The sequence below is a fragment of the Impatiens glandulifera genome, chromosome 5 (assembly GCF_907164915.1).
Source record: "Impatiens glandulifera chromosome 5, dImpGla2.1, whole genome shotgun sequence".
Lineage (NCBI taxonomy): Eukaryota > Viridiplantae > Streptophyta > Magnoliopsida > Ericales > Balsaminaceae > Impatiens > Impatiens glandulifera.
In genome coordinates, this window is record NC_061866.1 from 15,125,270 (window position 1) to 15,197,358 (window position 72,089).

General features: G+C 34.3%; 4 protein-coding genes across 4 annotated transcripts; 3 read left to right on the forward strand and 1 right to left on the reverse strand.

The window, feature by feature from the left end:
• Window positions 1-5,358: 5,358 nt before the first annotated feature.
• LOC124939061 (peroxisomal 2,4-dienoyl-CoA reductase [(3E)-enoyl-CoA-producing]-like) lies at window positions 5,359-8,142 on the forward strand. The gene is made up of 5 exons (XM_047479573.1): window positions 5,359-5,547; window positions 5,776-5,935; window positions 6,032-6,204; window positions 7,591-7,816; window positions 8,021-8,142. The coding sequence occupies exons 1-5, from the start codon at window positions 5,362-5,364 to the stop codon at window positions 8,140-8,142; spliced, it is 867 nt and encodes a 288-aa protein (XP_047335529.1). The 5' UTR covers window positions 5,359-5,361.
• Window positions 8,143-39,653: 31,511 nt separating this feature from the next.
• LOC124939062 (uncharacterized mitochondrial protein AtMg00810-like) lies at window positions 39,654-41,966 on the forward strand. Its single transcript, XM_047479574.1, has 2 exons — window positions 39,654-40,551; window positions 41,626-41,966. Exons 1-2 carry the CDS (start codon window positions 39,654-39,656, stop codon window positions 41,964-41,966), a joined length of 1,239 nt encoding a protein of 412 aa, XP_047335530.1.
• A 6,672-nt stretch (window positions 41,967-48,638) lies between these two features.
• LOC124938299 (peroxisomal 2,4-dienoyl-CoA reductase [(3E)-enoyl-CoA-producing]-like) lies at window positions 48,639-50,342 on the forward strand. The gene is made up of 5 exons (XM_047478718.1): window positions 48,639-48,923; window positions 49,146-49,305; window positions 49,397-49,569; window positions 49,743-49,968; window positions 50,036-50,342. The coding sequence occupies exons 1-5, from the start codon at window positions 48,738-48,740 to the stop codon at window positions 50,188-50,190; spliced, it is 900 nt and encodes a 299-aa protein (XP_047334674.1). The 5' UTR covers window positions 48,639-48,737; the 3' UTR covers window positions 50,191-50,342.
• An 8,996-nt stretch (window positions 50,343-59,338) lies between these two features.
• Window positions 59,339-66,039, reverse strand: LOC124940010 (cytochrome b561 and DOMON domain-containing protein At3g61750-like). Its single transcript, XM_047480486.1, has 4 exons — window positions 65,806-66,039; window positions 65,290-65,689; window positions 64,927-65,213; window positions 59,339-59,634 (listed from the first exon to the last, which is right to left on the reverse strand). The coding sequence occupies exons 1-4, from the start codon at window positions 66,022-66,024 to the stop codon at window positions 59,365-59,367; spliced, it is 1,176 nt and encodes a 391-aa protein (XP_047336442.1). The 5' UTR covers window positions 66,025-66,039; the 3' UTR covers window positions 59,339-59,364.
• Window positions 66,040-72,089: the final 6,050 nt, after the last annotated feature.

Genomic DNA, 72,089 nt, shown 5'->3' on the forward strand with positions numbered 1-72,089 from the left:
AGAAGCTATTATCAAATATCAACACCATCATCATCTAGCAATGTCTTAGAGAGTTATCTCCATATGTACAATGGTAACATGTATATCAATATAATTTTTCTTTAAAGTTGTTACTATTATTTGGATTTTGTTTAACACTTAATTAGGATGATATTAAGGTCTTCTTGGTAGCCCATCCCATAATATACTAATTTTTTATATTAATGTAGATGATTAGTATAAATGTCTTAATAGATAAATATTTACTAAAATAGATCTGAATATTTGTTTTCGAATTGCATATTTAGGAATTGGGGGTAATTATAAATTGAAGCACATCCATCACCAACACCATAATTTATGTTTAGTATGTCATTTTTCAGTATAAGGAGGAAATTCAATCATGAATCTCTTATATATATTTACTAACTATATATACATATGTTTAATTTGTTTAAAATTGAACATGAGAAAGCAACTTGGTTAGTGTTATTTTCCTTTTTGTCCTGCAATTGACAAGATTTTTGTTAAGTAATATTTAGTCTATCTATGTCCTTTATAGCTAATCAGTTAACATAAAGATTTTATATCTACCTTTAGTTGTTTTTCCATAGTCAAATAAAAATCAAAGTTTTCTGGTCTCAGTCATAGGTCAATCATTGTTGGATTACTGAATGTGTCTTGATTGATTAATTGACATTAAGAAGTAAGACATTCAAATTGTACAATATTTGTTACTCTGTTTCACTCTGTCTCAAATAGTTATATTTATGTAATAATTTTTCGGATAGATAGTTATCTATGTATATTTCCAAGGAACATAAAAGAAGGAAACTGTAAATAGAAATTAGATTAATAATGACTTGTTCAAATATTATTGTCCATTATCTGAATTTTGATAAAAGTTATATACACAAGAATGGCAGTTTGAGTAGTATGAATTATTAATTAATTTCAAAATTACATTATGCATATTTAATATATTATGTAGGAATGTATTGGGAGGAGTTTTGACTAATTTAATGAGAACAAGGAGAATTTAGCTACTTGTTGTAATTTGACCACAAATATGACCAAAGTTATTACTATTATTACTCTTAATAAATCATAAATTTTAATTGTAAAGTTATTATCTCATTCATTGTTTTATGATTAACAGATGCTAAAGACATTGAATTACAAAAAGAAGAGAATTTTGGGATTGGGAGCTACATTTTATAAGGGTTCTAATTTATACCCTTTAATTTATAATTGATGTATTTTTTATTCATTTTTATAACATTCAGAGACAATAATTATTTTTAAAAGAAATGTTATGTTTTTTTGTTTTGCTAATATGAATGTTCTAGTTACAGTAATACATTTTTATTTTGATAACATTCAGATTACTTATTTAGGTTATAAAATTATAAGAGCATAGAAAGAGTTTTAATTTCCTATATCATATCATTAGCGACAGTAATTTATTCCTCTAGCCATATCTTTAGCGACGGTAAGTATTACTGTAGTCAGATTTTAGCTACGGGACCAATTGTGACAGTTGGCGACAAGTGTGTTTACTGTGGCTAAAGATCAATAATCACGGTAATCTGAGCAATAACGACAGTGTTTACCGTCGCTATTGGCCAGGTTTTCACTAGTATTTGTTCAAATTTTAATAATCTGGGGGCAAATAACAATTTGGCTGAACCCAGTTTAAATTAATTAAACATAACTTAATTTAAAGATTATTTATTTAAAAACAGAGTCACCAAGTGATTTTATAAAAATCAATAAAATGATATGTGTATAAACGTATTTATACCCAAATTTCTGTTAGGGGTTCGTGTCTTGATTACGTTTGGGAAAGGACTTTCGCGCTATGTCTTTCGTGGCCGTAAAAACTACATTATTTTAAAAATAAAACAGTCTGACTATTAAAACTTTATTTATAAAATTTATTTTCTTTAATTAGTTGTCCGGGGGTCCTAAATAATGATATGTTTAGATTGCGAAAATAATTGTACAAAATTATTTAGAATGGCGTACCTGAGATTGCGTTGATATAATACTGAGTAAAAACCCTGAAATATATTATAAAAGTATTAGAATAAATTTCAAACAGGACCTTAGCCAAAATATTTGTTTAGGAAATATCTTGTAAATATTAAAATATCATTTTCTGACCTTTTAGGATTATTTGAAAATGGATTCGGGTTTCAAAATTACAAAACTAAATTCATATTTTCAAAAGTGGAATCAAATAGGCCTTAGGACCCTAGTCCTAGGGTTTGGGTTCGGTTTTAGGGATTTGGGCTCGGTCGGGTTCAGTCTAGACCGAAGTGGTCTAGACTAGGGCTCGGGTGTAAGGGTCCTTGGACTTAGAGGGCTCAATCATGGGTTCGGGAGGCTAGGTCCCGAACTCGGACTACTTGGTCCTAGGCCTGAAGGCTCTGTCCCAAGTCAAGTTCATCGGTCTAGGTCATCGGTCCTAGGGTTAGGTAGTTCTCGGTCCTAGATTAATTGATTGCATAGTTGAATTATAATTGTCATAAGGGAAATTTCTATTAAAACTAAATTACCTAATGGGTCTAAATCAAGATTCGTCCAATTTAAATTCCAATTTAAATTGAAAATTAAAAGTTAAACGATCATCAACCCAGGCTCTTGCCCTTGGGAGATGATCCCGACACGTTCTAAACAAGATTTAGAAATAATCTATGGCAAAAAATTGGAACAAAATAGGAATGGTTCTATAATAATTTCATAAATATTTTGCCAAAAATGGGAGTCGAGAGTTTAATGCGTCTAAAACTACCTAGGATTAGTTGGATCACCCTCTAAATTGTCTATAAGGAACAATCATATGCCCTCAATTTTTTATTTATTGAATTAAATCAAAAGTTCACCAAAATTCGACGGGTTTCTTGAGTTTCTGTAATGGTTCGTATGATCCTTATACAGAGTGAATGACGACTCGAGGTCCTCGAGTCGAAGATGATGTCATTGTGTTCCTCATGAAGCTGGAAGACGAACCCACTAAATCTTGTTTGATTTGGTACTCGATCTCTAGAAGAAGTTATCATTCTCGATTGGAAGCTTGTTAGATGTCACTCATTAGAGAAGAAGTTGTAAGGGAGGCTCGGCCAATTAAGGATTCGCTGGGCAACCGAGAAATTGAGCCACACTCAAGGACCGATCGAGAAAAAAATCAGCCAAGTATGTTTCTGACCGAGATTTGGATGTCAGACGCACGGAAGGAAAATCCGGAAAAATAAGAGGGGGTGGGATTCGATCAATTAACCTCCCGTCCGTTTAATTAGCCTCGGAATAGGCTAGCCTCTCAATTATGATTTTGTCTCCTGAACCGAACCCCAACTTTCTTGAAGCCTTGGATCTTCCCTTATCTTGTCATGAAGCTCACAAACTTGGATCTATGTCTAATCTTACATCCCAGACCGCCCCTAAGGATTAAAATGAAATGCAAAGAAATCGATTTACAAATAAATTGAAATGAGTTTAACCTTCAACACATACAAAGTCTACTTCTCATTGATCACTTGTTTTTTTTGGTGAATTTGAACGAGTTGTATACGAATCTAATTCTCGACAATGGAATTAAATCAAATTACTCATCTATACAATGGAGGAGGAGAAATGAAAAAATTTAGGAGATGACATTTATGCATCTAAACTTATATTCAAGAATCATATTGAGTTTTTTTTTATTTCTCATATGGTCTATTCTTCAGCTTATTTGTTTTAAGAATATTGATACATTCTTATTGGTCACTTTACTAATAGTGAAATATTATTGTATTTCCTTATTGAGTGTATATCACTTATGAATAAGAATACATTTTTTTTTAAATAAACTCATGTTTATTTACCTTCAAATAAGTTTACAAATATAAATATATATATATATATATATATATATATAATAAATAAATATGAATAATGATTGAAATGACATAACTTCTAATTAAAGCTAGTGTCAATCTTGGAAAGAATTGTACATTTGGGCCCCTCTCACTCCTAATTTGGATTGAGTTATAAATTTTATGTACTACAAGCCTACACTTAAACTTTAAATACATGATAAAATTTGTCTTTTAACTTAGTACGTGATAACTTTTACAATATAGGTGAGTTTAACTAGTTAAAATTTAAATAAAGTGAAAGTGGTACTGGACTGATGTTACATTTGGAGTTAGTTAGGCTTACAATTATGGGAGTATAGTATTAGAATAATAGAGATGTGTACATTTATATTTTCCTTTTGAAATTTTTATTTAGGTGTTACATCTATCATCTATAAGAGATTTAGGTGAATTTATTTATTTGTTTTTGAAACTTTTAATTGGTTATTAGAATAAAAAAACAAAAAATAACACACATATATATATGGGAAGGGATTAGCTGATTCTCACCTTGTTCTCCTCTATATATTATTAAAAAAATATAATAAAAGGAAATAGTTTAAATTCTTATATTTGTATTTTACTATAATTTTTTAAAATATTTTTTTTGAAATAATACATAAAAGGGGCACAGATCAGTTTTGATCCTACCCCTATATGTATATACATACTTAAATCAAAATATTTTAATTTTCATTCTTATCTTTTGCCATTAAAAAAGATGTTTCAATAGTTTCAATGATTTTGACGTGGATATATTATTGATCCCATTTTTTCATTTTTCTTAAAATATCCAAATTTCAATTTTAAAATTATTTATATTTTCATTCATGTTCTCAAATTATTTCATTTTATTTCTAATAAATTCACATATTATTTAATTTTATAAATATAATATATATTTAATAATAAAAATTAAACATATTAAATTAAATAATAAAAATTAACTTAAATTAAAATGTATTAAATAAAAATTAAAATATATTACAAGAAAAATCAAACATGTAAAATTTATTAAATAAAAAATACTTTTTATTTTAAAAAATTTAGCTAAATTCTTTGATTATACATTTTATTTTAATTTTGTTTAATATTTATTGTAATTTATATATAATATAGTTTTTCATACAAATATGTATTTATATTAATAAATTTTACAAAAAATTTGACTTCTCTTATTTATTTTCTATTTTATTTTAATATTTATATAGCGTATTGTTTGATAAAATATGTATTTTATTTTAATAAGTTTATAATAAATTTGATAATGTATTTAATTTAGAAATCTTAATTTTAATTATATATAAATTTATTGAATTTTCTTTTTATAAATTGAGAATAAGAATACAAAAGTGAATAGTTGTAGAAAGAGATTTATAGACTATTTTGCATGACGAAAAGTTGATTCCTTTGGGTATCATAGCAAATTAAAGCAGATACACTGAAAGAAAAGGTGTGGTACTCTTAACCGGAGATAGAGATGGATTCGCCGTACAAAGCAGATATACTGAAAGGGAAGGTGGCTCTGTTGACCGGAGGTGGTTCTGGAATTGGGTTTGAGATCGCCAAGCAATTCGGAAATCATGGAGCTTCCATTGCCATCATGGGTCGCCGCCAACAAGTTCTCGACTCCGCCGTCTCTGTTCTCCAATCTCTTGGAATTCAGGTTAATTCTTTTCTTTCTTATTTTGTTTTTCCCTTTTTTACCAAGTTCAAATTCATCGTAAGGAATCCCCAATTTATCCTGAATTGATTGGTATTTCTGATCTTCTGAGGAGAACCGATAGACATGCATATTCAATCATTTCTATTAACAACTGAAACCCTCCTCCGCCAATGGATCGATGTGCATGGTAGTAGAACTTAAAACTTCCTTATGCCAAATATTTCTCAGGCCGTGGGCTTTGTGGGAGATGTTCGCAAAAAGGATGATGCAAATAGAACTGTGGAATCAACATTTCAACATTTTGGCAGGTTAGACATTCTTGTTAATGGTGCAGCAGGAAATTTCCTTGTTTCGTCTGAAGATCTGTCTCCAAATGGGTTCAAAACAGGTTTTTTTATTTTCCTTTTGACACCATATAGTAAGTAGTGTGACCAAATCTCTGGTTCTAAAAAAGGTCTCTGATCTTGGTATTCTTGACTGACAGTAATGGATATTGATTCAGTTGGTACATTCACAATGTGCCATGAGGCATTGAAATATCTGAAGAAAGATGGATTGGGAAAGAAGTCATCTGAGGGTGGTGGAATCATATTGAATATCAGTGCTACTTTGCACTATACAGCTTCTTGGTATCAAATCCATGTCTCTGCAGCCAAGGTTTGTAATCAAGACCTACCTTGATTGATCTTTGGTTAATTGAATAGTACTTAATTAAGCGGTTAATTAATTTTAAGAAAAATGATTGGAAGCACGACATCGGGGGAGCGACTAGTATAGCGAAAGTGACATCGCTGTTATACGAGAGTGACATCGCTGTTATACAAAAGTGACATCGCTGTTATACAAAAGAGACCTCGTTGTTATAAAAAAAGGACGAAGTCTCTTTTGTATAACAGTTAGGTCACTTTTGTATGACAGGGAGGTAACTTTCGTTGTACGAATCGCTCTCCTAAAGTCGTGTTCACTATCATTCCTTTAATTTTAAATACCTTTGTTTGATTTAGGTACTAAAAATAAATTAAGGTTTAATATTAAAAGTAACACACAGATTCTATATACTTATAAAATAGATCACTAAAAAAATAATTATTTTGCAACTACAAGTACAACATATTAATGCAAATTTGCAACCTGTCAAGCAAACAAACTTGGAAAAATTGCAAATCACATGTGCAATCCATACATTACATTTTGACAACATAATTTACAGCTATTTTTCCAACATTGAATTAACAAATCATTTATAACTTATTTGGTTTTAACTTAAAATTGTAATATACATCTCACTTTAATATTTTCTTAAAAGTACAAAATTTATTTTATTAATTCAATTAATCGTTACAATTGCAATTAAAGAAGGGAAACCTCATTTAAATTTAAGTTATGACATTATTTGTCATAAGTCATTTATGACCAAACATTTTTCAAAAAATTAGTTACAAATTTAATAAAAAAATGTATCAACTCAAGATCAAACACAAACATCACCAAAAGCTCAAAATATACTAGTGAGTCGGGGACTCGAGTCTGTCTTTCCAATTGATTTGTATGCTGATCCATGTCTACATCTCACTTTTATATTATTTTGGGATTTTGTTTCTTTCAACAAATTTTGTAATTGTTTTTAAGAATATGTTTTTAACTTAATTATATGCAACAATTAATAAAAATAAAGAATTAAAAACTTGAAGCATCATGAATGTGGATGTAGTGGTGCAATCATTTACTATGTATGTAAAATTTTCAATATAAGAAAAATTATATTTATATCGTACCGAAATCTTAATGCGATACAAATAACATATTGATTCTTTCGAATACTATGGTAAAAATACATAAATCTATCAATTTCATTCAACATGTAACGTAACTAATTTTTAAGCTTGTTATTTAAGATTATTAATTAAATAATACGTTAACTGAATTAATCTTAAATAATTCACATCAATCGAGTCTAAGTTATTTCACTCTTCTTCCTCTCTCTTTTTTCTCTATTTTGCTATAACTCTTGTCATAAATGATGATGCATGAACCATTCATCAGGCTGCTGTCGATGCCATAACCAGAAACTTGGCCCTAGAGTGGGCAACCGACTACGATATCAAAGTTAATGGAATTGCCCCGGGTCCTATAGGAAATACGACTGGAATGAGTAATCTTGTTCCCAAGCAGATCGATATCGGTGCGATGGATCTTATTATGCCTTTATTTAAACTTGGGGAGAAATGGGACATAGCCATGGCTGCACTTTATCTTGCGTCAAATGCGGGTAATTTAATTTATTCATAAAAAAATGATGATTCCATAAATAATCGAGGCAAATTAGTATTGATTATGACAAAAATACAGCATAGTGAATACAATTATGACTAAATTGATGGTTCCTTTTATGGCTATAATTTTAGTTTTTTAGTTAAGTTTTTTTTGTTGTTGTCAAACTTTGTTATAAACAGTGGGTAATAATGTTTTGAAGGAAAATATGTGAATGGAACCACACTTGTGGTTGATGGAGGACTTTGGCTGAGCCGACCTCGCTACTTGCCAAAAGATGTGGTCAAACAGTTTTCAACCGGACTTCCAAATAGCAAACTCTAATTTTTATTATTTTTATGTTATTAATAAAACAAGGGTTAAGTCCGAATGCTGGATGAGAAGAAATAAGGAGAAGTTCTAACAGGACTTCCAAATAGAAAAACCTAATTTTCATTTTTTATGTTATTAATCATACTGGGTTAATTAAGTCCAGCGCCTCTTTTTCGATCTTTTTCTTTTGTTCTGGAAATGTATAAAACTTGAACTTTGTTATTTACATTTTGGGATGTTATTGACTGATTTCACAACATAAAGAAAAACATGTTTGAACTAATTGAATACTTAGTTTCAGAAATTTCCTCAAATATGTTTTTCTCCTGTAAATGATATAATTGACAGCTTTTGTGACTAAAATTATGAAAAAGATGTTTAAGGCGCTATAATTGTCGGTAGCATGTCCTTTTGTTTGGTGATAATCGCACCAGACGTTCTCATATTTCCTCAAGAGTGGTCTATCCGTTCTTGGGGTGAGGGGTTTGGGGTTTGATTAGATTCCTTTCTTGAGAATTTTTATGACCTGACATAAAGACATACATAGGTTATCAAAGACTCTAGAAGGTCTGAGTGCCTTTAGAGTTACAGGCTTGGTAGGGGTGGATGTACTTGTCTTGGAATGTGGAGGCGTGTTTGGGTTCATCTTTTGAGGAGAACGTTCCTTCCAAGCGGTCGTCACCTGGTGTACTTCTGTCTTTACCTTCTTTGGGAAGCAACTCGGAGGTGGTAAGCGTTAAATCTTTTCCTCTCTCGTTCTCTCTTTCTCAATTGCATCATCAACATTGTTTTCATTTTTCAACAACTTTTTCATATTCTAGAATGTTTTGACGGAAAATCCTACATAATGTCGCCTGTTAACGTTTTCTAGAATTATATCACTTTGTCGTTGTTCATGCGGGAGGGAATAATTTCCTCAACGACGACTTTCCATCTTAATTTCGATGAAGACGGAGAATTTGTCATTTTCTCATTGTTTAATGTTTTTAAGTCTTTTCTCTGATCATTCCAGATAAAGGTGCATGGAGAAGCGTTCTCTAAACGCATGGATCAGTTCCTCGGTAGTTTTCAAATATGCTACCTTTTATTGGTGATACCAACGTAGAGCGGCTTCATCGAGGTATTGGAATATAAGTGGAGAACTATCGGTTTCCCAAGTCACGATGGGGTCATTGTAAATGTATACATTTTGCAAAAGCAAACAGATCGCTTTTCCCGATTTACTTGGATATGATGGTAACTTGATGCCCAGTGGAATGAATGCTCTTTCACCAGTTTTTATGGCTTCTTTCCAGTCATAGTGTTTCTCAATAACTTTTCCCTTAGCCATCTTGTTCAGTTGGGCTTTCATATTCCAATGACGGTGGTTGTTCTTCCACCAGAATAGGTCTCCACGTGGTCCCATGGGATTGAGTTCATCCTCGAGTGTCCTGTGTTGTGTCTGTGTGGTCTAATCAAAATTTTCTTCAGAGTCATCATAGTAATAGACTTCCTCCTAAGTTAGAGGACTAGAAGGACGTGAATGATGGAGTGAACATAGCCTAGATAGGCTGGATAGGAAATTGAGAGGAAGAATGCATGTTTTGGGATGTGGATAAGATTTCTTGATTAGCTAAGGAACTCTTGATCAACGAGAGTTGTTCCGTCACATTTTGTAGAGTTTCCTTTATTTCCATGCCTTCGTTTCAGGTGTTGATGTTTCCTCAGCCATTTCATGGAAAATAAAGCATTTAGTTTTTGGATGTCACTTTTTGAGGGTCGTATCGACTACTGTAGTCGTGGATTGTAGCTAAGAGAAAAATGTGAAGGTTTGTAATTGTAACACAATTATAACAACATGCATATGCATGTAAATATGAATCCTAGAGAATACACACCTCCTTATGATTCAAAAGAAACATAGGAGTTATTATACAAAATATCCGTTAAGTTTGTTACATGCGCATCTCTCTTATTGACACTTACAAAGAGAGTCTAAAAGGGAAAAAGTGACGACAAAGGCTGTAGGTTTTAAGTCCTATTATAGCCAGTTCCTACACTTAATGCTTCCTCCTCTTCATTCTTTTTGACCTGCTCATATTACTTGAGAATGACTGTCAAATAATTCTTCCACTCCTTTGGGATGCCTATTTGGGAAGCTTGTGCCACTTTTCCAAGTAACTAACATAAGTCTTATGATCAATGGACTTATCTATAGTGATGGAATTCCCCGTATAAGGAGGAATAAAGTCACAATTGAATTTCTTAAGCACATCGTGAGTGTAATAAGAAGTGACCCACTCTAAACCCATGAGTGCAATCATTGACTCATCATCCATCATGTAAGACATCTTTTTAATGGTATACCATGTGAGTAACTCACTAACTTCATCATCATTGTTTACGAGAGGTTCAGAAGCAACTTTCCTCATTCTTCAGTATTGAAGAGTAGGGGACATGATGTCTCTAAGACATATTAACGGAAGGCGTCCGAGCTTGTCGAGCAACCAGATGTAGAGAACTAGAGGTGAGTATCTTCTTCTCATAGTGGAGGTTAAATATGAGTCATTTAACCCCATTAACGTCTCAGTTAGAATGATACATGAGGGGTCTTTATTTCCCATACGCATGTGGTATGCTACCTCCAGGATTTTGGAGGATGGCTTATCATCCGCTGGAGCCATGAAGAAGTGGGCCAACAAGACCGTTACCGTCATTATGGAGGAGCCCAAGGTTAAAAGGATTTCTCCATTTTGGATTTCCATTTTTTGAAGTCGATGACGTTCTTTTTGGGGATAGTCTTAAATGTCGTCTTGGTGTATCTGTATTCCACTTGTAAGAGTTTTTTCAAGGACATTGATTCCAGAAATGTCTTAACATGCATAATATTCTGTTACGGTCTGCTCATCAAAAACCTCGGTCCTAAAATATTTCTAGCACCCGTCTCTCGACCCAAGTGTGCATATGGCTCATTTTATGTTTTTTTATTGAATAATTTTGTTTTGTTTCCTTTCTCTCTTATTTCTTTTAAACCGAATTCTGTTATTTTGGAAGTAGTTGTAACCGAATACTTTTGGGTAATTCAGCCTCTTTAAATGCTGATGCCCACCCCACTTTTTGGGGCTATGAATTAAATATTTTGGAACTTGGTGCTCTAAGTTATCTCTTGGTCCTCATCTCCCTTCTTGGACTACTAGGTGTATTCTAGTGGTATTCTATTTTCACCTTCGGCTCTTCTCTCTTAACTTCGAATTCTCTTCTCATTCTATGTCCGCTGCGCTTGAGTGTTGAATTCCACCATCGGCCCCGATCATCAAGAACCCGTTTCTTGAATTAAAGAACTCGAAAGGCTCGGTTATAGTTTAAAGCTTAACATATTGGTATCAGAGCTGACCGATTCTCAACCTGGTAGAAACTCGCCAGCAATCAGAAATGGATGCACTCAAGGCCCTTATTGAAAACCTGTCCCAACAAACAGTCGCGATGCAAGCTGCCATAGACCGAAGATTTGATGTGGCTGAAGAAAGAATGACATCCTTTGAGAGCGAGGCATCTGGAAATGTGCAAGAACCCCGCCACAGACCCTATGATGATAATTCTTGCCACGGTCCTTCACCATTTAGGCCCCAGCACCCTGGCCAGAACCGCAACCAACACTATGCTCCTCCCACTCGGCTAACCAATGTCGATTTTCCTCGGTTTGATGGGTTGGATGTCGAGGGCTGACTAATATCTGCCGAGCAATTTTTCAGGGTGGACAAAACTAAGGATGCCATTAAATTATAAATCACCCCCATTCACTTTTCTGGCGAAGCAAGAATGTGGTACAGGTCATATCTTCAAAACCGAAATCATATGGAGGCCTTATCTTGGGACATGTTCAAGAGAGACCTTATGACTCAATTCGGGCCCTCTATACATGACACACCAATGAGACAACTGATAAATTTAAAACAGGTTGGGTCGGTTCAAGAATATAATCTCCGATACATGTCGATCTCTCAAAAGTTATTACATATGCCAAGGGACTACGTCATAAATTGCTACTTGTCCGGTCTAAGGAAAGAGATTGCGAACTGCATCAGGTTGCGGTTCCCGGATTCTTTAAACGAAGCCATGGCCATGGCTAAAGTCCAAGAAGCAACATATCGGTCCTTAATGAGCAGTGGTAATTTGTACAGCGCTGATGCACCGTTGCTGCCCATGCCATCCAATATCAACACAGCCGGGCCGAACACCAATACCGACTTCAAGAATTCATCATATGAGTCCTCTTCAAATGCAAACCATGGCCATGTTAAGCAATTAGACCCAACCTCAATAGATGAAAAGCGAAAGAAGGGCCTATGCTACTCTTGCAATGAAAAATGGAAACCAAACCATAAGTGTAAATCAAAGTTATTCATGGTCTCGACCAATCAAGAAGATCAAGAACCCGACCAAGAACCTGTTTTGGATGATCTACCTTCATTGCTTGGCCCAAGGGATGAACCAGCTATATCTTTACATGCTTTGACCGGCTCTAAAGCTTTTCAAACGCTCCAGATTCTTGGCAAAGTTGGGAACCTATCGGTAGTGATCTTGATCGATACAGGCAACACCCACAAGTTTATCAATAGCAGGATTTTGGAGAAAATAGACCACAAAAGCATAGCAACCAGGATGCAATCGGTTAGAGTGGTCGATGGGTCTAATGTGTTATGTTCTAGTGTTTGCAAAGACTTGAAGTGGTCGATGGAAGGCAATGAATACCAAACAGAAATGAAGGTAATTTCTATGGACGGATATGATATTGTATTGGGAATTGAATGACTAATTACTCTAGGCCCGTCTTCTTGGGACTTTGAAAAGCTGACCCTATCCTATGAGAAGCAAGACAGAACCACGGTCCTAAAGGGGATTCCTCGGTCGCAGGTCAGTTTGTTGCATGGAAACCAGCTGGGAAAGACTCTAGATGAATACAGTGTTGATGCCAAAATGCAAATAAAGAGTAAGCCCGAAGGCCAAACTGTTTCCCTCGCGGCAATGACCTTGGAAGATATTCTTGAAGATCTAATTAAAATCTATGGCTCGTTCGATGCCGCTGTTATGTTAGTTCGAGAAAAAGATTTGGCCTGGATTTTTGATAACACTATAGATTATATGCGAAGTTGGAAGAAATTATTTTTGCACCAGGTGCTAGAAACATTGCAGCAACAAAGGTCAGCTCTAAACACTGAAAAACTCGACCTTGGGTGCACAGAAATTCCACACTGGGGCGGAGTGGCAAGCGAACCGGCAGCGCAAAAGACCGCGAGGACCCGGTCAGTTCCACTACTGAAACGATTCTGCCGAAAGTTTTTTGAGAAAATACGGTCCTATGCTGCAACCCTTGCTGAATGTGCCGAAGCCCGACCGAAGCAATAGTTTTTGAAGATTGAAGATGCGCATTAGAGGCTGACCAGTCCACGTTCTTTTCATCGAGGGCGACGAACCTCGAAGGGGGAGATTATGTTACGGTCTGCTCATCAAAAACCTCGGTCATAAAATATTTCCAGCACCCGTCTCTCGTCCCAAGTGTGCATATGGGCTACTTTATGTTTTTTATTGAATAATTCTGTTTTGTTTCCTTTCTCTCTTATTTCTTTTAAATCGAATTCTGTTATTTTGGAAGTAGTTGTAACCGAATACTTTTGGTAATTCAGCCTCTTTAAATGCTGATGCCCACTCCACTTTTTGGGGCTATGAATTAAATATTTTGTAACTTGGTGCTCTAAGTTATCTCTCGGCCCTCATCTCCATTCTCGGACTACTAGGTGTATTCTAGTGGTATTCTCTTCTCACCTTCGGTTTTTCTCTCTTAACCTCGAATTCTCTTCTCATTCTATGTCCGCTGCGCTTGAGTGTTGAATTCCACCATCGGCCCCGATCATCAAGAACCCGTTTCTTGAATTAAAGAACTCGAAAGGCTCAGTTATAGTTTAAAGCATAACATATTCTTATTGTTCATCATTAGGATAACTCGAAATTCCTCTATAGTTGGGCACGTTTTCCTTTCTCCCAAAAAGTATACTCGGCCCGCGGGGCTCCACCTTCTTTGCATTTGCATCACGAAGATTTTGTTTATTTTGAAGTTAATAAACCTCATGATGGGAGTTAGTCCATAGACTTCATGGTTCCACTCGTTCTCATGGAAGTTGGCGATCCAAGGGATTAGGGCGACGTCACTTAGCATGGACATAATCTAAGATTGGAAATTCAAAACATTTTACGAAATTTGTTTGTTTAAGAGATGAAAAATTCTTGGGATTTTCATTTCGATTATAGATTCATACACATAATACATATATAGTAGTCATATAAGGGTTGTAGTGATGATGTTTAGTTGTTTGGGCACGACAAACAACCAACTTGGAGAGAGTAACTAGGTTTTTTATGCTAAGGAGAATCATAAGTGCGTATCATTCACCGATAGTGGAGGGAATAAACCATCGCAATAAATTAGGGAATATCAACTCAATTGGGAATTTCCCCCCACCTCCACGATGCCTACGTCCTAACGGATATCTCATCTCCAAAGGGTGGATTGATCACATGTATTCTAGTTTTTCCTCTCGTAACATCACTAATTTTATTACAAGTTGTCATTCCTCATCGACAATCTTTGCACATAATTTGTAGAAGTATGAATTCCAATCATTTACTTTTTAAAAGTAATGTTAGGGTTATATACAAATTGTAGGCCAGACATTTATAAGGATAAAGAATATGTATCCCTTAGGTGTTATACCTTTTCTGATATGCCTATTATGTTGAAAACATGATACAACGTATTTTCAAAAGTCAAGTTTATGTTTTCGAGTTAAAAAATTTAATCCTCAATAGAGTCGCTAGAAAGTCGTAATCCTCAAAAAAACCCTTATCCTAAAAAAGCTCGAGATTCGAGAAATTTTAACATCGGTTTGTGTGTCAGGAATCTTTTTAAATAAAATATTAGTTTTAAAAGATTTATGAAATCATTCATGACTATTTAAAATTAATTATAACAATAATTTTTTTATCAAATTTTAAATAATCTTATGGATTTGAAATAATAAAATAAAAATTTGATAAATAAATCTCTATTTTAAATTAATTAACAAAATAATTAATTTAAGATATTATTTAACTGATAAAGAGTTTCCAATTGATTTAGTTTAAAATCAATAAAAATGTATATATATTTAAATGTATTGTTAACTAGAGTTTCGTTTTAGTTCTTAGTTCAATGTTACTGGAGAAATGGTTTTCGCGCTTCATTCCCCGTACCCGTTTTAAAAACGGTATCTACTTTATAAAGTTTTAACTTTTAAAAATTGGTTGTATAACGTTTTATTTAACCAATTATTCTTCTAGTCCTAGTTATGCACAAATTTTTATGTATTTAAATTTGTAACAACAATATTTAAATGTTGGTACCTATAAATGATAATGATGACTATGAAGGAATATACCTAAAGAACATTAGTTTTAAAATCATTGGGGTTTAAAAATACATCCCAAACGAGCATTTATCAAATTATTTTTTATGAAAATATTCTAAAAACATTTTGAAATCATTTTCTATTTTTTTTGGAATTTTTAGAAAATGGTTTAAAATCCAAAAATTTCAAAAATATTTTTGAAATATTGAAATTGCAACCAAACAGACCCTAGGACTGGTGTCCTCGGTCCTGGGTGCATTTTTTATCGTCCGAGGCTAAAACCCTCAGTCCTAGGGTTGGGAACCCATTGATCCTAGTTTGGGATGCTCAGTCGGGGTGCTAGAGCCTCCCAGTCTTGAGGCTAGATTCCTTGGAGGTCCCTCGGTCAGGGTGTTGAAATTCTCGATTGGGTGCAAGAATTCGTGGTTGGGATGTTGAGGCTCTCGATTGGGTGTGATAACTCTTTGTCGGGTACGAGAATTCTCGGTCGGACCTCCTCGCGGGAATTCTTGGTCGGACTCCCTCAGTTGTGTCCGAACATGGGCTAGGTTCGTCGGTCCTTAAGAACATTAAAACTATAGGTTTTGCAGTTTTGATTGAGGTCTGGATCCTTTGAAATTATGGCATGGGAAGCTTCACAAATCTCACAAGATCATTATGAACATTATCTTGAGGTGTCATTCAACTAGGATGATTTTCCATTCAACCAAAATAGTTTTGATCTAAAAATCGAATTTTTGGCTTTAGGCTTAATTGAAGTATAATGAGATTGCCAATAACTTCCTTATACTTCATAGGAATTATTGGAACCAAAACTTGAACACTAATTGTTCGTTTTGACCAATTCTATAACTGTAATTTTCAATTTTAATGAAAATTTTAATTTTGATCAAACATGATCGAGATGGGTTGGAATTGATCCAAATATGTTCCCAATATCATTAGAAATATCTTGGGAAGCTTTATGCTCTGTTGTTCTTAAGCAAAAACTCAAGAATAGAAAACTTGATTTTGAATTTTTCAAATTTGGGTTTTTTTTATTAGAATCGATTGATTGTGTTTTGCTTCAAAAGAAATCTCACAAATAATCTAAAGATCGTTTCTCAATCAAAAAATCGAACAACCAAACAGATAATATACCAAACTGTCAACTGAAATGTAAGAATTCTAATTAAAACTAGTAATTTGATTTAGAGGATGATTAGAAGTTTATCGAGAGTTGGAGAGCACACCTTAACTCTAAGGGATGACTAGATTCAAGCTTAAGGTCTTATACAAAACAATTCAAAATCTAGAAGCTTGAAGCCTTATTAGTAGATTTAAAAAAAAAAACTTGATTGATGGCTTGAGAGTGGATCTCTTGCTTTCAAATTGATTAAGGGATGTTATTTATAGCCTCTCAAGATTGGATCAACGACCAAGTGGTATTCACTTAGTCAAAAGAACATTGATGTTCTTTTGGCTGTTTTTAGGTCATTTACCGGCATAGACCGTGATGATGATCGTATGTCTAGGGAAATGATCACCAGAGTAGGGTGATCATTTCACTTTTTGAATGAGGCCAAAAGGTGGAGAAATTGCAGAGTTCCATCTTTGAAAAATAAAATATGGTTGTTGTTCTTATCTGCTTGGCTTCACGAGGAAGACGACGAACTAGCATGAAACAACGTCGTTTGGGGAAAAAATAGGACGCGAGATGCTCCGTTAGCATTCTGTCCACGTTCTATCAACGGCCAAACGTTCGTTACGTTTCAGTTAACGACGCATGGGTGTGTGTTAGCTGATCATGTGCTTCGCTAGCGCGACTCCCTGATTGCAGCAGGCGATGCGAACAACTCTTGGGGGTTGGGTGATTGACGGCGCATATCTGATGGTTATGGCTTTTACTACCGCAGTTCTTCTATGTTTCGGCCACACTAAATCACATATATTTAATACCTTAATGGTTTGTTTGAAATTGATTTTTTGTTTTACCCTTTTAACTTTGTTTTCAATCTATAAATATATATAAAAAAATAATAATAAATATGATATACATTTTTCCCATTTTTTTTTATTTTTTTATTTTTTATATTTTAGGTTTAATAAATAATTTATTTGGGATAAATTAGATATAACATTTATCCTAAATTATTTATTTTAATTACCTTTGATTTTTTTTTAAAAATTAATTTGAGTTAAAATAAGTAAAATATTTATGCCAATTTTTTTACCATTATCTTTAATTAATTATGACTAAATTATCACACTAATTATTTTAATTTATTTAATTAGGTATTAGTCTTGGTTTTAATTATTTTAATTTTATTTATTTTTAAATTTATAAATTGAATAGATAGAATTATAGTGTTTTCAATAATATTATAGTTTTATAATTAAAAAATATATATGTATTATTATAATGATAATTCTAGTAATTATTATTATATTTTTTATATTTTAATTAAATTATAAATAATATTATTTATTATATATTTATTTTATTGTAATTATTAATCCTATTTAAATTTAATAAATATAAATTACAGTTCATATTGTAATTAATTTTTATATTTTAATTAAAATTATATTCATTATTAAATATTATAATTAAAATTTTAAAATAATAATAGTAGAATAATTTTTAATAATAAATAAATTAATAAAATTATAATTGTTATATAAAAATAATTTTAAATTCATATTTTCACTTTAATTAATTAAAATGATAAATTTGTATTTTTATTGTTATATTATATTTTATACTTATATATCAAATACAAAATTATAAATTATTTACAATTTATATATTTTTTTATAAATCAACCAAACAACAATAACATACCCAACTTATAATGTTCCATTTTATTTATACTTCTTTACAATTTATAAATATCTATAACTTAAATCTAATATAATTTTTATCATGCATCAAACATTACTAGTATAAAAGATAATGGTTATTTTTAAAATATCTAAAGTTGAGTTTGAACGAATAAATATTATTAAATATATAATAAAAATATATTTTAGAACATTATTTCATATCAATCTCTTAATAAAATATTTATAAAAAATATAAATTTAAGTAAATAAATAAAAAATCGCCAAAATTTAGAGTTTGACGTTTTCAAATAAGGCTAATAAATCTACAAACTTTGTTAATAATTAATCTTATTATATTAATTTTAATTGTTTTTCTAGAACTTATTAAGATCTATCACACTCTCACCTATAACCAAATATTTTTGGCGTGAATGTAAGACTTTGTACAGATAGGAGAAGGGAAATTGAGAAGAAATGTTGCGTTATTGGCCTAGAAAAATAAGAAAATGTAAAATGGGAGAGTAAAAGGAGATTTTTTTAAAAAAATTTTTAAGCTAATAGATTAAGCCAAATTATTCTCTTTCAAATTCTATTTCCCTATCATTTCTCATCATTTGAATAAAGAAATGATAGAGAGGATAAATTTAGAAGAAAGAATGCGTAAATGCCTTAAAAAAAAATCGCTTTCTTATATCTAATCACCTTCATCTTTTCTTCCGGCCACACATCTTTATATAAATCATTGCACACTTGATCTAATCTTAATTACGTTCATTAAGTAACGTCTGACTTTAGCGAATATTTGATTCACTTTAATAAATACCCAAATTTTCTCACACACTAATTATACACTTCTCTTTTTAAACTAATAAGTAATTCATTTTATAAACATAAAATATATATAATTAAAATTAACAATACTAAATTAAATAATTAAAATAAATTTTATATATTAAAATTAAATACATTATATAAATATTAAAATTAAATATATTAAATAAATATTAAATAAATATTAACATATTTTATTTTTATTTAATTTTATAAATATAATATATAACATTAAAATTAAACATACTAAATTAAATAATTCAAATAAATATTATAAACTAAAATAAAATATAGTAGATAAAAATTAAAATAAAATACATTAAATAAAATTTAATTTTATTCTTATATATTTTTGTAAGCATGATAATTTGACTTACCCTATTTTATAAAAAACATATTATTTAATTATAATAATATTAAAATAATATTTTGAATTTTTAAATTCAAAATAACCCAAAAAGAGATTAAAGATCAAATTAGAGTTAATTATTGTGATAATTAAACTCTATTTAGAAAAATTAAATAAAAATCCAAAAATAATTTGAGGTTAAAATATTGTATTTATTTTACCAAAATTAAAACCAAGAAAGAGTTGAATTATTTAATTATGATTTTAAACATAAATTATGTATAATTTATGGTTTAAAACAATTAAATAAATATCCCAAAATACCTAAAACTAAAAATAATAAACATAATTTTTATTATGTTTCTAAAATGAATTTTTGGTGAAAAAACACAAGAAAGAGAATTAAAATTCGATTTTAAATAACTCTTTTATTAAAAATAAAACTGATACTCCTGTGTGACCGAAATTATGTTTAATTATTGCAGCATGATTTTAAGCCATCGGATGCCCAAGGATCATCCACACAGCCGAATGTAACGAAGCCAAAGCGCGCCCGAGCTGCAAGGAATCAACTAACGGGATGCTCAAAGTTTGTTAGCCCAACCGCTCAGATGTGAACGGAACGCCAACGACGCTTTTTAGACGGATCAAAACGGCGTCGTTTTGATCGTCTTCTTCGTGAATTCCAAACAACCACGATGAACTTTGGCGATCTTCTAGAAGCTCTAACTTCTTTATTTCTTTATCTTATCCTTCCATTTTTCTTCCCATGTGATCGCCTTTTCCCCGCCTTCAATAGCCATATACCTAGGATCGCCACCTTAGCCTAGAACTAGGTTGCCGAAGATAAAGTTAGTTTTAGGGATAAGAACTTTAATCATCAAATTGAAGTTGAATTCTTCCTTCTCAAACGACCTAAAGCTAGTATAAATAATCCTTAGGTGATCCTCTATCAGTCCATCAAACAATCAGCATATATTACACACTAATTCAAATATTAAAATATTCTAGCCAAACTTGGATCAAATATTTGATCCAGGCTTAAAGGAAGCTTCCAACAATTCATTGGAGTATTCTTTAGTTGTTGGTATGCATCTAGAACTTTTGTAATTCAATTTGTGATTGAAAAATAGATTTTTTAAAGTTTGATCGGTTTGATCGGTTATAGGGTTCAATTGTATGATTTCTTTGTTTAGAATTATTCCTTAGATGTTATATAAACTCTCTATCGAAAGAGATTTAATCAAATTATCCTTAAACAAAAAATTAAAAATTGGATTGAAAATCTAGATTTTTTGAAATTCATGTTCTTGAGTATTAATCCTAAATTTTTGATTCAAATAGTTGTTAAACGTGTTTGTACACATGTTAGGATGATTTATAGATCATTGTAACATTATCCCGGTCATGTTTGATCAAACTGGAATTTTGAAAAAACAATGTTTGAATTTCATCTTCAAAAGTTGTTACATTGATGCAATTAAGTTCTTGGTTTGGTTGTGTTCGACTATGTTCATCATTTCAAAACTAATGGAACATGTTAGGATCAATGTCAACTATAAAGAGGGGGTTCTGAATATAGTTAATAACTTGACTTTGAATTCAATTTTATTCATGTTAGATATTAAGATTTGTTTTTATTCTTCACAAATCTTCGCAAGCTCTCTTGAAGGGATTCAAGTGTAGAAATTCTTGCTCAATTTGAAGCGTTAGATAAACGATTGTACGATGCAGAATGTAAATAATACAAGGATTTTTATGGATGTTCAGAGATAAAACTCCTACGTCAAAAATTAGGGGATTGGTCATGACATTTTTATTTTATTTTTATGGTTTCTCTTCCTGGATGGGATTGTTGAGTTGCTTGAAAGACCATCCGATCTAGCGAAGCTAAAACCTAGTCTTTGTTCGCCCTTCCACTGTATTTATAACCTGCCTTCAGAGGACATTCAACGAATTAGAACCTTAGATCGATACGGCATCAACCCTTAAACCATTGCATTAGCTCTTAGCATCGGATTCTGACTGTTAACGGTGAAACGGATTTAGGAAAGAATAGCAGGCTCATGCTACGAATCCCGGGTAACATTTTGTATTCCTTAAGGTCTACTCCCTCTGGGAGCAATCGGGAGTTAAAACTTAACCTTTTTCGATGGCAGGAAGCATTGGATGCCCCTTTCTCCAACACTAGATGCGCTTGACTGCTATCCTCCCCTTTTTCTGTTTCCAGAGGTTTTTCACTAGAAGACTTTGATTTGTATAGACACTACATAAACCCAGTTAGACACACAGGACTTAACAGCTGCCTGTTTCTAAACTTCTAGCTAACACTCCGTTGAACAGACAAACCCTGTTCAACTTTCAATATTGAAATTTCACACAGAAAGAACAGTAGATGAATTAAAAAATGATCTTAAAGCGATAGTAAGCACATCGCTTGGTAATTCTTAATTAGTGCGCAAAGAATCGGGACAACTTGAGTGATTCACTGTTGTACTCTGATCGCCTTTTATAATGAAGTCTCAGCAACGGTCGAATCTTCTTCTTGAATATGTGTCAGTTATTTGTTGGATGTACGCCAGGAGTACGAGATCGTACATCAAAGTATATAAGTTTGATTGTGGTGTACCGGATCGTACTATAGAATATTCGCTGGAACGTGGTGTAAAGGACAGTACAGAACGTGGGCTGGTGGAATATTTGAATATGTGGAAGATAGGAAATTAAAGCATGTTAAGCTGTCTTGGTAGACGGCTAATAATGAATACTATTGATTACCAAGATGATGAGCTGAGTAGATAGGCAGACGCTTTTTCAGATAGTTATTGAAGCAAGACATCAAACGCTTCTTCAGACGACTGCTGAAGCAAGACGTCTACTCGCGCGCTTCTTCAGACTGCACATCTAAAGAAGTTAGACGACGTCTGCTCACGCACTTCTTCAGACAACCCGTTTGATAGAAGTTAGACTACGTCTGCTCGCGCACTTCTTCAGACAACTCGTCTGATAAAGTTAGACGATGTCTACTTGCGCACTTCTTCAGACAACCCGTCTTATGAAGTTAGACGACGTTTACTCGCGCACTTCTTTAAACAAATCGAATGATGAAGTTAGACTACGTCTGCTCGCGCACTTCTTCAGACAACTCGTCTGTAGAAGTTAGACGACGTCTACTCGCACACTTCTTTAGACAACCCGTTTGATGAAGTTAGACGATGTCTGCTAGCGCACTTCTTTTGACAACCCATCTAATGAAGTTAGATGTCTACTTGTGCTTACTTCAGACTGCATCTGAAGATATACGTCTTTTGAGTTGTACCTGTGCAAAGACAATTTACACAACTTAGTTTTGTTCAGACCACATCATTAAAACTATGTCGTATTGATTTAAAATTATTCATTTAAGTTTATTAAAACATTTTTCCTTAACTAATTATTTATCTTTTAATTAATTTTCCCTTTTCTTTATTTAACTTAATCTAACAATTTCCCCCTTTTGATGATGTTAAAACTAAGTTAAGAATAAAACTTAAAAACTTAACCAATATATTTTATAAATATAAAATACATAAGATATGCAAAGTTTAAGATTCATCCCTTTTAATACTTGAATGTTCAGCCTTGGAGACCTCTATCGCCAAACATAAGATGTTGCAGTCGACCTCCTTCTCGACCACCTCCACCTTGACCACCGCATCCACCTCTAGGTCCACTTCCTCAATCACCTCCTCGATTTTCTTGATAGCTACCACATCCACCTTGGACTAGCTTCTTTCTAGAACGAGTTTCACGAGCACTTGTTCATCCTTGATTGCTACATTCCCCCCTTTTTAACATTATCAGGGTCAGCAACAACAAGAGCGATGACTTTTACAACTTCAACAGCTGCATCCTTTTCAGCCTGGAAGCGTCGAGTTACTTCAACAACATCTTCTTATCGCTCAACTTCAACAAACTTGAGGGATTTGGAAATTTCGACCATCTGGAGAGTGATGATTTCTAATGAGGACCTTGTCTCTTTGTGAAGCTCAAGATTAAGAGACTTGGTCTTGTCGTGAAGCTTAGAGTTCGGTTGGATCAGATAAGATTGCATCCTGGTCATCTGGGTTCGGAGCATCGCCACTTCAAGCGCAGTCTTCGACAAGTATTTGTTAGTATCCCTTCAGCCGAGGCTAAGTCGAAATTTGTTGAGGAGTTTGCGGCATTTTTCTTCTCAAGATTTTCCAACCTATTAGATATAGAGTGGATGCTCTACTGTATCAGAGCAAGAGCTTCTAAAATGAACTTGTAGAAATCCACCGTTCCCGATTGGAACAGAGCAAATAGGTTTAGGATGAAAATTAACTTGAATGGACCGCTCTAGTTCCTTATCTTGAGAAGAAACTCGAGGCACATTGATCAATTCCCGAGACTCACCTCTTGCTCCTTCGATTTTGTCGTGCAAATCCTTAACAAAACCTAATAATTCTTCAGAGCAAAGAGACTTACTAGAGTGGGACTTATTGGATTTTGAAAGAGAGGGTCAATTGAACTTGGAGAGACAGATTGCTTCTCTTCAGACGTCTACCCGTCTGATGAGATCTTCACAGCATCAGCTTCAGACGCCTTTCTTGGAGACAGGGTCTGAGAGCTGCTCGGCTGCTTTGGAAGGTTCCCCCTCAACAGATGGCGTGTGCTTCTGTTCGGACGCAGGGGGAATAGCTTCGGATGGTTCCCTCTAAGTAGACGAAGGTTGCTACTCAAACGCAGTTGGAGAAGGCTCATTATCAATAGAATGGATTGTTTGCTACACTTTATATGGGTGGAGCGTCTGCTCAGTAGAGTAAAGAGAAATGAATTGCCTTTCTTCAATGGATGTCTGCTGCTGCTCGATGATGTGAAGAGCTGCCTGTTCTTTAACCACCGAGAGCAGCTTCTCAACAGTACATATATAATGCGGATCACCTTGAGTGAACGACATCTTATCAATGAAGGACATTTGCTCAGCATCATCTGAATAGTTCAGCTCTACTCGAGATGCCTCATTCCGAAGAGAATCAGTGTTGGACGACTCAGTGCCATGGACAAAATGGAGAGCCGTGGAACAGTAGGACTCCAAGAGTAGTTGAAGACATTTGAGAACAATTCCATCTGTTTTAGTCGTTCTGTCAGAACGGTTGACGTTTTCTTTCCTTTGGAAGAAGATGGGAGTAGAGGGTGCGCCCTCTAGCAGTTGCTACAACGAGCTCTCATCTCTTGAGAGCCTCGTTGACATCTTGGGTTTTGGTCCAGAATAGGATCGATTTCTCTATCTTCAGCAGCTCCTTCCACTATTTCGCCTCATTAGCACATAAGATAACATCACTGAACTTTGTATAGAGCCTTGTGCATAGCCTTTTATCAAACAATCCGATTCTTTCTAAAGCATCAAGCTCCACCTCCTCAAGAATAATGTTCATAGTCTGATTTACTTCAGACGAAAGTTCAGGAATGTAGTCAGTCTTGTCTTTTTCCTTCCCTACAACTTCGATAGGCTTGGGGATCAAAAACAGACTCTCTAAAGGTGTTGCCATGAGCCGCTTTGACTACTCTTAGAATAGAAAATGGAGAGGCGGCCTTAGGAAATGCATCTGTTAAAATAGCTGTAATAAGACCAGCATCCGTCCGAACAAGTGTTGATTCATTGGTCTGCCCAACAGTCAGACCAACATTTTCGTCAACTTCAGCAACAACAGACGCAAGCACAACCTCCTACTCTACTACAGGTAAAATAACGTCATCTTGACCAGCAGCTTCAGCAACCACTGGTTCGGTAAGGAAGACAACAATATATTCCCATTATTTCTTCTCAGCAGATGGTTCAACTGTCTCAGAAGTCGGTTCAACAACTTGTTCCAAAAGGGAACAACAACGGGCTCTATAGACAAAGAACGAATGGGATTTATCTCGGAGGTCGTCTAAACAGTAATAGAAGCCTCTATATGACTAGAAGGAAAAACATATGTCCGAGCAGTTGCTTATGCAAATGCTAGTTCAGATTGGTTAGGGGCAGACGCCTCAACTAGTGCCTTGAATTGTTTGGCCAATACTTTGGTTAAAGGAGAAGGCAAGGCTGAGAATAGTGGAACAACAGTAACAAGGGTTTCCTCTAATCTAGCCTTCTTTGAAATGGAGTCAACTTCTAGCTAGTGGAGCTTGCGGAAGATTCCATCACCGACTGCTTTCTTTTCTTTGTAGGAGCCTTACGATTGGAGGTCGTAGGGCGCTTGGACACAGTGGTCGACTGACCACTTGTCTGTTGAGCTGAAGAGGCGGATTTTGTTTCTTTAACAATCTTCATTCGAGCAATATAGTTCCCAACTGTGGAACTAGACATTATCCTATTAACGTTGATGCTGGTGCCTTTGCCCATAGGCACCTTCAGATGTACCAAAACTCAGCTTAGTTACACCGAAAAGCCCACACTCTACTTACATGGCGCAGAAATCATCAAGCAAAGGGTAGAGAAGAGGACGAACACCTAGTTGATAGTTATCCCCTTCGTTATGGTCACCATAACTTCGAATCTTTCTTGGGTGTAAGCGTCAAACGACCCTGCTTTCCCTTGAAGAGATTTAGCAATAATGTTGTTGAGAAGACAATACTCATATTTGAGGTACTTCTTCTTCCCGTTATTGTTCACAGGCCCATCGAGGTCTAAGAAGAAGGCTCGCATCTCTGAGATTACTTCGGCCGGAATCTCATCGGAGAAAGTGTGGCCTTCCGTCAGAAGCCCAAGAATCTGGGGAAAAAGGTCTTCGGATAAAGAGATTTCAGCACCCTTCACCGTTACTGAAATAGAGTCTCCGACAAGCTTCACCGAATAGAAAAACGCACGAACCTCTGCATCATGAAGGATCTACGGGCCGCCGAGAAACTTCCTCAGGCCAGAAGCCTCTATAGATCTGAATATATAGCCACCATCGCCGGAAGCCCTAATGCGTACACAGGATCAAAATCCACATGCATGGTGTTTTGAGTGAATACAACGATTTTCTTAGTCTTCTTAAGGTTTAGAAAGGAAAACGAAGAAGATGAAAGCTTGAATCTAAAGAGACGGTAGAGAAATATTTAGGGTTTTAGAAAATCTCAAGAAAGTATGAAATATTCTAGGCGTGCAAGGCACCCTTTTATTGCCTCTAACCGACACATCTTAAAAGATATCATTAAAATAAACTGTCATTTGTTAAACTAAAAAACTACATTAATTAAGATGCGTGCAATAATGAACCATCATTCATATATGTCAAATTTTAATCATGACAAACACGCGTCTTCATGACATTCGTTATTTGAAGATATTTATAAGATATTAGATCTTAATCTTATCTTATAAATAATTTCCCTCCAAATATTTCGAAATATGACCGGTTACTATCTGAAAGGGAAAGTTAAACGACGGTGTATAATAAATAGGACAGTTGTCCCACTCGTCTGAAGATAAGGCGTCTTAAGAGCATCGTATATAGACGTTTGTCTGTGCTATCCGCATACCTTGCGTTTAAGCTTAGTAAGATGTCTATTCGGAAGCCCTCTATTGACGCATAGCAACATCGTGTCAATAGACGTCTCCCTCACATCTACACGTCAGACCACGCTTAAATTGCAAGCTACTTAAGCACAACCCGTATGAACTACAATATGTTTAGATGACTAATCTATTTAGTACGATTTGAGACATCCGTCTTAACACGTCTGTCTAGTCAACTTCTTAACAAATTTCCCCCTCAATTTGTGCATACTTAAATAAATTAATTTAGGTCTAAAAGACCCAAAACATATCTAAAGTACGAAAACTTAGTCTTAAGGAGTGACTTTGTGAAGATGTCGGCCACTTGCAGATCCATTGGACATATTCAAGCCGAATATGGTTCTAAACAACATGATCCCGGATAAAATGGTATCGAATGTCAATATGTTTTCTCCGAGAGTGCAACACTAGGTTGTATGTGATCGCTATGGCACTAGTGTTGTCGTAGAAGATCGGAGACTCGTCTACTTCGATGCCAAAGTCTCTCAATTGCTATTGGACCCATAGCAACTGAGAAAAGAAGCTGCCCGCGGCAAGATATTCTGTTTCTGCTGTTGACGTGGCAAAGGACGTCTGCTTCTTGCTAAACCAAGAGATCAAACGATCACCAAGGAACTGACAAGTCACACTGGTGCTATTCTGATCGATATTGCAGCCTACATAGTCTACATCTGAATAGTTAATTAAATTGAAACTGCAATCCTTTGAATACTATAGTCCCACATTTTGAGTTCCCTTTAAATACTTCAAAATACGCTTAACAGCAATATAATGACATTTTTTAGGGTTGACCAGGAATCTTCTGCAGACACCGACAACAAACAGGATGTCTGACCGGCATACTATTAGATAAAGCAATGAACCAATGATTCTTCTATAGGCAGTGATGTCGACAGACTGAACATATTCATCCTTGTCAAGCTTGCTAGAAGAATTCATGGGAGTTGAAGCAGCTGAGCAACTCTCCATGCCGAACTTCTTCAGCAGCTCCCTAGTGTACTTCACCTGATTGATGAAGATACCATCTTCAAGTTGACGAACTTGAATACTGAGGAAGAACGTCAGCTCCCCCATCATGGTAATTTTAATTTTGTCCTGCATCAACTTAGAGAATTTCTCACATAATTTGAGGTTAATTGACCCAAATATGATATCATAACATAAATTGAACAAGCAATATATGTGAGTATTTAACAAATCTAAACAATGTTTTATCCAATGTTCCAATGATAAAATCACGATCAAACAAGAACTTAGTCAAAGTGTCATACCAAGCTCTATGAGCTTTCTTAAGACCATATAAAGCTTTATCTAATTTAAACACACGATTATGCATAGAATGATTTCTAAGGCCAGGGGGTTGTTCAACATACGCATCTTCATTCAATAAGTCATTTATAATGCACTTTTAACATCCATTTGATAAAATTTAAAGTTTTTAATAGATGCAAAACCTTTGAAGATTCTGATAGCTTTAAGTCTAGCAACATGGGTGAATGATTCATCAAAGTCAATTCATTCTTCCTACCTATACCCTTGAGCTACCAATCGGGCTTTGTTACTCACAACCAAGTCATCTTCACTTAACTTGTTTCGAAAAACCCATACAGTTCCAATAACCGATTGATCATTCGGTCTTGAAGTTAGATGACAAACTTTATTTCTTTCAAATTGATTAAGCTCACCTTGCATAGAATTGATCCAATCTCGGTTAAATAATGCTTCATCGATTTTCTTTGGCTCAATTTGTGAAATAAAGGCAGAGTTTGCAAATTCATCCATTAATTGATGTATGATCCTAATAGGGGCATTAGGATTACCAATTATTAATTCTAGTAGATAATTTATGTTCCATTTGAAGTTTGGTCCTAAAGGATCAGACGTCTGTTCAGTTGGCCCCATGACATCTGGACTGTCAGCCGTCTGCTAACTTATAGTTTGGTCGTCTAGTTGAATATCAACCGGTTCAGCCGGATGATCAGACGTGTTGTTCCTACTGACTAGAACTCCATCATCACTATTAAATTGGAGAGTGGCAATTTCCCACATGTTAGAAACTTCAATAACTTCGTTAGAATTTCTTTCAACAGATTCATCAAAAACAATATGAGTAGATTCTTCAACAATTAGAGTTTGATTATTAAACACTCTATAAGATTTACTAACTGAAGAATAGCCTAACATAATTCCAACATCTTCCTTAGCATCAAAAGCAGTCCAATAATTTTTCTCATTGTTATGAATAAAATACTTACATCCAAAAATCCTAAAAATATGAAACTTTAGGAAATTTTCCATAAAATATTTTGTACGGTGTTTTATTGAAACGTTTATTAATCATTGACATGTTTTGAGTTTAGCATGCTGTGTTTATGGCTTCTGTCAAAAGTTTTTGAGAGACACCTAAGTCAACTAGCATAGATCTCGCTACTTTCTTCATTGTTCTGTTCCTCTTTTCAGCAACACTATTTTACTATGGAGTTCTAGCACTAGACAACTCGTGTCTAATACCAGACTCCTCAAGGAACGTGGACATACGTCTGTTGGTAAATTCAGTTCCTCTATCACTTTTTATCTTTATGATGCTTAAAGATTTTTCATTTTGAATTCGTTTAAGGATCTTAATCAAATTCTCAGTTGTTTGATCCTTAAATGCTAGAAAAATAACCCAAGTAAATCTTGAAAAATCATCAATAATGAAAAGGGTATATCTCATTCCCCCTAAACTGATGACTAGAACAGGACCAAATATGTCCATGTATAATAATTCCAGGCACCTGTTAGATTGATTATTCCTTTTATTTTTAAATGTTGATCTGACTTGTTTTCCCATTTAATAGGTAGGACAAATCTTATCATTTGAAAACTTCAGTTTAGGTATTCCAGAAACTAAGCCTTTTGAACAGATGTTGTTGATGGTTTTAAAATTAAGATGGTTTAATCTTTTATGCCATAACCAGTTTTGATCATTCTTGGCTATCATGCATAAATGATTAGACGTCTTATTTTTCCAGTTCATTTTATAAGAATTTCCTACTCTATTTCCTATCAGCAGGGTATTCCCCTACTTATCGTTAACTATACATGCATGCTTTTGAAAATCAATAGTATAGTCATTGTCACACATCTGGCTAATACTGACCAGGTTATAACACAAGTTTTTTAAAAGTAGCACGACTTTGATTGTGAGCTTATCATGGATAATTTTACCCTTACCCATTGTTTTAACTTTACTGTTAGCGCATTTCTTTAGACAACCTGTATGATGAAGTTAGACGTCTACTTTCGCTTGCTTTAGACTACATCTGAAGACATACATCATTTGAGCTATACCTGCGCAAAGACAATTTACACAACTTAGTCTTCTTGTTCATACCACATCATTAAAATTGTGTCGTATTGATTTAAACATAATCACTTAAGTTTATTAAAACATTTTTCCTTAATTAATTATTTCTCTTTTAATTAATTTTTACTTTTCATTATTTAACTTAATCTAATAGAACAAAAATCAGACATTGAAATGACATAATTGAAAAGATCCTAATTTTTTTTTACTTAAAAATGGTTTTGAAAAATTAATCTTTGTAGAAATCGATTAATCGTGATTATGGTTAGAGCTTTTATTTATACAATCATATGAGTTGATTGTAACTTAAAAATCATGATTCCATGATATGCATCAAAAGATACAAGACCTATAACTTTTGACCAATTCAAGAACACTCGATCCCCGATGACCGAGGCTTATAGGACAGGGACCGAGAATCTTCGGTCCGGACCGAGACGAAGGACCGACATTCTTCTGTCCGGACAAACACTTAAGATTAGTGTTCTTGAGCTAGGACCGTGATCGAGGACCGATGTTCTTGAGCTAGGACCGAGACTTAAGACCAGTGTTCTTAGGCTAAGACCAAGACTCAAGACCGGAGTTCTTGAGCAAGGACCGAGGAATACGACCGAGGTTTCTAACCTTGAATCGAGAGTTCTAACTTGGGACCAAGCCTCCCGGGTCCATAATCGAGAAAGCCTAGACCTGGGATCGAGCCTCCCAAACCAAGGACCGAACAACCTGAGTTTAGGAGCGAGTCTCATGAACCCTAGGCCCGAGCCCTCTAGTCCCTCGACCGAGCAATCTGAGTTCGGGACCGAGCCTCCCGAGCCCTCTAGATCCACAGAACCATGCTCATGAGCCCTTATCCAGACGACCCAGGTATAGACCAAGCCTGTCCGAGCCTAGATCGTCAAAACCGGACCTAAACCTTAGAACTATGGTACCAAGGCCTGTTTGGTTCTACTTTTCAAAATCTAAAATCATTTTTATAATTTTGGAACCCCAATCCATGTTCAAATAATCCCAAATGGTCAGAAAAATATATTTATATATTAATGGGATATTTTCTAAATAAATATTTTGGCTCAGGCCTTGTTTGGAATTTATTTTTAAATTATAACACTTTTTTGATAATTTTTAGGGTTTTTACTCAGTTTTATATCAACGTTTTAGTTTTAACCAATTACTACAAACTATCATAGTCATGCTTCTAGGTTTTAGCGTTATTTAAAATAATGAGACAACAATATTTAAATGCTAGTACATGCTGCCGATGATAACTAGGAAAGATTATACCTGAAGAACATCAGTCATTTTAAATAACACCAAACCTAACTTTAGTCAAAATACTTTTTCTGGAAATATCCCAAAAAATATTTTGAATTCGTTTTTTAATCCTGTAGAATTTTTAGAAAATGGTTTGGGTTCTATAAGTATAAAAATAATTTTGGGTTTTGAAAAGTGGAACCAAAGAGGCCTTAAGACAAGACTCATAAGCCTTAGGTCCATTTTATGGGTCGGGATCTAAAAATCCTCTATCTGGGTCAAGGAGCCTCTCGGTTGAGGCTCGGGTTCTTTGGTCCGAGTGCTGAAGTCCATTTGTCTAGGTGCTAAAGACTCTCGGTCCTTGACCAAGATTACCGGTCTAAGTGTATAAACACATCAGTCCTAGGTTAACTATGGGTTAACTTCATCGGTCCTAGCTAATAACATTGGTCGGACCTCTCGATCTTATAGAAATTTTCAATCCTAAGTCTCGGTCTTAGGTTCGAATTTCTCAGTCCTAGACTAATAAGCCTCGGTCCTCAAGAACACCAAAATTCATTTTTTTAATTCATTTTTAGCTTGGATTCTTTGATCCAAGAGTTTAGGTAGCTTCACAATGCTCCTAGAAACATGTTGATCATTATCTCAATGTATGAATAAACTTGTATAATGATCAAATCGTTCAAAACATTTTGTTATCAAATTTTGTGTTTTTGATTTAAAGTTATTTTGAGGAGAAATGAGCTACTCAATAGATTCCTTATCTCTCATATATTTTATGGATACCAAAACAAGAACATTGGCTGATCATTTTGACCAAATCAAGAACTCAAATTTTCAGTTATTTTTCAATATATTTATTTTGAATAAACATGATCGGGGTTGATCAAACATGATCCAATCAGTTGCCAAACAAGATCGGGGTAGATCAAATATGATTTAAACAGTTTCCAAACATCATTACAATCATGTTGGGATGCTTTTTGGGATGTGATTCAAGAGAATTATCCCAAGAATAACAAATACATTTTCATGATTTTGAAAATTCAAATTTGGTTTTTTTTATTTTATGATGATTGATTGTTCTAACATATCCAGAAAGTTCATAAATTATCTAAGGATGTATTTCCAACCTTAAAACACCATAAACGGCAAGCATACAAACTTATGCAATTTGAAATATAAAATTTTTAAATTCAAACTGTAATATATAAATTAGAGAGTGATTGGAACATGACTAATAATTGAAGAACACTCTTTGATCCTTAGGGAAGTTTTTGAGATGCTCAAATCCAAGCTTTAAGGCCTCAGATAGAAATTGTCCATATAAATAAATAAAATGGAGTATTTTTTGAAAAATCCGAAAGCTTCACGCTTTAATGGTGGATTTTTGATTTTCTTTGATTTGAAAGGGGAGTTTGGATTTCTTCTGATTCATAATGAATCAATGGGGATATTAGCCTCCTAAGGTTAGTTGATCCATCCAAGTGGACTGAATCAGCCAAAAGCCATTAATGTCGTTTTGGCTGTTCTTGGCTCAAGTGGCCAGAATATGGATGAATAATAACACTTTCACACGCCTCTTACTCCTCGGTAAACCAACCACCAATCATAATAACACATTCACACTCCTCTTATGCTTCGATAAACCAACCACTAATCTCTATCGACCAAACTTTTACACGCCTCTTATCCCTCGAAAAAACAACCAAAAATCCCAATCACACTTTCACATGCCTCTCTTATCCATCGACAAACTAACCACTAATCTGAATCAACCTCTTATCACTCGGAAAACTTACCATCAATCCCCAATGTTATCGACAACTTATCTCTTGATAAACCAACTACTAATCATAATCGACACCTCATCTCGTAACCTCACACTTTCACACTCACATGCCTTCTATTTCTCGGTAATCCAACTACCAATCGAACTATAATATCATGACCTTACGATCCTTTATTACTGACTTCTTTATCTCTCGACAAACTAATCATCAATCCAATGTTACCAGCCTTTTATCTCCTGACAACCAACCATCAATCTCAATCACACTTACACATATCTCTTATCCCTCGACAAACCAATAACTAATCTTAATTACATTTTCACACGCTTGTTATCTCGGCAAACCGACTACCCATCCCAATCACACTTTAACAATCATCTTATCCCTTAGTAAACCAACCACCAAATATCAATCGACCTCCATAGAGAGATATTTAAACTTAATTAAATATCCAAATTTTTATTATATTTTTTTTCCAAAACTTTTTTTATAAAAATTATAATGAGTGGTTTTAATATATTGTTAAAGATCAAGGTCTAATTTAGGTGTTTAACATATATTTTTTTTATAGTAGTTACGACCGAGGATTCGTACGAACCAAATTCTTGTCTTACCCATGTTTTAAAAAAAATTTCCATTATACCCACCTTTTCATTTTCATTCCCAAAATACATATCTTTCTCTTTCTAAATCAATAATTAACATATTAATTACATATTTCACACTAAACTCATTAATAATTTATTTTACAAATATAAACATATATAATCTATATATATAATGATGCTTAATTTTCAAAGTATTCGGATTATCTGATCGAGAGTTATGGTTAATTTGAATATATATGTGAGAGTAAATTGATATTTTGGTTGGATTGTGGGTTAACCCACCCATAAAATTAAAACGGTTAAAAATAAAATTTGAAATGCTATAGGTATGTTTCGAACTTGCAACCTAATAAAACAAGTACAACTCTTTAACCAGCTAGACTAATAAGACTTTATATTTTCAACTTAACTCCAAATTTGATGAACGTGAGACATTTTAACAATATAAGTTCAACTTTTTAACTAACTAATCTATATATAAATATATATATATATAATGATGTTTAATTTTCAATGTGTCTGGATTGTCGGGTCGAGAGTTGTGGTTAATTTGGATATATATGTGAGAGTAAATTGATATTTGGGTCGGATTGTGGGTTGACCTTCCCATAAACTTAAAACGTTTAAAAATAAAATTAAAAATGCTATAGATATGTTTCAAACATGCAACCTAACAAAAAAAATACATCCTTTTAACCAACTAGGCTAATAAGACTTTATATTTTAAATTTAACACCAAATTTGAAGAACGTGAGACGTTTTAAAAATATAAGTTCAACTTTTTAACTAACTAATCTATATATATGTTAGAAATTAAAATGGAAAATTAACTTAATATAAGCAGTCAACGATTACAAAATTACAAGATTTTGAATATTTATATTTAATAATAAAAAAGGGAGAAATTGTTAGGTAAAAATAGGTAATTAATTATTAGTATTAATTAACTATTAAATAAGAACTTAATTAAGTTAATTTTGTGCAAATTAAATAAAATCGGAAGGAAAGCTGATCGGTATTGGCTCATTTTTCTACTTTAGCGCTTAAGGAATTCGGTTATCTAAAATGTCGATTCGGCAAGAAGCGTGACCGGTAGTGAAAAAAGTCGATTCGGCAAAGAAGCGTAACCGGTAGTAAATATTGGTTTCACATCGTCTTACCGCATCAATTTACTGCATCGGTTTACCGCATCGGTTTCACATCGGTTTCGCATCGACTTACCGCATCAGTTTCATATCGGTTTACCGCATTGGTTTATCGCATCGGTTTCACATTGGTTTACCGGATCTGTAACAGACATCGGTTTCTAATCCGATAGTAGATGATATCAGTTTTACCGCATCTCAAAAGACAAATACATTCTTGGTAGCGACATAAATCAACTTTATGCTACAACATGATTTTATTTCCATTTTGGTGCAATTCTAAGGAATACCTTTTGATAACAGCTGTCTGCCAACACAGTTCAGACTATCAAGAGCACCAAAAGACAAATTATCTCCACTGCATGCTCCTAAGAAATCATCAATCCAAATTAATGTCATCTTGACTTATTATAATCAATGTACATACAGGATTAAAGGATGTGATATCCAATGTACTTTGATGGACCTCAACCAATCAAGATCAAGAAGAACGTACTATGAAGCAAAATATATCCGTTGAAGAAGAAAATATATCCATTGACATCTGCCTATTTAAGAGAACGAAGCTCAACTAAATTAAACACCTTTTTCATCAACCTTTGAAATCCTTTGACAATCGTTACTAAGTATTCTAAGTGTGTTAAATTCCAAATTTGTATTACAATACTAACTTATTATGTGTGAGTGGTGAGCATTGTAAGTTGACAGAATCCGTTTTTGTTCAACAAGAGTGTGAGCTAGGAGTTATAAAGCATGTAGCAACTAGGTCCTGACTGTTCGACTGGGTTATATACGAGTGTTGTATTCAATCAAATCTTTTAGTGAATATCCTTCTTAAGGTTTGAGAAGAAGGGTTGAGGTAGGAGTTTTACTCTGAACATCCATAAACATTGTGTTGTGTCTTTTCTTCCTCTTTATTCACTAAACCGGCCATCTATTACTTCAAGTTGAAACAAACACTTCCGCACTTAAACTCGGTTCAAGAGTTTGTGATAACTTGCGTAGAGTAGAAATAAGATAATCAACCTCTAACAGGGTTATTATCAATCGGCGTGTGTAAGCGTTCTTCGTTGAGAGACCCCAGTCTCTTTCAGCGATCCCGATCCTATCAAGTGGTATCAAAGCGAGATATTTCTATTCTCAAGCAACCAGACATTAGCATGTCGATCAACAAGGCTCCAATGCTCGAAAGTGAAGATTTCATCGATTGAATGCTATGAATGCAAGTGCACCTAGCTACCTTGGACGATGAGATGATGTATATGCTATCTAATGGTCCAATAAATATTGACAAGGAAAGAAGCGAGTGGACAAATGAAGACAGAAGAATGAACAATCTTGACAACCTTTCCAGAAACGCCATCTATAACACCTTGAACAGAAACACGTTCGCAAAAATCAAATCATGCTCTACTGTAAAAGAAGTATGGGAGACAATCATCCAACTTCACGAAGGAAATGAGCGAACCAAGGAAAATAAAATTATGGTGGCCACTCAAGAATTCGAAAATGTTAAGATGCGCCCCAGAGAAACCATAAAAGAATTTGGTGATCGTTTCACAAGCATTGAGAATGAACTCTCACTTCTATGAAAGACCTACGCCAACATAGAGACAATCGTCAAAATACTAAGAGCTCTTACCAGCGCTTGGGATGTCTAAACCATGGTGATGAGGGAATTAAGAAGTCTTCATAAGATGCGGCTGCATGACGTCTTTGAAGATCTTAAAGCCTATGAGTTCGAGATGAACTCAAGAAATGAAGATGAGCCTTTAATGTCAACAGCGACCAGAGCTCTGTCCTGTGTGGAATCGGTAACTCTAGTACCTTTCAAGTCTGCTGAACAGTTCAACGATGACGCAATGGCCATGCTTGCCAAGAAGTTCGGAAAATTCATGAAGAAGAATCAAACCAACAACTCAACAACTACAACAGCTCAAACAGTAACAAAGCTAACGTTCGTTGTTTTAATTGTGATGCCTTAGGTCACTACAAGTCGGAGTGCCGGAAACCATGAAGAGATGAAAAAAAGCCAACTGATCAAAAACCAAGGGAGGACTATCAACCATCCAAACACAATAAGGAGGTCTAGAAAGCCTTGCTAGCTGATGATGGAGGAAGTAAATGGGCTCAAAGTGATTCAGATAGTGACAATGAAGAAGTTAGATGCTTCATGGCAAATGACGAAGAGGTATTCGATTTTTCCTCTGAGGAATTTACCCGAGAAGATCCGATTATTACACTCAATGAAATGGTCATTGAGTACAAGAATCTGTCTAATCTCGTATCAACTCAGCCAGATAACCAAACTAGTAGAATAGTTGAACTATCCTCTAAGAATAAGAAGCTCAGGGAGATAGTTCAATTGTTAACTGAGGAAACTAAAGAACTAAATATGTAATTGCTGCATTGAAAAAATCTAAAGATGTTGTGAGCCAGATGACGAGTCGTCAAAGACCTGCTAACTACAAGTTCGGTCTATGCTACAAACACAGCAATTCAGGTACGTCACGCAAAGAGTTGAGACCCAAGAATGACAAGTTTCCTCTCATAATCTTTGTCAAGGGTACATCAACCAACAATGAAGCAAGTCATGATTTAGATGAGTTGGAAATTAAAAAGGAACTAAAATACGTTGAGCCAACTAACCAGTCACGTTGGCTTAGTCTTGAGAGAAGAAAAGGCAGTCGATCGGCTACACATGTACATGAGAAAAGTCCAAAGAGGTACTTTCAAAACATGACGACTCATCTAGAGGCAAACAGGGAGATGTCAAGCCTAATGCATATAGAATTATTAAGACGAGCACTGGGAGAACCATCAAAGTAAGACAAGTATGGATTTCCAAGGGACTAATTAGTCGTGGACCCAATTAAATGTGGGTACCAAAAGGTGTAAATAGTTGTATTTTGCAGGGTAAACATGCTAAATAATTCAGAATGGTACTAGGACAGTGTATGCTCAAGGCACATGACCAGAAACAGCAAGTTCTTAACCGTTATTGTGAAAGAATCTGGTTCAAAGATCATTTTCGATGACAACTCTAAGGGTAAGGCTGTGGGCAAGGGTAAGATTGTCCATGGCAACCTAACAATAAATAATGTTCTACTTGTTGAAAATCTATATTATAAATTTCTTAGCATAAGTCAAATGTATGACATAGGATACATGGTTGAATTTCATAAAAAAACATGTTTAGTTAAGAATCAACAAGGTTGTACTTTGCTGACAGGGCATAGGGTAGGAAATATTTATAAAGTAAACTAGAAAAATAAATCTGATAACTCTATTTGCATGATTGTTAAGAGCGACCAAAACTGGTTGTGGCATAAAAGGTTAAATCATTTGAACTTTAAGACAATCAATTATATTTGCACTAAAGAGTTAGTTCAAGGTATTCCTAATATGATGTTTTAAAAATAAAAGGTTTGTTCTGCTTGCCAAATAGGAAAACAAATCAAATCAACTTTCAAAAGTAAATGAAATATTCAATCTAACCGATGTTTAGAACTTCTACACATGGATCTTTTCGGTCCAGTTAAAGTAATCAGCCTAAGAGTAATAAATTACACTCTAGTAATTATTGATAATTACTCTAGGTTTACTTGGGTTATTTTATTTAGTTTCCAAAGATCAAGCAACTCCAAATTTAATTAAAATGCTTAAAAGAGTACAAATTAAAAAATCTTTACGTGTTAATAAAATTAGAAGTGATAGAGGCACTGAATTCACTAATAGAACTTTGACTTCTTATCTTGAGGAATCTGGTATTAGACACGAGTTGTCTAGTGTTAGAACCCCTCAACAAAATGGCCAAACGGTTAATAACGCTGAAGTTCAGCCATATCAAGTTGTTCCACAACAAGTAGTTGACACTTCGGATATTGCCGAGGAAACCGGTCGATCTGACATTGATCGGCCTACCGGTCAGTCAAATCTTGATCAAATAATCGGTCGGTCATAAAGCATTTCAGGACCAAACCTCAAATGGAATAAAAATCATCCTCCAAAGCTAATCATAAGTAACCCCTCTATACCTATTAGGACCAGACATCAACTGTTAGAAGAATATGCAAATTCTTCTTTCATCTCATAGATTGAACCTAAAAAGGTGGATGAAGCATTACTTGATCCTGATTGGATTTTAGAAATGCAAAAGGAACAAAATCAGTTTGAGAGGAACAAAGTCTGGCATCTAGTTCCAAGACCAGCTAATCAATCTGTCATTGGAACTAGATGAGTCTTTCATAATAAACTCAATGAAGACAGTTTGGTGACGAGGAATAAGACTAGACTAGTGACTCAAGGCTACAAACAGGAAGAAGGCATTGACTTTAAAGAGTCATTCGCTCCTGTGGCCAAATTATGGCCATTAGAATCTTTCTAGCATTTGTTGTTTTTAAAAATTTCAAAGATTTTCAAATGGATGTTAAGAGTGCTTACCTAAATGGTATAATTAATGAGGAAGTTTATGTTGAAAAACCCCCCAGTTTTATGAATCCTACATTGATTAGTCATGTTTATAGACTGGATAAATCACTATATGGTTTAAAACAAGTTCCTAGAGCTTGGTACGATACTCTTACAAAGTTCTTGTTTGATCATGATTTTACCATAGAATCCATAGATAAGACAATATTTAAATTTGAGAAAGATGAGCATATCTTAATTGTACAAATTTATGTTGATGATATTATTTTTGGGTCAACTAACCCTAAACTGTGTGAAAGGTTTTCCAAGTTGATGACAGATAAGTTTGAAATGAGTATGATGGGGGAGTTAAGTTTCTTTTTGGGCCTTCAAGTTCGCCAACTTGAAGGGGGAACTTTTATCAATCAGGTCAAGTATACAAAGGAGCTATTAAAGAAGTTTGGCATAGAGAGTTGTTATGCTGCCTCAACACCAATGAGTTCCTCTATTAAGCTTGACAAGGATGAAGATGGTCAAAGCGTCAACATCACTACCTATCGGGGAATTATCGGCTCTCTTCTTTACTTAACAGCAAGCCGACCGGATATTTTGTTTGTGGTTGGAGTATGCGGGAGATTCCAGGCCAACCCCAAGCAATCCCATTATGTTACGGCTAAAAGAATATTAAAATATCTTAAAAGAACTCAAAACGTGGGACTGTGGTATTTGAAGGATTCTAGTTTCAATCTAATAATTTGTTCTGATGCAGACTATGTAGGATGTAAAGTGGACAAAAAGAGTATCAGCGGAACTTGCCAGTTCCTAGGTGACCGGCTCGTCTCCTGGTACAGCAAGAAACAAACATCCATTGCAACTTCAACAGCAGAGGCAGAGTATCTTGCAGTCGGCAGTTGTTGTGCTCAACTACTCTAGATTCAACAACAGCTAAGGGATTTCGGTATCGAAGATGTAAAGTTCCCAATCTTTTATGACAAAACCAGCGCCATTATCATAACATACTACCCGGTGTTGCAGTCGAGGACCAAGCATATTGACATCCACATCATTTCATTCAGGACTATGTGACGCAGAAGCATTTTTGGCTAGAATATGTGTCAACCGATCAGCAAGTAGCCGACATATTCACCAAGCCACTTCAGGAGACTAAGTTTTCTTACTTTAGAAACATCTTAGGACTTGCTGACATTAACTAAATTATTTTAAAAAATACCGGTATGCATTTAGGGAGAAACTCCCTCATTTCCACAAAGAAGTCTTGCATTTATTTTCATGAAAAACCGGACATATTTTCAGGGAGAAACCTTCACTTCTAAAATATATCTCAATAGGATAAAAATATGATTTTGGTACTCTCTTAAACCGATCAAATTTTGAAAAGGTTTCAGTATTTTCTCAAATCGGTCGGATTTTTAAATTTTCGGTTTTCTAAAAACTTTCACTTGCATAAGTATAGAAGAGAAATAATCATAAGCAGATTAAACCGGGTGTTTTACTCCTTTTGAAATTCATAAAGATCACTCAATTGAGATACATGTAAAAAACCGGACAGTTCAAGCACTCTGGAGCTCAAGTCGACCAGCTATTTTGAATTTGAACAAAAACCGATCGGTTTGATTTTTCTTCAAAATAAAATATTCGGTCCCCTTGGTAAAGGACATGCAGAAAAGCGACCGATTATTTATGTGACCATTTCGGTAGTGTCATCCTTAAACACAAAATGAGGAAAATATTTTTAATTAGTTAATATGCTCTTATTTCTTCTACAACATTAAAAAGGTCAAATTTGGGGTAACGTGAAGACTTATGTCTTTTAAAGTCCACATTTATGACTAACATAATGGTTAGTTCCTCTTGCCCAATAGATTTTAGGAGGACTCCTAAGTGATAACTTCCTTCTATTTAAAGACAGTTCACATAAGTCCATTTCGGATCTCTCTAAGCAAATCTAAATTCTAAAGTTTAGAGTTTTCTCTCATCTTCCCTTCCCTCGCAAATCTTGAGATGGATCTAGCATTTTCTCGCAATCCATTAATCGTTGACTTCGACTCTATTATGTCCTTCGAAGATGAGGAGGTTCTTGAGATGTTCTTATCTTTAGAAAATTCTGGTTTAAGAAAGTTCCTTGAAGGATCTCAAGTGATTCATGAAAAGGAGGTCTTTGAGTTTTTCAAAAATGAAAAAGTTGTTAATGATTCCATCCTGTCAAAAGTGGTAGAGGAATTTCTCTTGAAAGAAGAAGATTTCACTCGGATTTTCAATCTTCCTACCAAAGGATTCTCGGAGTTCCTTTCATCTCCAGATTAAATCATTCACGATTTAACCTTCCTTTTCTCAAACTCCTCCATTCGCATGGAAACTCATGGAGTCAAGTCCTTGTTAAGACCGGATATTCAAATTCTCAGTGATATCATTGATAGATCTATCCTAGCAAAAGAGTACACCCACTTCTTTACAAAGAAAACCTTCAAAATGATGATCGCCATAGTTAGAGGAACCCCAATCAATTGGTCAAAAGTCATTTTTGATAATATGAATAGAATGGTCTCTTCATCAAGAATGATGACCGGGTATGTTTCTCAACTTGGTTGCATCCTCCTCGATTTCCATGTCACCCTTGGACCTGGAACCCCTCTAAGACCATCCAACCTCTTGACCAAAGAAAAAGTCATAAGTTGGATCCATAGGGTAGAAGCGGCACATGCTAGAAGGAATTAACCCCAGGATCCTCAAGTTAGATCATATGTTAAGCCTCCATTATCCTTTCGGTTTAGAAGAATATGAACCGGTTATTTTGTCTTAGAACCAGTTCTTTAAACTTAAATTTATAAAGCTCTTTGTATTACCTTTTATTATCTATATTTAATGCATTTATAGGTTATTTAAATTTATGTGTTTTTAATTAAGTTGCACAATTAAAAGACATTTTTAAATAACGGTCATAAAGAATTTATTATTAAATATAATGATGATTGTACCATGGAAATACTTTTTAAACTGGCACCAAATTCCCACTTTAAAGCGTTTTGGGGAAACGCAATTTTTTTATAAAAAAACGACGGTTCATAAGGGAAGTTCGAGACACGTTTGGAATATTCCACTTAAAATGGAATGCATGCCGAAAATCAGGGATTAAAAAAAAATCTCCTTTGCAAACCCTAAAATATTTTTGCTGTGCCTTATCTCTAAAAACCTCTTCATCTCCAACCTTCATCTTCATCATCTTTTGATACTAAACATGGCTAAAGATAATGCGCTGTTTAACCATATCATGCAGGTGAACTTCGATTCCATATACGAATCTGGAACCATCGAGATGAAGCAAGTACTTCGATTCGTTGAGGAATCTGGCCTGAGATACTTTATGGACGGTTCTCCTATCTGCTATCCTGAAGAGGTCCGTGCATTCTTTGATTTGGAAAAGATAGTTGTCGGTTCTATTGTAGCCAAGGTGAATAGTGTGGAGTTTACCATTATCGAACAACTTTTCTCTAAAGTATTGCATCTCCCAACAACTGGCCGAGGTTTCCTGGAAGTGTTATCTCCGACTGCTCTATCTAAACTTCAATCATTATTCTCCAACAACGGCATTCCAGTGAGCGTTAGTGGCAAGAAGAAAGACTTAAAGTGCGATTATCGCGTTTTGTACGATATTGTCGCTAAAGCCCTACAAGCAAGGGGCAGAAACTTCGACAACATAACCCAGTGTAAGTTTGATATGATGGGCGCCATCGTCAGGGGAGATAACATCAACTAGGGGTTAATCTTATTCAACACTTTGTATGAAATGGTGTCCTCCCACAACAAACGCGGTATCGACTTTGCGATACAGATCGGGTGGATTATGACACATCTAAACGTTCCCACCGGTTCAGGTATCCCTCTGAACCCTAGCAAAATTTTAATTATTGCCTCTAATGGTCGATATATTACCAAAATAAACAAATCCAAGGAGTCTAACTCTGAGGCGACTCGCCAACAATCGAGTGGAGGGAAGATGGTCAATACAAAGAACGCTGGAGGAAGTTTAGAGGGCGGCTCGAAGGGCATTAATTCTTCAACTCAGGCAGCATCACCATCAAAGGAATTCAGTTTAGTCGTTGAATCTGTCGCTAGTACCACCAGCCGTGCCAGAGCAAGATCAAGAGAAGCAACTGAAACCTTATCTTCAAGAAAGAAGCCCCGATCCGAGGTAAATATTCCTACCCCACTTCATTTTAATGCCACAGTTGTTGCTCCAACTCAGAAGGAGAGCATGTTACCTCCTACCAATACGATTGAGCCTATGGTTTTAGAGGCTCGAACGGTAGAAAGTGATATTCCGAATAGATTGGTTGAACTTGCTGAAACGGGTCGGTTAGATGAAACCGATCTGGTAAATGTGGTGCTTGATATCGATTGATCCACTCTTCTTAAAACCGATCGGTCTACTATGCTAAAAATCGGTCAGCTAGAGGAAGTCGCAACCGGTCAAGTCATTGTGGATCAAGCGTCTCAGGAGGAGATTCCAACTATTGCTACGGGCCCTTTAACTACGGATGATCAGATAATTACAACAACTATTAATAAAGAATCCACTCCGATCCCAGCAGTTCAAAACAAGAAACCGGTTCAAGAATCTGAAAAATATGTTGAAGAAGACCAAGGAAAATCAGACTAATACACTGCACCGTCTACTCCTAAGTCGCCTCTCGACGCATCTCTAGAGGTTTAGGAAACCGTTAAGCGCATTCTCGAAGAAGCTGAGACAAATGCAAGTGCAAGCATTTATTTGTTCTACTCATGGGGAGATATACGACTTGGAACAATTTTCAGCGAGGTATTCCCAAAAGCCCCTGAAGAACATAAGTGATCTGAACTTTTTATTCTGGAAAAAGCGATATTCTCCTTGACGAAGACCACATCTGTTTCAGAAGCCTTGCGAAGGAGCGAGTTCGTGGAAGCATATGCGATAGGCCAAGCGTTGTCTCTATTACTTAAAGAATGTAAGAAAAACTTCAATCTTATGAGTGCCATTGCAAAAGAAGACGATGAAGTAATTCTACTATTGAAAGTCGTTATGGAAGAATATCTGTCCATTACTTTGAAATTTGTGGACGGTGAGTCAATGCTCAATTCGGAAGAGACTGGTTTTCCCTATCCTCAAACCGACTTAATTCACGATGAAGGGAAGGAACCGCTAGTTGTTGTTGAATAAATGCCTCCTCTCCAAGGCGAAACTCAAATCATCAGAACTGAGCTTTTGGCTCTTGATGGAAGAACATCTCCGAGAAAATGGACAAGTTTAGAAGAAAGGGAACTTTTTGATGGGTATGAAGTTAAAGGACAGTTCATTAAAGAACAATATATTTGAATGTCCAAACAAGCTTTTGAATGAATTGCCGAAAGAAATAAAATTAACTCGGCTGACAAATTAGACCCCGGCCTAATGGGATCAACCTTTAACGAATGTGAAGGCGAGGATGACCATGATGAGGCCCACTCCAACCAAAAATCAGTAGGTAACAAGGGTCCCGCTTCTTCTTGTCAAATTGAGAATCCGGAGATGACCGGTAATATAACTCCTCCACCAGAACAACCGGTAGTTAAAGCTCTACTTGCCAAGAAGCCGACCCATGCGCCATCTAAATTGGGTAACTCGTCTGACCCTAAAGAAGTATCCAGTCATGGTCAAAAGAACATGAATGAAAATATTGAAGGACCGGCCCGTCCGGAACAGTCTCTTCAAGTTAGTTCTCATCATATCCAACCTCTCTGATTTGTTGCTCTTGGATCTCATGTCTCACCTCGATCCGACTCTGAGGAAACCCCAAGGCCAGACTTCCGACAAATAATCTTGGAAGCTCTAACTCTGTGGCAAGAATCTTGTAATGCCCGATTGGAAGAAATGGAAAGGAAACAAGAATCTTCTTCAGGTTCCCATAATCAAGAACTGGAAAAATTGAGGGGAAAACTGGGACAAATGAAACCAATAATTCACAAGACATTCGCCATCTAGAAAGAAACAAAGTCCATTGTTGAGGTCATATCTTTGTAACTCGTGGAAATTGTAAAATCTCATAATGTTGTTGATGCTGAGAAACTAAGAGAACACGAAGAGGCGGCTTGACGTATTCAAGAGGAGGAGAACGCAAGTATTGAGGCGGCTAAACAAGTTGATGTCGCTAAAAAGACTAAAGATTTTAAACGAAAGAAGTCAACGCAAACTGAGGTTGTTGACACTCAGTTTACCATATCTCAAATGAGGACTAAACCTATGAACTCTCGGCCTCCACTTGAAGCTCTTCAACTAGAAGTTCCACGTAGTGCTCGGTCCTATCAAAGATTGTGCAAAAATGATGGGTCTGTCCTTGAAGAAGACTTTTCTCCACCAAGAAAAAGGAGTCATGAAGCCAATATTCCAAGTCAACCAAGTCAGGGCTTCATGAAAAGTTGGATAAACGAGAACTTTGCAAAACCGGATCTGAAACCGAAAAGAGGGAGACACTAAAAACTCTTATCTTTGATCTTTTATTTATGCGTCTTAAACTTAAAGTTATTTTATATTGGACATCTGGTTATTTTTGCTAACAACGCTGTTTTTTGTTTATCAAATAGGAGTGATTTTTTATATTAACTATTCTGCTACTTACTGGTTTTGATAAATCTTTAAAAATATCAAAAGGAGAAATTGCTAAGAAACAAATAAGGAATAGGTCGCTGATTTTGATAATTTTAACTGGCTTTGATAATTTATTATAAACAATCAAAGAGGGAGAAATTGTTAGAAATTAAAAATGGAAAATTAACTTAATATAAGTAGCCAACGATTACAAAATTACAAGGTTTTGAATATTTAGATTAAATAATCAAAAATGGATAAATTGTTAGGTAAAAATATGTAATTAATTATTAGTATTAATTAACTATTAAATAAGGACTTAATTAAGTTAATTTTGTGCAGATTAAAGAAACCAGAAGGAAAGCTGATCTGTATCGACTTAGTTTTCTGCATCAATTTACTACATCGGTTTACGGCATCGGTTTCACATTGGCTTACCGCATCGGTTTCGCATTGGCTTACCACATTGGTTTCATATCAGTTTACCGGATCGGTAGAAGACATCGGTTTCTCGGATTAGTTTTCCAGATCGGTTTCCAATCCAGTAGCAGATGAAATCGGTTTTACCGCTTCTCAGAAGACAAATACATTCCTGGTAGCGGCAGAAATCATCTTTATGTTATAGTAGGGTTTTATTTCTATTTTCGTGCAAGTCTGAGGAAAACTTTTTGATAGCAGTTGTCTGCCAACACAGTTTACACTGTCAAGAACACCAAAAGACAAATTATCCCTACTGATGCTCCTAGGAAATCATCAATCTAAATTAATATCATCTTGACTTATTATAATCAAAGTACACACAAGATCAAAGGATATCATATCCAATTTACTTTATTGGACCTCAACCAATCAAGATCAAGAAGAACGTACTATGAAGCAAAATGTATCCATTGAAGAAGCAAATATATCCATTGACATCTTTCTATTTAAGAGAACGAAGCTCAACCGGATTAAACACCTTTTTCATCAACCTTTAAACTCCTTTGACAATCGTGTGCTACAAGCTCTCACTTCAGCATTCTTTCGAGCAATCTTCTCAAGCGTTACTAAGCATTCTAAGTGTGTTAAATTCCAAATTTGTATTACAATACTAACATATTCTGTGTGAGTGGTGAGTATTGTAAGTTGACAGAATCCGTTTCTGTTCAACAAGAGTGTGTGCTAAGAGTTCGAAAACAGGCAGCAACTAGGTCGTGGCTGTTCGATTGGGTTGTATACGAGTATTCAATCAAATCTTCTAGTGGATATCCTTCTCAAGGTTTGAGAAGAAGGAGTGAGGTATGAGTTTTACTCCGAACATCCATAAACATTGTGTTATGTATTTTCTTCCTCTTTATTCACTAAATCGACCATCTATTGCTTCAAGTTGAAACAAACACTTTTGCACTTGAACTCGGTTCAAGAGTTTGTGACAACTTGCGTAGATTAGAAATCAAATAATCAACCTCTAATAGGATTATTATCAACCGGCGTGTGTGTAAGCGTTCTTCGTTGCGAGACCCCAGTCTCCTTCGGCGATCCCGATAAAAATGTTATCACATTTTTACTATAATTTGTTTTTCTCGATTTTTATATCTTTTACTCGTGCAAATGTACTGTCTACGTGCTAGTTAAATTTAATAATACATATATTAAATAAAATATATTACATTAAAATAACACATATATTTTATTTTTACTTAATTTTGTAAATATACTATATATAATTCAAATAAATATTATACACTAAAATAAAATATATTACATAAATCTTTAATATTATATATTAAAATAAAATATACATTATTATATTATAAATTAAAATAAAATATATAACATAAACTTGAAATAAAATAAAATAAACCTTAAAATAAATTACATAAATCTTAAAATATTTATAAAATTATTAATTAAACAAACTTTAAATTAAATAAATTACATAAACTTTACAATATTTATAATATTTATTTTTATGTAATATATGTATTATTTAAATATTTATATAATATAATATATTTTATTTTAATATATAATATTAAAATTTCTTATAATGTATTTTATTTTAGTGTATAATATTTTATTTTAAATTATAATATTTATTTGAATTATTAAATTTAGAATTTTTTATTTTAATTATATATATTATATTTATAAAATTAAGTAAAAATAAAATATATGTTATTAATTTTAATTATATATATTTATATTTGTAAAATAAAGTATTAATGAGTTTAATTGGAGAGACTGTAATTAATATGTTAATAGTTATTTTAGAGAGAGAAATGGGGGTATAATTGGAAAAATTATTTGAAACATGGTAAAAAATAATTGGTTTAGGAGTTCGGATTCGTACTGTACTACAGAGTAATGAGTGAATGAGGCTGCTGCTGTCATTAAATAAGATGATTGTCGTTACAGCGGAAAAGTTGGTTCTTCATTTGTGTATATCGAACGAATCAAACTGTGATTGACTTGTGAGAGTGAGAGAGAACTCAGTCATGGATTCTCCGTTCAAAGCAGATATACTGAAAGGGAAAGTGGCTCTGTTGACCGGAGGTGGTTCTGGAATTGGGTTTGAGATCGCCAAGCAATTCGGAAATCATGGAGCTTCCATTGCCATCATGGGCCGCCGCCAACAAGTTCTCGACTCCGCCGTCTCTGTTCTACAATCTCTTGGAATTCAGGTTAATTCTTTTCTTTCTTATTTTGTGTTTCCCTTTTTTACCAAGTTCAGATTCATTCGTACCGAATCCCCAAATTTATCCTGAATTGATTGGTATTTCTTATCCTCTGAGGAGAACCGATAGACATGTTCAATCTTTTCTATTAACAACTGAAACCCTCCTCCGCCAATGGATCGATATGGTAGTAGAACTTAAAACTTCCTTATGCCAAATATTTCTCAGGCCGTGGGCTTTGTGGGAGATGTTCGCAAAATGGATGATGCAAATAGAACTGTGGAATCAACATTTCAACATTTTGGCAGGTTAGACATTCTTGTTAATGGTGCAGCAGGAAATTTCCTTGTCTCATCTGAAGATCTGTCTCCAAATGGGTTCAAAACAGGTTTTTTATTTACCTTTTGACACCATATAGTAAGTAGTGTGACCTAATTTCTGGTTCTAAAAAAGTTCTATGATGTTGGTATTCTTGACAGTTATGGATATTGATACAGTTGGTACATTCACAATGTGCCATGAGGCATTGAAATATCTGAAGAAAGATGGATTGGGAAAGAAGTCATCTGATGGTGGTGGAATCATATTGAATATCAGTGCTACTTTGCACTATACAGCTTCTTGGTATCAAATCCATGTCTCTGCAGCCAAGGTTGTAATCAAGACCTACCTTGTTTGATCTTTGGTTACTTGAATAGTACTTAAGTGGTTAATTGATGATTTGATTGATTAGGAGATTAATCACGAGATAGTAGGTTATTTGAGATTAAATTCAAATAATTCAAGACATTAGATGATGATCCATGTATCTTTATTCTTTATCAGGCTGCTGTTGATGCCATAACCCGAAACTTGTCCCTAGAGTGGGGAACTGACTACGATATTAGAGTTAATGGAATTGCACCTGGTCCGATAGCTGATGCCACTGGAGTGAGTAAACTTGCACCTGATGAGATCGATTTCCAAGCTAGGGATCTTGTTATGCCCTTGTTTAAATTCGGGGAGAAATGGGACATTGCCATGGCTGCAATTTATCTTGCGTCAGATGCAGGTAATTAACTGTTTTTTATATTTTTGCCTAATTAACTATCTTGATATGGAGTTTGTTGTTATTGAAGGAAAATATGTCAATGGCACGACACTTGTGGTTGATGGGGGGATTTGGCTGAGCCGACCTCGATATCTTCCCAAGGATGCGGTGAAGCAGTTATCGCGAGTAGTGGAGAAGAGATCAAGAGAAGTTCCTACAGGACTTCCAACGAGCAAACTCTGATTATGTTTAGGTGATCACTTGGGTTAATTTGGATTACTTTGGGTTATTTGTTATAAAAATGTTTAGTCATGTGGGTGGGACAAGTATACTCTTTGTGTTTCAGACAAAAAGATGTGTGGAATAATTATGAAAATAAAATGATGACTTATTATCATCCTGTTACCTTTTAACTATAGTTTTGTTTATTCTATGCTCTAGGTTTAGTTGGATTTAAAAAATATTTTAAACTTAAATGTATATAATTGTACAATTAATTAACTCAATTACACGTATAAAATAATAAAAGTTCATCTAAACTAATAAAAGTTTATTATATAATATTAAAAATTAGCTTATTTAGTCTCTCATTATTACTCGTCTTAAATATATTTTTTTAATTTAATATTTATTAATTAAATATTTATTTTTTTATTATTTAATTAATTAATTAATTTTTTTTATCTATTTATTCTTTTTCTATTCTTATGTTTTATATTAGTATTTGATTATTATTATTATTTTTTTTTAAAAAATTTACCTTTTATTTTATAAAAACATAAATTATTTTAAAATTATTTTTTTAAAGACTAATATTTAAATATTTAAATATATAAAATAGTTCAATTTTTATTGTAATATTTATTTATATTAAAAAATTTAAATTTCAAATTCTAAATCAAAGATTAAACGGAAAAATTATTAATTTTATTTTTGCAAATATTAAAAAAAATATCATTCACAAAAATATTACAGTATAACAAAATTTACAAACAAATTGTATTAGGAATTTTGTAAGTGAGTTTTGTTTATATTTGTTTGTAAATTTTGTTTTATTATAATATTTTTGTGAATATTGTTTTTAATATAAACAAAAATGAAATTAATAGTAAAAAGTTTAATATTTGATTTAAAATATAAAATTGTTAGTATAACTAAATATTATAGTGAACACTAAACTACTTTATATATTATAATATTTAAGTATTAGTCTTAAAAAAATAATTTTAAAATAATAGAAAAAAATAAATATATAAAGAAAAATAAATTAATTCATTAATTGATAAAAAAAATAAAAAAAAAATATTTAATTAATAAATTTTAAAATGTATTTAACAATTAGTAATAATCAATTTTTAATAATAAGTACATTAAATAAACTTTTATTAATATATATTGAGCTTGTTATACAAGTATATACGTTTATTAAGTGATTTATTTTTTTATAAATTTTATTTTAAACTAATAATATTTTTTTTATTAATACTAATTTTTTCTATATTTAAAACAACTTGTTTATTCATTTGAGAGAATGAAAAACTTATCACAAATTCAGTGATTTAGAGAATAATAACTCTTGGACTTATTTTATGCAAAAACTGAAAGAAGCAATTGGATTAGTTGATGATCTCGTCTTCCTATCCGATAGACACCCAAGCATCGCCAATGCCTTGTGTGTTGTTTTTCCAGAAGCAGACAACGGTGCGTGCACATATCACATAAAGATGAATATTATGGCGAAATTCAAAACTGATAATTGTCATATGGAGTTTGATATGGCTTCTCGTGCGTACACTATCCCCCAGTTTAATCGGTTTTTTGACAAGATCAGGGTTAAAGATCATAGGATTGGTGCCTATTTGGAAAAATTGGATTTCAAAGATGGAGTAGAGCATTTTTCCCTAGTAAGCGATACAATCAACTCACAAACAATTATGCTGAGAGTTTTATTAGTCAGAGCAGGGAAGCCAGAAAGTACCCCATTTCCGCAATGACTGAGTATTTAAGATTGACAATACAACATTGGTTTAATGATAGACGAGAAAAAACGTCCAACCACCAAAAAGTTTTATCTCCAACTTATGAAAAGTTATTATTTGAGAGATTCGAGAAGGCCAGATTCTATACAATATTATCGCTTAACCGATTTGAGTTTTATGTGCATGACAATTAGTCTCATTTTAAAGTCAATTTGAAAGACATGAATTGCACTTGCTGGGTATTTAAAGTTTCTGGTCTTCCTTGTACGCATGCAATGGCTGCTGCCCGTCACCGCAATTTGGTTTGTTATGACTTCTATTTAAGGTATTATTCAGCTCACATGTTCAATCTATTTAACCAATTGATTAATCGTTTTATTTTCCATGCTGATAGGGATTACACAATTGAATCTTGGATGAATGCATATGCGGAGACATGTTACCCTGCTGGTGATGAAGACGATTGGAATATTCCCGAAATGATCAAGGAACGCGTGTGTCTAAAACCACCTGTTAAGGTTAAGAAAGGGCGCCCACAAAAAACGCGTAGGTCATGCCAATGTGAGGTTCGTAAGGCCCCGAGACGATGAAGCTCATTTGCTGGACTAGGACATAATAGGGCAACATGAAAAGCAGTCATGCCTGCACCATCTATTGCAAGAGCATCATCATTTAAGCATCATGAGTCATCATCTCAACAGCACGAGCCATCATTTCAACAGTATGAGCCTTTAGATTGATTGTGGTGATACGTTGTAGTGTTCCTTTGTTAATTGAACTTAAATAGTGTAGTGTGTTTGAGATAAGTTGTAGTATGTTTGGGCTAAGTTATAGTATGTTTGGAATAAGTTGTAGTATGTTTGGGATAAGTTGTAGTATGGTATTTTGTTTATCTATGTACTGATCAATACTTAGCGAAACACGAACTACTTAGTAAAACGCGAAACACAAAGTACTTAGCGAAACGCGAAGTACTTAGCGTTTCTCTAAGTACGCTAAGTCAAAAGTTTAAGTTGAAGTTAAAGTTTAAGTTAAAAGTTAAAGTTTAAAGTGAAAGTTAAAGTTAAAGTTTAAAGTTAAAATTATGTTTTTATAAATATAGGTAAAGTTACACATACACACGTAGTAGATTGAAGGATACCTTCAAGTCTGAATAGCAGGCAAGGAAGGATACACAATTTAGTTTAGTTTGAGTATCCTTCCTTACTGCTATTCAGCCTTGAAGTTTCTTCACATTGAAGTGCAGGCTTGAAGTTTCACTTAATGTTTTTTCACATACACTGCTTTGGTATGTTATGTACATTGAAGTATATGCTCAATTTTTTGGTATGATTTGGTATGTTTTTCACAAAAAACAAGTATGTACACAAAAATCAACTTATAATATAGATGTAAAGAAAAACGTGAAGCACTTAGCAAAACGTGAAGCACTTAGCGAAATGCTAAGTCCCTAGCGAAACGTTAAGCCCCTAGCGAAACGCTAAGTCATTCAAAATTTCATCCAATTCAACCATCCAAAATACCAGACTATACACACTAAACACTAAATTAAAAATACAAATATTTTAACATTACATTTAACTTCAAGTTCAAGTTCTATCCAAAATTCAATACAAAATTACAATACTAAGGTTCGATAATTTGATGGAATAACCTGACCGCCATCTTCTGTCTAAAAAACTCCATTTCATCGGAGGTCACCTTCTCTACACCTAAGTTAGCAGTCAAGTATTCCATATACATAAGCATAAATACACCACAGTCCCCGCTCTCGTCTGCTCTAGGGACTTTCCCTGCCTTAGCGACTGCATTTTTGGGTGGGTGTGGAAACCTTTTGTATGTCATTTTCTCGAAGTTGAAATTAGGAAACCTTTGTATCTCAGCATCAGTGGCTCCCATTGCAAATACTCGTGGAATCATCTCACACAAAGGTCTCATGTATGGATCGAGATTCCTATAAATACTAAAGTCGCAGTCATAAACGTCAATGTGATTATTTTGTAGACTAACGACGCACAGTACCCAGTTCTTGTTGTCAATGTTCAAAGGCACGTATATATCGTCGATTGATGGCCAGTCTGACATGTATCTATGGTCCACACCCAGGAAGTACTAATCAAATTCTTGTAGTATTGGATAATTTTCTGAATCCTTTTTAAACGTCGGGTACTCTCGTATACTCTTATCTGCTAATAAGCAATCCTCTATTGTTACTTTAGAATGTTTATATGTCTTGGGATATAGCGCAATCCCTTTTCGCAACAAGTGACAAAATGCGTCGACTTCTTGCGAAATGGGAAAAAGGCAGTATATATCAAACAACATTAAAAAACAACTTAGAATAACATTAATTAATTATGAATTGCACGACTTACAAGATCTTTAAGCCATGTGCACTTTGTTAGAACTCTAACAAACAACTTTTTCGTTGCTTCGCAAGTATACAAAGTCTTTTTCTGATCAATGGTGGCTGGATCTTTCAACCAATTATCTAATTGAACCAGCAGCTCATCATCAAATTTTTGAAGGGGATTGACAGTTAATGGATCATTTGTCTTTGCCTGTTTTGACAAAGAAGGGTTGGTGAAGTCTTCATCTTTTTTCGGCTTCCTCAATCTTTTTTTTTTCACAACTCCTTTAGGTGGAGTGTTGTATAATTGGAAATCATTATCATCGTCCACCTTCCCATCCTTCTCAACCTTGACCTTATCCTTCTCAACCTTGACCTTATCCTTCTTATTCTCAATTATTTGTTGCATCATATCGGAGAGCAACATCTCCCCACCATCTACCTTCCCATCACTCTCAACCTTCACATCCATCTCATTCGTCTTCATCTCTTGCAAAAATAGAACAACATTGGGGTCAGCGTTTACTTCCCGAAACAACATTTGACTTCGCTAAGTATAAATTACCTCAGTTTTATCCTTCACATTCACACTCTCCTCCACCTTTACATCCACACTCTCCTCAACCTTCTCATCCACACTCTCCTCCACCTTTGCATCCACACTCTTCTCCACCTTCCCATCATTTTCATTCTTCACATCCACACTCTCCTCCACCTTTACATCCACACTCTCCTCAACCTTCACATCCACACTCTCCTACACCTTTGCATCCACACTCTCCTCCACCTTCCCATCATTCTCATTCTTTACATCCACACTCTCCTCCATCTTCCCATCATTCTCAACCTTCACATCCACACTCTCCTCCACCTTCCGATCCTTCAACTCCATATCATTCGTTTTCATCTCCTCCACCTTCCCATCCTGCAAAAATATAATAACATTGTGGTCAGATATGAACAACAATCGACTAAGTACTTAGCGAAACGCGAAGTATTTAGCGAAACGCGAAGTACTTAGCGAAACGCTAAGTCCCTAGTGAAACGCTAAGTCCTTAGCGAAATGTTAAGTACTTAGCGAATCGGGAAGTACTTAGCGAATCGCTAAGTTTTATTATATTACCTCAGTCTTGACCTTCTTGTCCACTTTGCTCTTCTTCTTTTTCTTCTCCTCCATATTATCTAATTTGGCTATTTAAATGGCCATTCTTTGGTTGGATTTGGCTAATAACTGTTTGAATATACTAATAACCAACTTTTTTATAAAAGCATGGTGATGTGCTTGAGTTTCTTCGTAAGTGGTTTTCATTTCTTTGATCAGCTCTGTTTTCATCTCTTTGAGCTCCTCCTTCACCTCTTTGATGAGTTCCTCCTTCAACGCTTTCACCTCCTCCTTCAGCTCTTCACATTTACATCCAACATAAGATGTTGGAGGTAATGCAGGAGTTGACGTCGTAGTGGGGGGACTAGGAATGTTGGGAGGACTCGATTCATAAGAAAGCTTCCTCTTCAGGTTTAATGCTTCTTTGAGAGAGGCTTCAGCCTTTCTCTTCCTGGTGGCAGGTTTGGGAGTAGGTTCTTCATCTTCATTGTCATATTCACTTTGCTCTTCAGCAAAATCCTCTTTGACTATCTTCCCTTCTGTAAATCTCTCAAAAAATTGATCACTTGACTCGTCTATTTGTTCAAAGTCCACACCACTGTATAACCTATTTTCATTTGACCCAAGGAGGGTGGTATAACCTCTTCTCCATGGAGGACTTTTCCATCTCTGTCAGATCCGTGGAAATCGGAGGAAAGTTTCCTCGTCTTCCACCATGTGGAGGATTTTTGGAAATACCACCCTCCTTGGGTCAAATGAAAATAGGTAATGGCAAATCAGGCATACCAGCCCCATCTTCCATGCATCTTCCTTATCTTTGCATTTCAAAAAAGCATTCTCCAACTCTTGCATTTGTACACTCGTCTTCCCTTTAAAATATTTTACCGAGAGAGGTGGACAACCTCGGCATTCTTCTTCGTTCACCTTAGGAAACCTGTCGAAGTTTAGGCCCGTGACCAAGGCGTACCCTTTCATACCAAATACAAGTTGCTGCCCATTGACATTGAAAGTTATCTCCTTAGAGTTTGAGCTTACCCTCCTAAGCAACATGTGATGTACAATAGTTCTTGAGAACTGTAACACTGGGGCTAAGAATATATATCTGAATTGGGTATTATACACATTCTCCACAAGATCAATTTCCTCAAACTTCATAACAATCTTCTTCAGGCAGAGGGCGTTTTTCCAAGAAATCCGACTAGGAAACTCAGGAACTCTGGTTTCTGCCATCTATAAAAAGAACAACAACAAAAATGTAAGAACAAATACATAAACCATCGCAAACCATAAGAACTTAACGAAACACTAAGTACTTAGCGAAACGCGAGGTACTTAGCGAATCGGGAAGTACTTCGCGAAACCCTAATATGGGATATGCCCATTTCTCAAACCATGAACATTAAACTTAACATAAGACGAGCAAAAACCCTAAACCTAAACCAATAACCAGAAATAGACAAGCAAAAACACTAAAACTTAACATGCAAAACCAAAACCCATAAACAAAAAACCATAAAAAGACAAGCAACCAAAAAACTAAACAAACCTGAGATTAATGACGGACGAGAAGATGGGCAGAAAGGATCGTCCTTGGTAGGGAGGAGTTTAGTGAAGTTTCGGTTAGAGAGAGAGTCGTCGAGGGATAGAAGAAATGAAATGTTCACATGCATAATTTAAGGTTTGTTTTGCTAACACAATTTCTCTTCAAAACCATGAGTGATGTAGATACCTTGTCAAATGAAGTTAATGATTCACTATAAAAAACAAAAAATCTTGACCCTTAACAAAACATGAAGTACTTAGCGAATCGCGAAGTACTTAGCGAAACTCGAAGTATTTAGCGAATCGGGAAGTACTTAACAAAAACGTGATGTATCTTCCCTAAAACGGAACCCATATGATCTGTAAATATCATTATCGACATAAGAACAATAAAACGAACAAAAAAATGAACCAATATGAATCAATAAGAACAGATTAAATAGATTTAGGGTTAGGGTTTAATTAAGAACAACATAAATCGTTTGAAATGAAGATAATAGACAATAAAAACATAAATTGATTTAGGGTTTTCAAATGAAGATACTGGAAACATGAACATAAATCGATTTAGGTTAGGGTTTGGGTTTCAAATGAAGATATGGAAATAAGAACATAAATTTGTATTATAAACATCGATTAAGGGTTAGAGTTTTCTTATCTTTGTTTTTTGCTGCCGCCGAAGTCGGCATAGCCGTAGCCGCCGTCGCCGTCGCCGTAGTTTTCGCCGCCGCCGACGAACAAGAACAGAGAGAGAAGAGAGAGAAAGGAAATGAAGGAAATGAAAAAATTTGAGTATTTATATTAAACCTAATTCACTTCGCGTTACGCAAAAAGGGTAATTTCGTCTAAAAAAAATAAAGTGTTCATCAGATCAATTTTAATTATCGGGTGACCACGGAGGCAAATGCCTCCTTCTATATGGTCATTTCGTCAAATTTCTCCTCCCACCATTCTAGTGAGTGCATAAGACATTTGTAGTGTTCTTTCCTCTTTTCCTCTTATTTTCTGATTCTTTTGAAATTTACTATTGTATTTCCCCTTATAAAGGACTGAATGCTGCTCTTGATTCTAAATAATGATTTGCCTCTTTTTTTTAACATTGCGTAACAATGTGAACACCTTGTAAATTATTCATCAAGGCCTAACATAAACAAATACAAATTTCTTTTTTTCCTAGTCCATGATATCCTGCTTTCCAAGTTTGCATCTTACCGAATTCTTAATAATTCTCTTGTCAAACGTGCATTTACTATGTGGTTGTTGGTGCAGTAATTCACCCAAAACAATCTAGTCCTAAAATATTATTCTTATAGGTACAGGTTACGTGGTTGAATTCTAAGTTGGTATTGTATTGATCCATTATTGTTCTCATATCTTGCTCTAATATCTTCTCACAATCCTTGTGAATAACTGTACTTTGAAAATGTACCTTTTTTTTTTGTTGTTGATAGTTTTCATAATTGAGGTTTTCACTGTCGCGTCAACCATCATTTATATAGGTCTCCTTTGGATCATTCGGTATTTTGAAGGTGCCGTCAATTAAACATGTTTTCATCTTGGCCAATAGAGCTAGTTTGACGCTTGTCCTTCACTCGAAATAATTGGCTAGTGTAAGAACTATGGATATAAGAACACACTCTTCTCCTCAATGTAGGTAAAATGAATCTCTTCGATCGTGCTCTTTTCTGTCATCTAAAAGTTTTCGTTGAAGAGATAGTTGTTGTATGAGAATAATTGATCTCGTCCTTTAAAAACGAAATTGAAACTTCTTCTCTTGTTTCAGTTGTTGTCGCTCCCTTTTTGGATGAGGTTTTTATCAGTCCTTAGCTCTGATACCATTAAAAGAGCTAAAGTTGCTATAAAGAATGAATTCAATAAAATCCTAGAGAAGAAATAGTCTGATCTTTTATTGAAACTAAGTATTATGTTAAGATTCATATTTTATAGTAAAGTCCAATGTCGGTAATTGAAATTAGAATGATAAAATATACTTATGACCTATTTTATATTATTACATTTTTATATAAATAGAAGATATAACTTTAATACAACTAAAACATGTTTAATAAATTTCATAACTTTAATATAACTAAGACCTGATTAATAATAAGTTATAAAATCGAAAGATAAAGTAATTTAATAACTTGTATTGAATATAATTAAATAACTTTTCTGAATAAAAGTTTAAAACTCATCCAATCACCATAGCATTCAAATTGAAAAAGAAAAATATACATTTGAAACAAATATTTTACAATAGTTTGACCTCTTTGTTAATAATATTATACTACTCAATTTGTAACATAATAAATACAACAATCCCTCTTTATCTTTTAGATTACAAAAAGTCATGTGTCAATCTTATCTAGTCACTTCCTTAACTATGTGATCTTCAATATCCCATTGATTGAACTCCTAAGTTGAATTATTTAATGTTATTCTCTTCAACTGTTGGAGATTTCAATCATTTCTGGTTTCTTCATTCTTGCCTTAGACATTGATGTTATTTCCAAAACAATAATCGTGATCAAAAGTACCCAAAGAATAAAACCGTAGCCTACTTTCCAGATTGTTCCATCATCTGCGTGATTGATACCTAGGACTATATTTAGATTCCCAAAAATAATGGCTATCCTTCCAACCCAATGATGGAACCAATTCCAGTATTTCCTTGTTTTGCCATACTTTGTTGGTCGTGCAAACCCGCCCACCAGCTGAAAGTGTAAGAAGATAATTAGTAAATACTAGTTTTTACCTATTGGCTTAAGTTATAATAACATTTATTAAAAAAAAACAAAATTTACATTTCAATTCACTCTCTACTAGCATTGAGCATGTCGTTCTTAACTTACAGCACTCTTATAGCATTGATCATGTAGATCTTAACTTAAAACACCGAGAGGAAAGGGAAAACACGAGGAAACTTGCAGATGAAACCGAATTGTAAAGAAGAGGAAGACTTTAATGAAACTAAAGACTTGAAATAATGAAGGATTTGAAGTTTGAACAAGCTTTATAATACTTAGTTTGGCCTTTAGCCTTTTGGAATGACTTTTGATTGGTCATCTTTACCAATCGTTTTACTTTGTGCTTTTGTAATCTTCATCAATTTTTAGCACAAGTTTGGAAATAAAACAATAATCACTCTCCCAATGTATCTTGACAATATTTTTTATTTAGAATAGTACTTTATTGTGGTATAAATAATTTAATTTATTTTTAGAATGGAATTCCATTAGAAGGAGTTTAGACATTCCAATGATATAATTAATATTATTCCTTTTATAATGATAATTTTTTATAATGATAATTTTACATTTTTATTTGATATTGTGTAACAATTATATTGTAACGGGAACATCTAAATATCACGAGTTCAAACGTCTTAGGTTGAGGTAATAATCATGATTATGGGGGTCTTTGACCTTCTTTTTAATAAATTATGGAAACTTTTTTTTTATTATTATTAATGTGCAATATTTCATTTAGAAATGTTGTAATAACACCGTCCAAAATGAGGATACTTTGTTCAAATATTTTGTGGCTCATTACCCGAATCTGGTTATAAATTAATGCAAAAAAAAATTCAGGGATTAGACGGATATACGAACAAATTTGGCGATATATTCAAACCAATGTGCACGAGATCACTCGCACGTGTAGAAGAGTTCCGATCACCCAACAAAACTGGGAAACATGTCAATGTTTGAGTGTTGATTATGTCGAAGTGACAAAATTTACTCAATATAAGTGAGACAGTTAGTTTCACTTTATGTATATTTCTTTAACATTCCGATGTAATTGTTTATTTTCGTTTGAAAAGTCTGAATATGTTGTGGAAAATGTTTGTTTTGCAAAAAAAAAAAAAAAAACAATTATATCATTTCCTACTTTGGGACATTTGTAATGGAAAGACATATAAGTCACTTCTCTAAAACAACATGTATTTTGTAATGAAGAAGTAGAGACGGTTGAACATCTTTTATCTAAGTGAACTAACTCCATTTAGAAAAAGCAACTCAAAATTACCCCCTTTAATAATAAATCAAGTTGTGAGATTTGGCTTTAAGACTATTCTATAAAAGACATTAATCACACTATTTAATTTATTTAATTTGTTTTTGCTTTTCTGGACCATTTGGAACTTCCAAATCATACACATTTTATAATGATATCTTGTGTCCGAAAAAGCTATTTGTGCAATATACAAGGTTCCAGGTTTTATTAAAATTAACTAATTAACAGTTTTTAGGATTAATTTTGTCCCTAAGAAACGAGAAGTCCTAGAATTTTGTTCTACTTAAATGGATACCCTGTCCAATTGCAGATCTAGTCCTTAGGGAGCCTTTGTAATAAATTGGGCCATTTTTGAAGTCAACTCTCTCCAATAGCTAAATGTATACTTTGAATCATATTGTGTCATACTAGTGGTGGATTGACAAACACCAAAGCATTTTATTAACTCTGTAAGGCCATTTGTAACTCACTAGTTCAAAACTCATCATTCCATCAAATTCCATACCTCAAAAGATGAATAGGGGAGAAAACTTCTTTCCTCTTGTCATGAAGATGTTTTATGTTTCTTTATTGATCATTTTCTATGTGATTAGGTCAAAATTTTGTATAATAACCTACAAGGTCCTTTTGACTATCAACAAAGATTGTTACTTATAAGACAAGGAAGGAAGAGGAAGAGGAAGAGGCAGAAGATGAAAGCAAAGATATAAAACAGAAGAAAAGCGAAGAGGAAACTAAGGTTGTTGATCCTCAAACACGTAAAACTGAAGCAACGAAAAGTAGTGACAAACCCCATAAAATTCTGAAGAAGAATACATTTTATCATGTTAGTACGGGTTCATATAGAGGAAGATTAAATAATGACAGCAGAATGCATCATCATCTGCTTCAGTTCAATCTCCCTTCATTAAGAACGATAAAAGAATGGGACGTGGAAGAAGACAATATGGTCAAAAAGACGGATATGGAGACAACATAGGTTAGGATAATTAGATTGTAGTCTTTGTTCATTGTAATCCGTGTTTTATAATGTGATTTAACTGCTACCATTCAAAAAAAAAAATTGGTTCTTTTGTTTGTTATCTTACAATCAAAACTAAGGTTTATATAGTTTTGATTATTGACCCTCTCACTTTTGGGGCTTTTTAATGAAATAATGTTAAACCGTTTTCCAAAAAAAAAAATTTGCTACTTATGACCCCAAAAAACTTGTACCGGTAATTTCATTTCTTAATCTTAGGATAAAGTAATTTGTCAGGCCTTCCACTCCCACTTGTATATGACCAGTTTGCAACTTAGCTCTTCAAATCTAGCTCATGCAAGGGACATGGTGGGAATATTTGCATATTGATCAGCAGTTGGGATATAGGAGACTAAGTTTTCCTTGCTTTCAATTCTCTCTAGTATGAAGTGTATGTCAATCTCTACATGTTTGGTAATATCACGATGATTTCACCATGTTGAGAGAGATTACTTGTTATATCAATGGACTAGAGTTTGATGAGAGTTTCATCGTATTCCCAAATCCTCTATGAGCACTTTTAACCATAGTCCTTCACATATGCTAAGCGTTGAGGCTCTGATTTTACCTCAGCACTACTTCAAGATACCACTCACTACTTGTTTCTTACTTCTCCAAGTAACTAGTTTTCAATATGCAGAAGTTGACTTTATAGCCACTATAGTATCTGCATGATCAACATCAATAAATTTCATTCTTCTATCATCACTTTTACGAAGAATAGATCTTTTCCAAGAGAAACTTGAAAGATTTATAAAAATATATATTGAGTGCCACTTCCATGTGTTCTTTTGTAGAACTCTACATGCCTCATTGTGCCTACTATAAAACAAATATCAAGTCAAGAAAGTAGATTAACTGGCCAATTAGCTTCTCGAGATACCTTTGTCAACATAAGCACCTTTAAGATCAGCTCTTATTTTTATTAGGATCCATGAGAGTATCTGGTTTGCAACATTTCCTCTTAATACAATAATTCCTTCTTTGTTCTTTGCAACTTCCATACCAAAATGCATAGCAAGCTTCCTAGGTCTTTGAGTTCGAAATCTTGAGCCAACTGATTCTTTAACTTCTGGTTCTCATAAGTATCTCGTGTTATTACAAGGTCATTTACATAAACAATTAGTATAGCCTTTTTTGGGACTAGAACTTAGTTCAGTATGAGAAGGTATAGTGTTTGATAGATCAAGTGTGGATTCCCAAAACTGAGATTCTTTTTTATTCTTCCCCGAATTTCAGTCCCTCAGAAGAAGGGTTCATGTTTAAAGAAAATGATATATATCTTATTAGTTAGTGGACAATAACATTTCCTATGAATACACACATAATAGCCCTAGGGTCAAGTTTGGAAATATTTGGTGAGTGGTTGTGGATAAAGACAGAGCAACCAAACAACTTGGAAGGGATGTTAGATGATAGAAACTTGGTTTGAGGAAAGGCTTGGAATAGGGTATTGAAATGAAAGGTGGAAATTTTAGGACTCTTGAAGGTAACCTATTAATTAGTTAAGCTAGTGTTATGATTGCATCTTTCCATAATATTTCTGGTACATGAACAAGAGAAGTCTAATAACTTCAAGAAGATGTATGAATTTTCTTTATACAACCCATTTTGTTGGGATGTATTCAAATAATAACCGGTATGAACTATCCCATGTGTGGAGAGGTAGGACTCGAGATGGGAGTTGAAGAATTCTCTAGTATTATCAGTTTTGAAAATATGGACCGATGTCTTGAAGGGTTTGTACTAACAAATGGAATTTTTTTAATACACTAGCCACCTCAAAATTTTCTTTTAATGACTTAAACCTAACAGGATTCTTTGTTATTTAAGAGCTAAGTTTCATTATAGAATGTACTACACGTCTTTAATGACTTAAAACTCAAGGGACTTTGTGATAGCAATTTTTCGGGAGACATTGATGATAGAAAATTATTACCAATTTTGCATTCTTCCTGGGAAAACTGTTATATCTTGGAGTTCAAACAAATAAGAAATTGCCACGATTTCAATGTGTGATTTGGAATATGTGGTTGAAACATCAATTACGTATCATGACATTTGGCTAAGGAGACAATCAGAGGAACTTCATTTACAACAAAAGATGCTACACATTTTTATTGATATTGAATATCATCAAGCATTCAAGCTCTTGCAATGAATCCGATATTTCATGAACGAAGAAAACATATTGATATAATGTATAACTTCATTAGAAAGCATATTACCAACAATTAGATAGAGCTCAGATATGTGAAGACTGAAGATTAAGTTGTTGATATCTTCATGAAGTCATCAATGAAGTTTTGAGGTTTAGAAATAATGAGATCAAGAATTGGAGTAACAAATAAATTCTAAATTAAGATTGAGTATTGAAATCAATTTAGAATTCCTTTTGATTTTCTTAGATATTTTTATGACTCTGTGCTATCGTGACCTAAATATTCAAAGTATTTGGAGTTTCTAGAATGTTAAAGTGTTTTGAATTCTAAATGTTCATGAGAATAAGCATATTTAAGTATATATATCTTTGTAATCAACATTTTACACAAGTAAAATATATTTTTCTTCACTATATCTTCATCTACATTGTTCTTTCAACATATTTGTTATCAAAATATATCTTAGTAAGAGCATATCCTTGGTTAGTTAGGAGTATATATATATGCTTCAGTCAACTTCTTCTTCAAACATCCTTAAGGCACTCTTGAATTTTGAGTATTAGCAACTAAGTCTTCATCATTTGAGTTAATTTCAAACATTGAGTCTCATTTTCAACGAAACTAAACATCTCAACTCAAGTGAGTTCTTGGCCAATCCCAAAGCAAAAAAGAAAACTATACGTGGGTGGTTTGGTTCGTTAGTTGGTATTTGTGTAACATAATCTAGCAAGAGTTTCACCAATAATCATCATATTGATAACCAAAATGTTAAATAAACAAAAGTGAGTAGTAAAAGAAAAACTAACCTGGACAACACAAAGCACAAGAACAAGCATCCCAATTATTCTATGTTGTGGAAAAATTATGTGTAATGAATCATAAAGAGTGAGTCCAGCAACAACTGTCATCATTCCAACTATAGATGTTGTAATTTGAAACGTGACATGGAGATAATACCATAAGGGATCCTTATGTTTAAAGTATCTGGCCGAAATTGCCCCCATAGGAGCAAGTATACCCCATGCCACAATACCTAATATCCCATGGGTCTTCTTCAAGTCGAAAACAGAGTCCCTCAAAACAGCAATTTTGCCTGATATAATCACATTCCAAGATTGTTATGGAAAATTGAACAAGAAAAGAAACGTCAAATTAAGAATGATAATTACCTGTGGTGAAGTCGAAGAGCACAGTTGTTTTATCATCATGATGAGTCAGAAGGTTGTGTATATCAGGCTGATTAGTTCCATAAGCCAGCAAGATATGTTGACGAGATAGAGTCGAAGAAAAATTCAACTGAAATGCCAAGTACATTGTGTTTTTATCAATAGCAACAGCTACTGGAACTTTAGTTAGTGGAAGATCACCACTATCTGGTATGATAGACTCTGGTTGGAAGCCATTCAAATAGTATTGCTTGATATTTAATTTGTCTTCTAAATCAGCCCAACCCACCATGGCACTTGAATTATACATAAATCCATTTTCTGAGAAACCCATTCCCACCCATCCGGTTTTGTATATAGCAGATATTATAATGTTGACAACATTATCATTGTTTTGAGAGTACTGTCAATGTTATCATCATTCACCATATTATAAAAGGGATTCAAACCAAAACATTGACCATATTATATTGAAATTGAAATTAAAACAACCCAATATAGAAAAAGGAGGATTTGAACCTGAATGACGAATGTGCTCCAAATAGGACTACAGATCATAGGTGGGGAATTAACATTGTATGGGGATGGAAGAATAGTTGAAAGGTCGTTCTTACAACGCCTTGCGCCTAAATCTTCGTTTTCATTTAAACCGGTAGCACTGCGAGCGAAACAAAGTGAAAGGAAAATCATGAACCCTAAATGAGAAATTTTCCATTGCAATGGACACGAAAGATTCATGCTATTATTTAACAAAATGGCAAAGGTTTTTCCTGTTTTTGTGAGAAAGGTTGAATAAGACAAAGAAGGGAAGGTATGCTTCCAAGTACAAAGCGGAAAGCCTCATATTTCTATCTAATATGAAATTGTTTAAAAAAGACGCTTACGTTCAATTTCTTCTTTTTTTTTAATTTGGTTTCAATTTCCTTACTATACATGTGGGGAAATTTGAGCAAATGACCCTAAAAAGAGGCCTAAATGCATTTGGCGAGGGTGACTAATTTAAATAGCGCTGGTGACCCTTTTTTTTTTTTTCTGACGAAAATGCCCTTATTGCGTCACGCATCCTCAGGTTGCGTAACGCAATTTTTTATTTTTTTATTTAAAAAAATTTTAATTATAAAATTTTTTGGACGAAAATGCCCCCGTTGCGTTACGCAATCGCGTCACGCAACCGCGAGACGAAAAAAAAAATTGAAAAAAAAAATTCGGTTGCGTCACGCAACTGAAGTTGCGTTACGCAGGGGTATAATTGTCATTAAAAAAAAGAGGGTCAGCAGCACTATTTAAATTAGTCACCCTCACTTCCCTCAATTCAGCCTATTTTTAGAATGACATGCTCAAATTCCCCATACATGTGTCACCATGTATGCTACTTTTTTATATTTTTATTTTAAATAAACTTTCATGCATTCCAGCACCATTTTGTACGGATAAGATTATTAATTAAATATAATTTAAGTAAAAATAATATTATTTAAATGTTTGAATTTGTTTTAGTTTAGAAAATTAATATGTATTAATTGGGAAGAAAAGTAATTTTTAAAAAAAATCATTAAACATTTATCAAATTACCCATCATTCCTTCTAATTATATAATTATTTGAAAAATAAAAATATTAAAAAATTATTAAACCAATTTGTTATGATCGACCACAACAATAGAAGATGGTTGAATATTGTTGTGCTAATTATCATTTTTAATTCGATTTTAATCATGTTAGAGATTAAAATCTGTTTTTATTCTTCCACAAATCGTCGCAAGCTCTTGACGGTTTCAAATGCGGAAATGCTTGCTAGATTTGAAACGACAGATGGAAGAGTGAAAGGTGCAGTGAGAAAATAACACAAGAATTTTGTGGATGTTCAGAGATAAAACTCTTACGTCACTCATTTTTTTGTTTCTAGAAGGATTCCACTAGAAGACTTTGGTTTGTGTAGCTTCTACACAAACCTAGTTAGAACCCAACATTTAACAACTGCTTGTTCTAAACTCCTAACTAACACGCTATGTTGAACAGACAATGTTCTGTTCAATTTACAATGCTGAATATACTCTCAAATATTACAGTAATATATATCTCTCAACTTAGCGTAAATAAACTTATGAAAGATGAGCTACAGAGAGAGTAAATTGATCGAGAGTTGAAGTTTCTTGTTGTTCAATTTGTTAATTAACTGAATTTCGTAATTGGTTTGTCGTTGTACTTTGATGTTTTTTATATTGAAGCTTAACAACGGTCGACTCTTATTCTTGGATTGTGAATTGACCATAAAAATTCGCAGTACCGAGAATCCAAATATTTAGAGATTCTCCGTTCATAAATATAGGGATTCGACGTTGTACTTTGATATCCTTTTATATTGAAATGTAGCAACGGTCGAAACTGATACGTAGATACATGTCAACTTTCTAATGGTTGTATGCCCGGTGGCAGTTAAACTGACTAGGAAGTCTGGTGATAACGAACGTTGTTATTCGCTATGTTGATGAGCTATGCTAATAAGCGAGCGCTTCTTCAAACGACTGCTGAAGCAAGGCTGCTGTCAGCGCTTCTTCAAACGACTGCTGAAGCAAGGCTGCTGTCAGCGCTTCTTTAGACTGCTGCTGAAACAAGGCGTCTGCTCGTGCTTTTTTAGACTACTACTGAAGCAAGGCGTCTGCTCGCGCTTCTTCAGACTGCTGTTGAAGCAAGACGTTTGCTCGCACTTTTTCATACTGTTGTTGAAGCAACCAATTCTGCTTCCCATGCCTCTTCTGTTGGTAACAAGATGGCAAAATATATTTTTCTTTTTTATTAATTTAAGTTTATTCAACAAATTTCCCCCTTAAACTTAAATATTCTTTCCATCTCTCATTCCAATCAGTCTTTTATAACTCTCCAGTAGTGTGATCGGTAGTGCCTTGGTGAATATGTCAGCCGCTTGAGCTCAAAATTCAAGATGCTCTAGCTCAATCTTCCCTTCTTTGATTTGTTCTTAAATGAAATGAAATCGGACGTCAATGTGTTGGCTCCTTCCGTGATTAACCGGGTTTTTTGCCAACTCGATCGCCGACTTGTTATCAACTCGAATCATAGTCCCTTCATCTCGGATCACTCCCAAATGCATTAGTAAATTTGAAAGCCAGACTGCATGACACACGCTCCAAGAGGCCGCCACATACTCTTCCTCGTAGGTCGATAGAGTTACAATAGTCTGGTTCTTTGACAAACAAGTAAAAGCTGTATTTCCGAGTAGGAATAAATAACCCGAAGTACTTTTCCAATTATCAACATCACCACACCAATCACTATCAGAGTAACCCACTAATCGGTAGTCATCTGATTTTGAATAGAAAATACCAAGTGAAAGAGTTCCTCGAACAGATCTTAGAATTCTTTTCAAGGCCTTCTAATGTGTATATCTTTGATACTCCATGAGTCTGCTTGTTATTCCAACACTCAACATTATGTCAGGTCTCGTGCTTCTAAAATACCTTAGACTTCCGACTAAGCTTCGATATCTCACAGCATCAACTCGTTCTCCTCCATCAAACTTTAAGAGTTTAGTGTCTAGTTCCATTGGAGTTGAAACTGCGTTGTAGTCCACAATTTTAAACTTCTTAAAAATATCAAGTGTGTACCTCTCTTGGGATATAAAAATGACTTCCTCTGAATAATTCACTTCTAGGCCAAGAAAATATTTTATCAGACATAAGTCTGTCATCTCAAAATTCTTCTTCATTACCTCCTTGAACTCCTTAATCAATTATGTGTTGCTTCCGGTGAATATGAGATCGTCGACATAGATAGCAACTACCATCATATCATTTTATGATTTCTTTGTGTACAAGGCATGCTCGTACCCGTTTTTCTTGAAATACTCATCAATTCTCTCATTCCAAGCACGAGGAGCCTACTTCAGCCCATAAAGGGCTTTTTTCAATCTCAATATCTTTTTCTCATCATTTCTTTTCATATACCCGAGTGGTTGCTCGACGTACACCTCCTCCTTCCGCACTCCATTTAAAAAGGCTGACTTCACATCCATTTGTAGAACCGGCCATTGGTTTTGCGCAGCTAATGAAATCAGAAGTCAGATTGACTCCATTCTCGTGACAGGAGCAAAGACTTCATCATAATCGGTTCCCTCCTTTTGTCTATATCCCTTCAACACAAGTCGAGCCTTATAACGCTCAACCTCTCCCTCGACATTCATCTTTTTTTGTACACCCATTTTATTCCAATGGGCTGAGCTCCTTCAGGAAGCGGAAAGCCTCATATTCTATCTAATAAGAAATTGTTTAAAAAAGACGTTTATGTCATATTTTTTATTTTTTTTATTTGTTTCAATTTCCTTACTATACATGTGTCACCATGTGGGCTACTTTTTTATATTTTTATTTTAAAAAAACTTTCATGCATTCGACACCATTTTGTACGGATAAGATTATTAATTAAATATAATTTAAATAAAAATAATATTATTTAAATCTTTGAATTTGTTTTGGTTTATAAAAATTAATATGTATTAATTGGGAAGAAAAGTAATTTTAAAAAAATCATTAAACAATGATCAAATTACCAATCATTGCTTATTATTATATAATTATTTGAAAAATAAAATTATTAAAAAATTATTAAATTAGTTTGTTATGATCGACTACAACAATAGAAGAGGGTTGAATATTGTTGTGCTAATTATCATTTTCAATTCGATTTTAATCCTGTTAGATATTAAAATCTATTTTTATTCTTCGACAAATCGTCGCAAGCTCTTGACGGTTTCAAATGCGGAAATGCTTGCTAGATTTGAAACGACAGATGGAAGAGTGGAAGGCGCAGTGAGAAAATAACACAAGAGTTTTGTGGATGTTCAGAGATAAAATCCTACGTCACTCATTCTTTTGTTTCTAGAAGGATTCCACTAGAAGGCTTTGGTTTGTGTAGCTTCTACACAAACCTAGTCACAACCCAACATTTAAGAACTGCTTGTTCTAAACTCCTAGCTAACACGCTTTGTAGAACAGATAATGTTCTGTTCAATTTACAATGATGAATATACTCTCAGATATTACAGTAATATATCTCTCAGTTTAGTGTAAATAAAATTATGAAAGATGAGCTAGAGAGAGAGTAAATTGATCGAGAGTTTAAGCTTGTCGTTGTTCAACTTGTTAATTAACTGACATTCGTAACTGGTTCGCCGTTGTACTTTGATGTTATTTTATATTAAAACTTAGTAACGGTCGAATCTTATTCTTGGATTGTGAATTGACCGGAAAGATTCGTCGTACCGAGAATCCAGATATTTAGAGATCCCTTGTTCATAAATCCAAGGATTCGGTGTTGTACTTTGATATCCTTTTATATTGAAATGTAGCAACGGTTGAAACTGATACGTAGATACATGTAAACTTTCTAATGGTTGTATGCCCGATGATAGTTAAACTAACTAGGAAGTCTGCTGATAACGAACGTTGTTATTCGCTATGCTGATAAGCGAGCGCTTCTTTAGACGACTGCTAAAGCAAGGCAGCCTATTGCTGAAGCAAAACGTCTTTTCGTGTTTCTTTAGACTACTGCTAAAGCAAGGCGTCTGCTCGCGATTTTTTAGACTGCTGCTGAAACAATGCGTTTGCTTCCACATTTTCAGACTGTTGTTGAAGCAACCAATTCTACTGCCCATGCCTCTTCTGTTGGTAACAAGATGGCAAAATATAATTTTCTTTTTTATTAATTTATGTTTATTCAACAAATTTCCCTCTTAAACTTAAATATTCTTTTCATCTCTCATTCCAATTAGTCTTTTACAACTCTCCAGTAGTGTGATGGATAGTGCCTTGGTTAATATGTCAGCCGTTTGAGCTCAAATTTCAACATGCTCCAACTCAATCTTCCCTTCTTTGATTTGTTCTTGAATGAAATGAAATCGGACGTCAATGTGCTGGCTCCTTCCATGATTAACCGGGTTTTTTGCCAACTCGATCGCCGACTTGTTATCAACTCGAATCATAGTCCCTTCATCTCGGATCACTCCCAAATGCCTTAGTAAATTTGAAAGCCAGACTGCATGACACATGCTCCAAGAGGCCGCCACATACTCTACCTCGTAGGTTGACAAAGTTACAATAGTCTGGTTCTTACAACCAAGTAAAAGCTGTATTTCTGAGTTGGAATACATAACCCGAAGTACTTTTCCGGTCATCAACATCACCACACAAATTACTATCAGAGTAACCCACTAATCTGTAGTCATCTGATTATGAATAGAAAATACCAAGTGAAAGAGTTCCTCGAACATATCTCAGAATTCTCTTCAAGGGTTTCTAATGTGTATAGCTTGGATCCTCCATGAATCTGTTTGTTATCCCAACACTCAACATTAGGTCGGATCTCGTGCTTCTAAGATACCTTAGACTTCCGACTAAGCTTCGATATCTCCCAACACCAACTCTTTCTCCTCCATAAAACTTTGAGAGTTTAGTGCCTGGTTCTATTGAAGTTGAAACTGGGTTGCAGTCCTCCATTTTAAACTTCTTTAAAATTTCAAGCGTGTACCTATCTTGGGAAATAAAAATCACTTCCTTTGACTACTTCACTTCTAGGCCAAAAAAATATTTCATCAGACCTAAGTCTGTAATCTCGAAATCCTTCTTCATTACCTCGTTGAACTCATTAATTAGTTATGTATTGTTTCCAGTGAATATGAGGTCGTCTACATATAGAGCGACTACCATCATATCATTTTATGTTTCTTTGTGTACAAGGCATACTTGTACCCGGTTTTCTTGAAATACTCATCAATTCTCTCATTCCAAGCAC

Bases quoted from the DNA above. Each gene is read 5' to 3' on its own strand.
- LOC124939061 (XM_047479573.1), top strand. From the start codon at position 5,362: ATGGATTCGCCGTACAAAGCAGATATACTGAAAGGGAAGGTGGCTCTG. The intron at 6,205-7,590 runs GTTTGTAATCAA...ACCATTCATCAG, and splicing joins TCCATGTCTCTGCAGCCAAG to GCTGCTGTCGATGCCATAAC. The intron at 7,817-8,020 runs GTAATTTAATTT...AATGTTTTGAAG, and splicing joins TTATCTTGCGTCAAATGCGG to GAAAATATGTGAATGGAACC.
- LOC124939062 (XM_047479574.1), top strand. From the start codon at position 39,654: ATGGATGTTAAGAGTGCTTACCTAAATGGTATAATTAATGAGGAAGTT. The intron at 40,552-41,625 runs GTTGTTGTGCTC...TCTAAAGTTTAG, and splicing joins AGAGTATCTTGCAGTCGGCA to AGTTTTCTCTCATCTTCCCT.
- LOC124938299 (XM_047478718.1), top strand. From the start codon at position 48,738: ATGGATTCTCCGTTCAAAGCAGATATACTGAAAGGGAAAGTGGCTCTG. The intron at 48,924-49,145 runs GTTAATTCTTTT...AATATTTCTCAG, and splicing joins TACAATCTCTTGGAATTCAG to GCCGTGGGCTTTGTGGGAGA. The intron at 49,969-50,035 runs GTAATTAACTGT...TTGTTATTGAAG, and splicing joins TTATCTTGCGTCAGATGCAG to GAAAATATGTCAATGGCACG.
- LOC124940010 (XM_047480486.1), bottom strand. From the start codon at position 66,024: ATGAATCTTTCGTGTCCATTGCAATGGAAAATTTCTCATTTAGGGTTC. The intron at 65,214-65,289 runs GTAATTATCATT...TGATTATATCAG, and splicing joins GCTCTTCGACTTCACCACAG to GCAAAATTGCTGTTTTGAGG. The intron at 59,635-64,926 runs GTTAGTTTTTCT...TTACACTTTCAG, and splicing joins TTGTGCTTTGTGTTGTCCAG to CTGGTGGGCGGGTTTGCACG.